Raw genomic sequence first — 72089 nt, forward strand, 5'->3', positions numbered from 1 at the left:
AACATGCTGAGGATCTCTCGCAAATGCTCCTCATGCTGTTCCCTGGACTTCGAATACACCAAAATGTCGTCAATGAACACAATCACTGATCGATCCAGCATCGGTCTGCATACCCTGTTCATGAGATCCATGAACGTTGCAGGCGCATTGGTGAGCCCGAATGACATCACCACGAACTCGTAATGCCCATAACGAGTCCTGAATGTGGTCTTCTGGATATCCTCCTTGCGCACCCTCATCTGATGATATCCAGATCTCAGATCAATCTTGGAAAACCAAGATGCTCCCTGCAGCTGATCGAACAAATTGTCGATCCTTGGCAAAGGATAATGATTCTTGACCGTTAACTTATTCAGCTCTCGATAATCTATGCACATTTGGTGCGAACCATCCTTTTTCTTCACAAAAAGGATCGGTGCTCCCCACGGCGAGCTGCTCGGCCGTATAAACCCCTTCCCCAGCAGCTCTTGAAGCTGCGAGGATAGCTCCTGCATCTCCGGAGGTGCAAGGCGATAGGGTGCCTTGGCAATAGGTGCTGCTCCAGGAACCAAATCAATGTGAAACTCAACCTGCCTCTCGTGAGGCACACCCGGTAACTCCTCAGGAAAAACATCCGGGAATTCATGCACTATTGGGACCTCCTCAACCATACTCGGTCTCTCTGCATCAACTCTCGTATCCATCACATACGCTACAAAACCACTACAACCCTGCTGTAGACTCTGCCTCGCTCTAGCAGCCGAACAAAACGCTGAATCAGGATGGGTACCTTCGTCGTACACCGTATGAACTCCCCCACTTGGGTCTCGTATAGTCACCAGTTGCCGCTCGCAGTCGATAACTGCTCCAAATCTGCTCAACCAATCCATGCCTACGATGACACAGACGTCCCCCATCGCAATCGGGACCAAATCAATAGGAAACTCTACACCGAAAATCTCGAGTACACATCCTCGAATCACCTCCGTGGCATACACTGCTCTCTCATCAGCGATGGAGACTCTTAGAGGTCGACTCAACGCCTCTTGACTAATACTGATGTGCCGACTAAAAGCCAACGATATAAAAGATCGACTCGCACCCGAGTCAAATAACACGAAAGCAGGTACAGAACTCACAAGAAAAGTACCAGCCACGACATCAGGTGCTGTGCAGACCTCTTCCGCAGTCAACTAGAAGGCTCTCCCCGAGCCTTCGGCGTCTTGGTCTTCACCGGCCGACTATCAGAAGCTCTAACAGCAACAGGGGCAGACCCCTGAGAAGCTCCATGTGTTGTCCCTCGCAGCAGCGGACACTCGGCCTTTCGATGTCTGGTTTGGTTGCAGTGGAAACACACTGCAAACCCCTTGGGGTAGTCCTTGGCCATATGCCCCTCTTTGCCACACTTGTAGCAAGATCCCGCTCTACAAACTCCATCATGACCCTTGCCGCACTTTCCACAAGTGCGGCCCTTCTGGCTCCCTGATCTGGAATCAGCGGGCTTGGCCCGCTTGGCTGCCGGCTGGGACTATGCCGGTCGCCGATCCCTCCCCTGAGACTCCGCCTCCTCCCTAGCCTGAGTCTCTAGCTCGATCTCCCTCTTCCGGGCATTTGCCTGAAGCTCGACAAATGTCCGGTACGAGGAGTTCGCCACGAACTCCCGAATATCTCTCCTCAAAATACTCAAATAACGGCTCATACGTGCCTGCTTAGTAGACACGTGCTCAGGGCAGAACATCGCCCTCTCATGAAACATCCTGGTAATAACCGTCACAGACTCCGTACCTTGCTTGAGGGTCAAAAACTCTTGTGCCAATCGATCCCGTTCCACCGAGGTAACGTACTCATCCTGAAACATGGTGGTGAACCTCTCCCAGGACACCGCAGCAAGCTCTGCTGGAGAATAGTGTGTTGTCGCGAACTTCCACCAGTCATTCGCCCCCATGCGAAGCTAGTTCAGCACAAACCGAACCCTCAAGTGCTCCAGGCACGAGCATGTATAGAAACACCCCTCAATGTCATATACCCATCTCATCGCTGCAATCGGATCCTACGTATCATCAAACTCTGGTGGCTTCGTGTTGCTGAAATCCCTGAACAACAACGAGTCACCCCCTGCGGCCTAGCAGCAACGATGGTTGCGGTGGCCGCTGCAACAGCAGCCTCAGAAAGAGCGGCATAACGCTCGTCAAAATTCTTAATCAACGTGGTCTTAATAGACCCGAACCTCTCTGGTATCTCTGCCCTGATGACCGCAGCCACCTCCTCATGGATGATCCGGCAGATCTCCTCATCACTAGTCCCGCTACTCTCTGGCGTATAACGTGTCCTCACCATGATCTACCTCTGAAATACAACATACGATACATTAGAAACTCACTCGATCATACTCGCACTCGATAAATCATCCCTCCTTGATCCCTGGCATCCCGAAGATTCTTACTTGAACTGTACACCGCCCCGGTGTTTTCAGTAGTACGGGCCCAATACTACTGTCCGCACCGTATCAGTATACACCCCAAGTCCTCCTCCTAGGATCCCAAGTCCCAAGTACTTTATTATGCATAATCCACACTCTCTAACAGATCTCTCATAAGCTCCTCACTACTACCTACTCACTCGCAAGCATCTCATAGCAGCTCACCTCCCCCTAGGCTAAGGCATCACAAATCAGGCCACTCTAGTCCTAATAGGAATACCTAGCCCACTCTAGCACGGGAATACATCATATCAATCTCATAACATATAACATAAGGGTATTTTGGGAAATCACCGTTTGGGCGCTGACTGATCGTACACACGACTCTGCTCTGCATTTTTCTAAAAATCTTTTACTCTTTTTAGAAAACTTGGTTCTCTTTTGAAAATATTTTTCAAATCCTCAGTTTGAGTTGAAATACGCCCGAAGGTGTACTCGAATCCCTCAAACCAAGGCTCTGATACCAACTTGTAACACCGTAAATTTCCAAAACAATTTTTCGCTTTTTATAAAAGCATAATTCATCCATTATTCATAAAAACATCATTGTTTGAAAACTCAGTTCATAACATATATCAATCCCAAGATCTCATAATATAAAAATCCCGTGTGTGTACTGATCAAGCCGGCGCCTTTCCGCGATCCTCACTAGTACCTGAAACACGTAACATAAAACACTGTAAGCACAAAGCTTAGTGAGTTTCCCAAAATACCACATATAACACATATTAGCCACTCGAGGCTATAACTTTGTGGGTCCGTGCACCCAAACTCTGTGAACCCTCAGGTTCTAACTCTGTAAACATGCACAGCATAAATCACATAGAATAATGCAGTGCAACACATAACACATATATAGCATACAAACATTGTATCACATAACTCTAGTTACCTACTCAAGGTAAAGTATAGTGAGAAGACTCACCTCGGATATCTCAGTAAATCTCTGACTCGGTAAACTCTGGTCTAGCCCCTGCCTAATCACATAAAATAAATACTCTAATTAATACAACCCTTAGGGCTAGGCTAATCTCTTCCTCTCAATACATCCACTAGGAAGGGTAAAAGACTATCCTACTCTTCTGATGACTCTAAGGTCCAAACATTGACTAAACCTAAAAGTCAACGGTCAACCTTGACCAAACTCGCCGAGTGCACAACTGTGACTCGGCGAGTCCACACGTGTTCTTCACTCTCTTAGTCCTCATTCGACTCACTGAGTCAACCTTAACTCTGCAAATCATCACTGATCACAATCTGTGAAATGTCCCGACCCAACTCGCCGACTCCGGCTCCTGACTCGGCGAGTACCATCGTGCACTCTGTCCTCTATATTCCCTTTGACTCACCGAGTCGCTTCTCCAACTCAGTGAGTCACCAACTGTGTGATTATCGGGAAAACCCTCGTCCTACTCGTCGAGTCGGCTATTGGACTCGGCGAGTTCATGCCATGCTCAAGCTGAATTGACCTCTTGAGGCCAGATCCGCTTCACTAAACCATAGATCCAGCTTCCCAAAGTATTATAATCACGTAAAGTTAACATATTGGTGCACATGCAAGGGCTCAAAGGCCTTATATGAAGATATGGCCTCTAAAATGACATCCTAAGTTCAGAACCTCCATTAATACCCATAAAGCTCAAGGGAAAAGGGTCTCTGGACCTCTTTGGGTCAAGATCTACAGCACCAACACGAGAAGGGACCAATTACTCCATATAACCATCCTCTAATGGGGCTAAAAAACCCTAACTCTAAAAATTACACCATAAACTGAAGAAGGGTCGACTGAATACCTCAAAATGAAGTCTCTAAGCCCTGGAATCACTGGATTAGCACCCTCTTCAGCCTCCTCTTGTATTGGTCCTCTTCTATTTGCAAAACACCAACAAAGGATCAAGAAATGACTCCTTTCCTCTCACAAATGCTCTAGCTCACTTAGGGTTTCTCTCTGGGGTCTGGTAGCCGCAAATGACGACCATAAGGCCCTTTAAATAGGCCCCAAACCCGAGGAATTAGGGTTTCATTAAACAGCGTGGACTCGCCGAGTCCTTGGGGCGACTCGCCGAGTCCAGCCATCCACCCGGATAATGATTCACGTCTCTACTCAGCGAGTCTACGCATCAACTCGCCGAGTTCTTCCACAAAACTTGAAATTCAAACGAATAAATATAATACTTGAAATTCCGGATGTTACAACTTGCATGGAAGACCCCGGGGGAGCCCGTGTAAGACCATGTGGGGTAGCCCATGACATTCCTAGGTAAAGACCATGTGGGGTAGCCAATGACATTGGATGTAAAACCATGTGGGGTAGCCCATTGCATTCTTAGGTAAATACCACGTAGGGTAGCCCATGAAATTTGATGTAAGACCATGTGGGGTAGCCCATGACATTCTTAGGTAAAGACTATGTGGGGTAGCCCATGAAATTGGATGTAAGACCATGTGGGGTAGCCCATGAAATTGGATGTAAGACCATGTGGGGTAGCCCATGACATCTTTACAGGTTTATGTATGCATGGCGTATGTGATATATGTAGCTTTTATATCGAATATGGTATGTGTTATGTGGATTGTGTGTGGGGTATACTATGGGGGACTCACTAAGCTTTGTGCTTACGGTTTACAGTTTTGGTTTCAGGTATCCTCGATTTGGAAATGAAGAGCTCGGATTGATCGCAGTGCACACACCTATGATTTTCGCAACGAATGATTTTGGGATGAACTATGATAAATGTTTTACTTAATGATGATTTGAAATGTTTGAAATAAATGGTATCAATGTTTTATCTATATTATAAATGAAATTTTTACCCTTGATTTTTGAGTCGTTACAACAAAGGTATGCATTTTAATCTTTAATGTGTAATTTTTGAAAATAATAGATGCATGCTAGGGTTTATTTTGTGTTCATATGTTGTATGTCTAATAGAGAAAACATAGATCCAAAACTAGGGTTGCATGCACATATATGATTGTAAACCTCATTGGAAGAATATTGATCGGGTTAGTGTGTGTGTGTATATATATATATATATATATATATATATATATATCATATTTTTATAAAATTTTATGTATATATATTTAAATTTGTATATATATATAATTTAACATTTTATGCAGGTTTTAATTCCCATCAATATTGTGCAACTTCATTGGTTTTTGGTTGAGTTAATCTCCTTACATGGAAAGTGACTATATACGATTCAACCAAATGGTGTGGTTACTTTACAAATTATGGGAATAACGGTTGTTTCAAAACCTTGGGCGATAGTATTTTAAGTGAACCAGACAAAATTTCATATTGGCAGCATTTTCCCGATAGATAGAAATCTAATGAGGTGGAATTTGTTGAAGGTGCAAATGTGCCGCAGCAGGAAGAAGGAGATAGAGGAGATTGTAGAGTATATGTGTGCATGTTCATGGAAATGTTTGCATCGATAATCGATGATACATGAGAATAACAGTTGCATATCATGTGCATAAATGTTGTTTCAAAAGCTTTGAACTACATGATGTTAATCGATGATACATGAGAAATTGTTTCATAATAACAGAACATTTTTTTTAATGAAAACTTGAACTTAAAAATAGTTAAAGAAAAAAAAAAACCGTTGTTAAAACTATATTTAATCTATATTATCATAACACCTTTTCATATAAACTTATTATCTTTAAGATATGGGAAAATGACTCTTGAGGGTAATTAACTTTTGCGTTTGTACTCATTTGGTCCATTTTCTTTTTTTTGTATTCAATATACCATCGAACTTGTTGTTGGTGTTTACCATAGCCCTTTTGACCGACTTTTAACCTGTGATAGCCGGTCAAAGGTTTATGGTGAATACAAACAACAAGTTCGATGGTATATTGAGTACAAAAAAAAGGAAAATGACCAAATGAGAACAAACGCAACAGTTGGTTACCCTCATGATTCATTTTCTCTTTACTCATTTACAGCAAATCCCACATCATCTCCTACTGATATTAATGACTTTATGAGATTCATTATTGCGTATCTTTAAAATATAACCTACGAAAGGACATTATTCATACATGTACAACTTTGTAATGCACTTGAATATTTATTAGGGGAATCTTGACTAAGCAGACGCATTTCATGACTACATTTACATTTCCAATCAAATGATTTACCATATCATGGATTCTAGACAAGTCTACAAACGAGTGGATTCACAAGTGCTGTGATTTTTTGAGTTTACTTAACTTTAAGATCGAACTCATGGGATAAGATACAACATTAATATGTATAATATTATGGTGATGTGTCTACAAAAGCAGCATGATATTGTACATATTGATGGTGTATCTTATCCCATGAGTTCGATCTTAAATCTAAGTAAACTCAAAAATCACAGCACTTGTGATTCCACTCGTTTGTAGACTTGTCTAGAATCCATGATACGATAAATCATTTGATTGCAAATGTAAATGTAGTCATGAAATGCGCTTGCTTAGTTAAGATTCCCCTAATAAATATTCAAGTGCATTACAAAGTTGTACATGCATGAATAATGTCCTTTCGTGAGTTATGTTTTGAAGAGAAGCAATAATGAATCTCATAGTCATTAATTTCAGTAGGAGATGACGTGAGATTTGCTGTAAATGAGTAAAGAGAAAATGAATCAGGAGGGTAACCAACTGTTGCGTTTGTTCTCATTTGGTCCCTTTGCTTTTTTTTTGTACTCAATATACCATCGAACTTGTTGTTTGTGTTCACCATAACCCTTTGACCGGCTATCACAGGTCAAAAGTCGGTCAAAAGGGCTATGGTAAACACTAACAACAAGTTCGATGGTATATTGAATACAAAAAAAAAAAAAAGGACCAAATGAGTAAAAACGCAAAAGTTAATTACCCTCAAGAGTCATTTTCCCTTAAGATATTACTAATAAAATTAATTGGTAAATAATACATGTCACCAAGTTTTATACTTAAGTAGTGAACATTTTTTTCAAATGAGTTTCTTATCACCTAACTATATTATTTCAAGAGGCATTTCTCGATAAAATCGTCAAAAGACAACCTTTTTTCACAAAATTGAGATGTCATGTGCGAAAATTATAACTATTTTTGTTTAGATTTTAGAAAATGAATAATGAATTTAGTCTAATTTTGTCTTTTTTATAAAAGAAAAAAAATACTCATCTTATCTTAATTCTTAATCTAATATAAAGGTCCTTATCTACTTTTTTTATTTCTTACAAAAATATGAACTTTAAAGGAAATCTACTCCATGTAGTATTATCTGTTCGAACTTCCAACTGAATTATGCAAATCCATGTTTATAGGGAAGGTTTGGGTCGGGTGATACCCGCCCAAAACGCCGACCAAGTAATTCCACACGTTTATTTAAATGTATTAAATTTTCCACTATTTGTGTGGCCAATTTTCCGCGACTCGGTGAAAAGAGGATCAAAATGAGTACATACTGCGCACGTTAGCTGATACCACCCTCTCCCTTTCCGCCACGTCACTCAACCATACAACGCATTTATCCAAAACAGTAGTCAGTTTCTTAACGGCGCAAGTTATCGGAATTTGCTCTCTTCTCTTTCATCGAAGCTCCGCCGTCGACAAGTCCACCGGAAAGTTTTGTTATACAATTAATTCGTCGAAATCTCGCTCAGATCTCACTTGGAGTTGGTGATCAGGTGAATTATTTGTTCAATTTGATGAATTTATCGATTAATGTTCATATTCGTTTTTGTTCATTCTTTTGATTTGTTGTGCATAGTTTATAGAGCTCAATTTTATCAATTCACTGTATCATGTCTCGTTTTATGGAAGTGATTATTGTTATAGATGAATGTATTGTTATCTGTAATACTCTAGCAATTTTGGATGCACTAGTCTAGTTTTTTGTGGATTGTTAATGATTAATATTATAACTGTTACAGATATGCAAATTCTTATTTGTGTTTTAGGTTTTTGATTTATTTATAAATCCCTTTGTTTGGCATTTCATAGTGTGATAACGATATATTGAACTATGTATCTTGATTTGTCGAGTGACTGTAAATGTGTTGCTGTTGATGATACTGTATATGTTCAGAAGGAATAGCCAAGGTCTTCAATTTGACTGCTGAATGGTTACTCTTCATTCTTCAACTTGAAATGGAAATTGTACTAGTCTTTTTTGCTTCTTTATCAAGTTTTTATACCCTTACCTTTGGCTTTTACTAGTTTGGCTGCGAGTTCAGAGTGATATCTAATGGTAAAAGAGCAAACACTAATAGAAATTGCTAATTGTGTTAGACTTATCTGATTTAACAAACAAATACTGCAGATGTAGTAATGTTGGTAATACCTTTTCTATTTAAATCTATACCAAATTTTACATCTGAAAAATAGCAGGAGTGACATTTTCAAGCTAAGGAGTATTCAGTTTTCCTAAAGTCAAATGTTCACTTGATAGGAAATATTTTCCCAAACAAATGCACCTGTTACCTGCTAATTTACATGTATTATACAGTATTCCATTAGTATCAGGGGTTTGGTCAATGTTCAATTTGGTATATTACTTTATAGAGCTCAATTTAGAGTTTCACTTGTTGGTGGCTTTGACATTGTTCTGATATATGCAGAACCCATATTTTCTTGTGCCGGATCCAAGTCTACATTCCATCTTTGTTTTCTAGGATATTGCATTTCTTTTTGTGTCTTCAATCTCTCCATAATGGCTACAACTGGTTCTTTGCTGTTTTCTCGGGAATTGGGGATCAATAGAAGTTCTGTATATAACAGCAGACCTAAGGTGCATGGTTTTATACTTTTATCCATCTATCATTGCTTATCTTTTGCTCATAACCGATTAGTTGATGGCTAAACATTAATAACAAACTAGAAAACTTCCAAGATTCCAGTTTCACACAGTTCATCTTCTTTAACCTTTTTATTTTCCTTCAGGGGAAGAGATATAAGGGACACACTCAAATTTTTGCTGCTGGTATTTCGTCCCATACCTCGGTATGTTACTTATGTTTTCATTCCTCAAGTTTGTAATTGTGCAGGTGTATTTTAGATATTTGACCAACAGTCAAACACTTGGTCTAAACTAATGTCTTGTCAAAGTTTCAAAGATGACATTTATTTTGGTATATTGTTCATGATTAAGTCTGTTGCATATGCAGCTACAAGAGGCTTGGAGTGTACATCTTTTAACCTTACAAAAGTCAATAAAACCAACACCAACTAGGTGTAACATTTTAGTTTGTCGATCTCTTTTCTCACCAAATGGAGGAAACCAGATTCCTTTATTAAAAACAGCTGCTACAGTATTAACAAGGTGATTTTTTTTCCCTTTATGTTTCCAATATCTAGTTCCTGACATATTTGATTAACTCTCTGGTGTTACATGTATGAATTGTTTGCATCAAATGCAGGTCATATGAAGCTTTTCATGGTCGATCTCTTGTAGTGCAGTTGATTCCAGCTGTTGGAGTTATTGCTTTTGCTGCATGGGGTCTTGGACCTCTAATGCGTGTCTTCAGGATCCTTTTTCTGCAGGTATATGTTCTTCTTAATGATGGGATGAGAAGGGCATTTATGTCTTTTGCATAGACAACAGATTGGGAGTGAATTCCTATCCCACCTTGTTTTACCTTGCAATTTTTTGTCCCATTGACATCAGTCTCAGTCCTAGTAGAATGCATGTTAAACACAGTACAACTTGTTTTGTTATGCCCTAAGTGGCTAATAGTTTGATATTGTGATTACTTGATACAGAAGAGTGATAATAGTTGGAACAAGAGTAAAGAATATCAAGTGATGACATCTTATGTTCAACCTTTGTTGCTGTGGGGTGGTGCAGTACTTATATGCAGGTGAAACTAACATCCTTCTAGAAACTTTTAGTAGCTAGGATATTGTTACATATTCTAAAATTTTTTTATTCCATATATTTAATTTTAACAGTAATTGATATTCACAGAATCCTGGAACCAGTTATCCTACCTTCTGCATCAAGCCAAGCTGTGAAACAAAGGCTTTTGAATTTTGTACGTTCATTATCAACAGTATTGGCATTTGCATACTGCTTATCAAGGTAACAGTTGGAATGGAATGAGCTTTTGATTATTGATATCTAGATTTCTTTTTTCTTAATAAAATGAAACACTCCTATCTATTTTTTGTTTTCCATGTCCACTTTTGATGTTTAGATGATGTCTTCTTTTGTTTTGGCAGCTTAATACAACAAACACAAAAATTCTTTGCAGAGAATAAAGATCCTAGTGATGCAAGAAATGTATGTCTCCATGACTCTAGTATATCTGAATTCATTGGAAATGTTGTGCCATATGAACTTTTGTTTTGCTTTATAAAATAGGGTCTAAATGCAAGAAATACAGAATCCTACTTTCATTTATTCGTTTTCTTAAGGCATTGTACTTTGATAAATTTACCCAATATAGCATTATACTTCCAATCTTTTTCTTATTAGGACATTATACTTTGAGAAATCTTCCCAATTATAGTAGTGAAAATTGCTTTCTATTGGGTAGATATATCAAAGTAGAATGTTGTAATAGGAAGAAATGAAAGGTAGAATGTTATAATAAACAAATCAATGCAAGTACGTTGTTATTTCTTGAATTTAGCAGAGTTGTTTCTTTTTTCTTTTATTTAAAACCATGATATAATTATTATATTTTCTCTAATTTTTAATATACAGATGGGTTATGAATTTGCGGGAAAAGCTGTTTATTCTGCAGTGTGGGTTGCATCTATTTCATTATTCATGGAATTACTCGGTTTCTCCACTCAGAAGTGGGTGACAGCTGGAGGTCTTGGTACTGTATTGCTTACACTTGCAGGTCGTGAGGTACAACCACAATGACTTCTTTTTTTTTTTTTTTTTTTTTAAATTAAAAATTTATTCAAGACTCAATGATTATTTAATTCAATTTTCATGTAGATATTTACTAATTTTCTTTCAAGTGTCATAATCCACGCAACAAGACCTTTTGTACTAAATGAATGGATTCAAACAAAAATCCAGGGGTATGAAGTCTCTGGTACAGTTGAGGTATGTATTACCAAGTGAAACACATACTATATATATTTCAAATGACATGAAATATGTTTTTATATAATTTATTTAGCAATATATCCCTTTTTTATTAGAATATGTTTGTATATAATAATAATTTTTTATTTATCAATTTAGTTTCGTTTAGTTTCTAATTGTACATAACAAAACAATATGTTTGAATGACCCATTCCATTCCTTTTTAGTTACATTCAATCATATACCAAACAGGTCCTAAGTACTGTTTGGATAAGTAAAATTTAAAATATGTTGGAGAAAAATGACAAGACACACTGTGGAAAAATGAAGGAAAAACATAAATAAGTTGATTATGAAAATAAAAATAAAAATAAAAATAAAAATTGGGACTTAATGAGGAAAGCCTCATTTTGCCTAACTTTATCTTTTAAGACGCACTTTGTGTATCAAGTGAAAAAGGAACACCCATCTATATAGCTTTCCAGATTAAGTCTTGTCACTATTAAGTGTGTCATGAATCATGATCCAGTTCATATATTTTTTTTTGTGGGTTTATATAGCATGTGGGTTGGTGGTCCCCAACAGTGATTAGAGGTGATGATCGTGAGGCCATTCATATCCCAAATCATCAATTTACAGTGAACGTGGTGAGAAATTTAAGCCAAAAAACTCATTGGCGCATCAAGACTCACCTTGCTATCAGCCATTTGGATGTCAACAAAATTAACGTGAGTAATATATATATATATATATATATATATATTTGTAAAATGTAAATTGCAATATGCTCCATAGTTTGATTCTGATTTTATTTTGGGAGCAGAACATTGTGGCTGATATGCGCAAGGTTTTGGCCAAAAATCCTCAAGTGGAGCAGCAAAAGCTTCATAGGCGAGTGTTTTTGGATAATGTTGACCGTGAAAACCAAGCTCTTTTGGTAAAGTGACAATCACTTCTCATCTCCCTAGGATTAAATGCAATAAATACCAACCTACTTTCATTTCCTCCAGTTACAGCCTTGTGCTTTGAAATACCCAATTATAGCAACAGTTGGATGGATTTTTCAGAGTATAATGTCTTAATAAAGAAAAAAACTTCAAGTACAACGCTATAGTTGGTAAAAGATTTCAACAAGCAATGCCTTGAGGGTAACAAAAATGCTGTTTGTCTGTAACATTATGAAATGAAAGTAGGATGCCATAAGACACAAATAAATGATTTTGGGATGCCCAAATTAAATGCAATATTCCCCTTTTCGCGTAGTTTCAACCCGTAACAATCTGTGCTGTGCGCTCAATCTCATTAGCATTCATTTCTCAGATATTACATTATTCATAACAAGAAGATTAAAAATCATTTGCCTTTGTTTTTGTTTGACAGATTATGATTTCTTGCTTTGTTAAAACATCACATTTTGAAGAATATCTTTGTGTCAAGGTAAGCGCCTTTTTCTTCTTCTTCTTTTTTTCCCCATAACATGCTGAATGAACAAGATTTTAATTTTTTGGTAAAATGACCACCTTACCCTTGTGTCTACAAGTGATTGATGCAAATTGCCATATAAAGCAATTTTTTTTGGAGCTTGGAGAGTGAAATGACTATTTTACCCTTGTGATGGTGAATGATAAAATCTAATAACAGGAAGCAATAATGCTGGATCTGCTAAGAGTAATCAGCCACCACCGTGCCCGTCTGGCGACACCCATTCGCACTGTACAAAGAATCTACCGTGATGCAGACCACGACGACGTCCCGATTTCCGACATCTTCAGTCATAACCGAGCCGCTGCTGCAAACCGTCCATTCCTACTGATCGAACCATCGTACAAGATCAACGGTGAAGATAAAAGCAAGCCTTCATCTCGACCCGGACCCGGACCCACCACCAACCCCAACATCGAAGAAAAAGACACCAAACCCATCACACCAGACCCAATCACAGATCCCAACCCAAAACCCTCAAACGTGGGACCCAGTCCCATTGGGTCAGGTGGTGGTAATAATCCAAAACAGGAAGTTGAAAAGGCCAGGTCAGCATTGGAAGATAATATTGTGTTAGGTGTGGCTTTAGAGGGTTCCAAAAGGATGTTGCCTATTGAGGAGGATGAGATGGGACCCCCAACACCATCACCATCATCATCATCATCATCATCATCATCGGAGTCGAAGGAATTGGCTAGCTGTTTAAATGGGGGTGGTGCACCGCCTAGCAAAGACCAGAAAAATGATGTGGGTAGCGTGGGTCCAGGTACCAGTACCACATCATCAAATGAACAAGAAAAGAGGTGACATCTGAATGTGTTTAGAGATGTGACACGAGCTGGTTTTTAATAGGCTTGCATCATCGTTACTTGTATTTATTATATATAAAAAGTTTGTTGCATTTATTAATTTCATGCATGTATGTGTTTGCCAATGCCTCGGTTAGGAATAGGAAGTAAAAAGTAGAAAGGAAAGGAGTTCATTCATATATAGATTACACATGATGATAGAACTTAGTAAGAGGAAAAATTGAATGTGAAGTTTGCATCTCCAATTCTTTTCATTGTATTCATGTTAAGTTAATTTACACCAGAGAATTAATTAATGACACATGCAATCCGGGATGGGATATGTATATATGGATTGTGTCTCCTTTCTCACCCTAATTTGGCCTTGTCTGTTCTTATGCCCGTTTTCCACAGCCTGCTGAAACTCGGACCACTCCATGGTTCCATTTAGAAAAAGCTGACTCAGTAGTACCATGTTGGGTCTAATAGTCTTCATGTTCCTGTACGCTCGATACCCTAGCTGAAGAAAACAATCAAAATTCATTCATGTCATACCATGTCATGTGTTTTTAACTAACTCAAAATACACTTACAAAATACATGGTGTTATAACATACCATTGCATTGTGCATATTGCCTGGGGAAGCAGAGATGAAGATGTCTGTGTGCATGCTGACATAATAATCAACTGCAGCTAATAACGATGCCTTTCCTTCCACTTGAGCGCGTTCTTTCTCAGAGGCAATGCTTTTTTTATCCTCCATAAGTGGAAACATTTTCCTCAGTGTAGAGATCCTCGCTTCACCACCATAAACCTTTTTTTTTTACAGAAGTACAAATGTCATAATAAGAAAAATAAAAATCCAAAGTATAATGTCTTTTTCATGGACGAAAAAGGTATTCAAGTTTATTTATTACCTTATGGGATGCAAGATAGAGGCGTGTATCACTATTGAATCCCAATGCTCTTAATGCCAATCCAATCTCTTCAGGAGTCAATGGACATCTTCCCTGATGTCTCAACTCCTCATTACTAAACTGAGTCTTAACCACTCTTCCCTGCCAAATCACTTGCCTATACTTTGCAAGAGCCAACTTCTCAGCTTTCCCACCACCAAAATCACAAGCCGAATGCGCAGCCATATCCTGTCCAATAAAATATCACAAAAGACATGAATACCCTCCGAATATCTATCTATACACCCTAGTATAAAGTTTGTCCAGTCTCATGTTAAAATATCATGATAGAGAAGGGTAAAAAAGAAGGAAACATACTTTGTCAAAGCGGAGATGTAAAACAATAAACTTTCCATTTCCATTTTCGCCCTTGGTTTTTGTAGTGGGAGAGGTTCGAAGGCGTTGAAGAAGGGTGTCCCCGAGTGTCCTGATGTGGGGGACAAAAACTAATGCTTCAAAGTTGACTTTACATCTAAGAAGTTGGATCTCTTCAGGGAGGTTATCAAATGCTAAACGGTGTGAAAATGGAGCAATGGCAGCAATCCCATGACTGAAACAAATATAAATTTAAAAAAAAAAAATCAATTTCGCCTGTTTTTTTTTTCAGGTGTAGTCCCTGTGGTGGTATATAAGGGCAGAGTCGTCATTTTACCAAACTAACAGACGGATAAAAGAAGGATCATGACAAACCTATTTAGCATTGGAAGAACATTTTCCAAATACCAATTAGCAGAAGCATGAACAGGGGCTGTTTTAATTCTAGTAGGTCGTATGCCTGTGCCATAATACTCCCTTGTGCTCCATGAGTATTTGCTGGGAACCTCTTTAACTATGGAGACTTCATTTTTCAAGACCTCAATAAAGTGATCAACATCAAATATATCCGTGAAAGAACTGCACATAATATGCACTTTTTTATAAGTTTTGTGAGTTGTCAGAGTTGAGACCTAAATAAACAGGAAAAAGAAGCCAATATAGTGGAGTTTTATATACCTTGAATCTTGCCACACAGGATTTACTTCGAGGTGTGGGATTACCAGTGTTGCGTTTAAGATTTTAGCAACAGCAACTGCATCACAAATCTTTTGGACAAGAGAATTTTAGAGAAGAAATACAAGATAAACAAAATTAGTTCTGTATTTTTCCATAGATATATGATCAATTTTGTGAATGTTATGAGTTTTTTTGTTTCTTATGTAGTTCAAGAGATAAAAGAGCACTAACCCCCATTCTTTGCTGGTTCAATCCTCCATCTAGAAACACCTGAATATAGCCCTGGGATTTCTCTGAATCGACTTAAAAATAAAATTGTTATTCAGATTATAGAATGATTACAGTTGCTTAGACCACTTAAGGGGCAAAAATGGAAAGATAAAAACTGAAGAGGCTTAAAATTTATAACTTACATGGGACAGTAGCAGAGTCTACACAAGGCTTCCACCCTTGGTTAGCCAATGGAGACCAGATATCAGATTGTTGTTTCTCTGACTAGAAATAGAGGAGGTATTTATATATGGTAAACTTTGAGGTGAATTGCTTATAAATTTCATTTGTAAAATGATGAAGTTAGCACCTACTCACTCACAATTTGTTGATGTAAAGCACCCTCTAATAAATGAATGTGCTTAGGACTTGGAGCATTCCATTCCTACAATAAGAAAGCCCCTTTATAACACACAGCAAGAATCAATCTAATTAAATGGTGAGAAGAAAGAACAAAGCAACCAATTGAGGATGATCGCTTCTAAAGTCATATACTTCCTCCAAATATGTAAGATGCCTACATATTGATTACCACTATCATTTCAATTAAAATCTTAGGTATTTAGTTCCAGAACAGTACAACACATAGTTTACATTTCCGCTATAAAAACTCAACCCTAATCATGGATGAACAACACCGCTTGGCCAAAAGAAATGTCCGAGGTTATCATGGAAATGATGCAGCATATATGCACATCAATAGAGATGGAATTTGTACCGAAAACATTGAAGGATAAGCACGTCCCAAAGGATCAAAGAGATTAGGGAAGAAATTGGGGAGAAGGATCACAAAAATTCCAGCGAAAGCAGCTCTCTGTGACTGGGTTTGTAGGTACTGAAACTTCATCTTCCGCAAGGTATTCAGAATCTGCAATGCGCATTTGCGAATCGATCAACTTTAGATCGATGAGAAAATCTAGCAGATAGTAGTAGCGTTTGGGTTATGAATTTGAGAAATCTTAGTCCACACTGTTTGGATCCAATATCCAAATCATACACTAAGTCACTAACACTACAGTCTTATTAGCGACGTGATGCAAAACCAACACATGCCTAAATTTATTGTTGTTCTTTTTTTTTAGGTTGGTTATGTAAAAAAAACTTTTTTTTTTGTTTAAACTTAAATTATTTTTTCAAAAAAAAAAAAAAAACTCTTATACCAAAATTTTGTTTTGGATTATTTATCCGGTCTGTAGTAATCTTCTAGTAATACACAAGTTCTTTTTTAACAACCAAGAGCAGGAACAAAATGTATTGTTCATTTGTTTGGTGAATATACAAAATAATCATATGCAAATCAAAAACACATACTCCTCTAACAACCATTTCTCAATCTTTAATATCACGTCTATGCAAATAACCATAAGGTTTGTGGGTACGATCGAAGAGGTTGATCCCCTTGTCACAACACCATTCCACACACGCTTCCGGACATGCTCTCTCTCTCTCTCTCTCTCTCTCTCTCTCTCTCTCTCTCTCTCTCTCTCCACACATAAAGCTTCGTAAAGCTGACTACTCCACGTCATAGTTACAACTATGTGATGGTATTCACTCATGGATTTGCATGCCACATCATTTTACGGGTGCTCCATAAGAGTATACCGGATGAACTAATGTGATCAAACTCTTTGGTATCATACAGAGAACGACAAGGTTAATTAAAGGATTAGACTGGAAGGAGTGGTGTCATAAAATAAAAATGGTTAAAAAAATATGACAAGAAAAGAAGAAAGAGAAAGAAAATAAAAAAGAGAGACTCGACATGGGGAGTTGAGTTCTTTTGACATACTTCCCATGCCATACACATGGAGTGATGTTTACCATCACAAGAGCATGCCACCTAGACCATACTATACTCATACTTCTATTATTATTTATTTAATATGGAAATCATTTTGACTTATATAAAAATATTTCATTTTTGGGTACAAACTCATGCAACTCATGGCCATTATATGTCACCTTCCATGAGCTTTACATTTAAAAGTTATAAATTTAAAGTTTGATACAAGACTTTGAAGAACTACTCAATCATAGCAAGGGACTTTGTATTTTAGTTGGGATAGCCATTTATTTTAGATTTGCGAACGATATAATAATTAACAATCCTTTCAAACGTTTCATCCAGTCTATTAAACTCTCTGCTACAACAACTTCACATCAGTTTTTATCTCTTATCTTTTTCATTTTTTCCAACTCACAACACATAGAAACCTTATCTTTCCCAACTCACTTGCCACATCACTATTTTTTTTATTTAATTAAATTAGAAAATATAAAATAAAATAAAACATAATATTTTTTTTCTTTAAAAATAAACTTTTGCTAATTTAAAACAAAAAAAAAATCTAAAATAATATTAAAAATAACATTTAATTAAAAAACCTCACTACAAAAAAAATACACGATAATTAAAAAATAAACAAACTTAAAAAGGACAACATAATTAAAATCCTAAAACGACAATTAAAATTAATTAGTTATCAAAAGTTGAAATGTAGGCATGTTCAATCTGATCGGTAAGATTGGATCGAAGCCAGTGGTGGGTTTCAACATTGCACAATTCATATACTAGTATTTAGGTTATCGACTTCTTCGTTTGGTATTGTTGATAGTTTGGGTTTTGAAATCCTGTGGAAGAAAATGGAATATCTTAACTTGATTTGCGTCTTTGGTTAGAACTGGTTTGTTTAGTTTTTTGCCTCGAGAATCCATTGAAAGTAATTGAAAGAATTGAGTGAAGTGAAAAGTTTTTCGGAGAAAATTATCTTGCAAAATGAGTGAAGTGGAATACAAAATTACATGCATGCATTGAAAACGAGTGAAATGTATACAAAGTTATATATAAAAAAAAAAAAAAAAAAAAAAAAAAATACAACTTTTCTTCATGAACCATTGAATTGAATCAATGCATGCATTGAATTGAAAACACAAAGTCACGGGTTGGCAGACCCGCTGCAGGCATATATATTCTCAAGTCCGCTGGAGCTGCCTTTCACGGAATTACAAACCGGCGTAACCGCCCTAACCCGCTGTCAAACCGCTCCACGACTCCATTCTCCCTTATGCGTACCATAGTCCATATGTATATACATAACTGTTGATCTGGATGTTTAAATTAAAACTGAATATAAAATATTATATTTTAGCTTTTAAGTTTTAGTTATATTTTTATTCATAATAAACTCATCCCAAAATCCTTTTTGATTAATCTTCAATTCAAATAAATGTCACGTGCCACGTAATATATACAAATATTTTTTTAAGTATAACATATGCATATGATTTTGAAAAAAAAATTGTAACATGTTTGTTAAGCTTTGTAAACTTTAAAAGCATGTTTACCATTTCCACGAGGGAGAAAAGAGTAATTTCGCATCATCAAAACACGTTAAACAATCTATATTTCTTAATCAAACAAATAGACCATTCCAAAATAAAAGTGACACCATGAAATAGAATATCAAATCTAAGTAACAATATATGCGTTCTGAGTTTTGAATGTGCTTTCTAATTGCTTCTACATATCTCGACTCTTCCAAGATAGACCCCAAATTAACACTAGATTCAATTACAAGCGGACCCACCTTCAACAAACGATTCCGTTGTCCGCATCCTTTTGGCAGGATGCTGTTCATCCGATTCCATTCCAGAGGACTCACCGGAACCAGTACATCCGTTCGTTTCCGTTTCCGTTTCCATTTCAGAACGATGGTGTAAAGAGAAAGTAAGACCACCGGCATCGGCATCAATGTTTCCATCGAGCATCTCGACAGGCTCCATCAATGGCAATCTTTGTTCGTCTCTTATCTCTTTGAAGTTGAGTTGTTGTTCATCAATTCCATTGCCATTGCTCCTCCCATTCATGATTTCCAATGAATCTTCACACCCAGAAATTGATGTTTCCGGCGATGTTTCAAACTTGTTGTTTTGATGCTCAAAGTCTTGAGATGAATATTGCAAACTTGAGACTTCGGGTGTGATTCCGTTCTCTTGTCCGATTCCAATTCCAATTCCGATTCCGATTCCTGTCGGAGCATAAACAAATTCTCCAACACTGGTTTCCACATCTTCCTGTGTTTCAAGAAACCAATTCACACACAAACACACCAATATGAGATGGGTCTAAATGACTATTTTACCCTTTCAAACAGAATTATAATTTACAAATACCTGGATTGGTGGCATGAGGGGATCTTTGTAGCCATCAAATGTTGTCTCGTTAAAAGATGGAAACCGCATGGCCAAAAAGGATCCTTGTTCAAATCCGGGTTTTGAAGATATGGTGGGATCCACTTCCACATCACTTGTTATAGATAATGATGGCAACAATGAAATTTCAATTCCATCATCAGCATCTGCTGCTTGAGAAGTTTGACCATTTCTTGAAGGACTGTTGTGTCTGTGTATCTCTCCAAAGAAATTGACAGCTGTCGCCACTTTATTGGCAGCAGCCATGGATGATGGAGCTTCAGCTTCATCATAAGGTTGTTGTAGGAGATCATACACCAGTCTCTGAATAACCACCCTTTTCAAGGATGCATCAGCAGGTGGAAACCAATCCGCATTTAGCTGAGTCACATTCACAAACAGCAGCTCACTTAATTTTTACATAAATGGTCCCTGTGCTTTCTGAGTTCTCACATTTAATCTAAAAACATAACCTTTTTCAGTTTTGGTCCTTATTTCAAGGTTTATGGGACCAAATCCGACGATATGAAACCTTGAAAAAGGTTTCAATTTCTAATTTACCATTGATTTTAATAATAATATAAATAATAACAAACATTTTTACTTACAAAGTGGACACTTTTTGTGATTTTAAATGGATTAAAATTAATCGGGGCTTGCTCCAAGAAAAGTTCTGCATAATGGAGTAAGAATAAACCACAGTCGAATGAATTCGGCTGCTGTGGTAACTGCAAAAACAACACAAAATTCAGATTTTAGAAATTTAATACAAATTCACAATTTTACCCTCGTATATTTTTCCTTTCCATTTCTCAAATATTTTTGAAACATCATTTATCCAGATAATACATACCTCAAGTGAAATAAAGCGTAGATTATCGAATCTTGAAGATATATCTTCAGATGCCTCCTGCTGCCTCCCTTTCCACTCTTCTTTCAGATAGCTAGAATGGCATATTTAAAGCTTTATAATTTAAAAATAAAATAAAATGTTTATATAATAATAATAAAAAAAATGTTACCTTTGCATAAGACCTTTCAAGCCAGTATGACTACCTCTGATAGGATCCATATGCAGAACACATGGCACTTTAAGCAACTCAGTAACATCTTCTTCATCTATAAACCAGATTATGACATTAGAAAAAAGGGATAACCATGCCTCATAACATACATGAAGATGTCAAAGAGAAATGACAGATATACCCTTGTATGTCGCGACTTCCCCAAGATGACACATCACGATAAGACTCCAATGATAGCTGTTAAACAACAGAAATAATTGTCAACTGCTAAAATGAAATGTCTAGAAAGCAAACTGATTTCCAACTTACTTGTAATTTACAGGAATAAAGACAAAATCTTTCTCAAAAAGATTAACTTTTCGTGTCCACTTTCTTACGCGTTGAAAAGCTGTTTTCCCTTCAAGGGCATCAAGAGGTTCTTTTTCTGGGTCAGCTAGCTTCCGGAAGAAAAAACTATTGAAAAAATGAAACCTCTGTCTTTCTTCAGGCCTGATTTTGTTCTTCAAGTATCTATCATCAGTTAGAAATTTAGAAGACAATTTCATATGTAATGATTTCTAGTCTGATGTACATTTTAAGTTTTTATATTTGTAATATGGATTGTTATGAAAGTAATTTATTCCATCAAATAAGTAAGATAAACATACTTGACATAAAAGTCAATGATAGTGTCATTGACAAAAGTGTCTGGTAGCAGCAAATCAACATCTCTCTTACTAATGGAAACAGCATCAACATCTCCTTTTGGATATATAACTTCTTCAAAAGGCTGGTCAAAACTGCAAATCATCCAATGAAATATAAAATCCATGTAACTTTTATTAATTTAACAAAAGGGGTGTTAAAGTTAACACAAGGATCAAAATTGATATGAAACTTTGCCAAAAGAAATCTTTTTGCACTTACTTGGGAAAATACTTTGTAAAAGGTGCTTTGATTTGTCCAAGAACAGTGTCCCTGCAACAATAATCCCATATGAATATACCAAGTTACTTAATTAAGATTCAAATAAATGAGTGATTTAATGAAATAAAGATCAAGATTGATAATAATTCAAAGGATAAAAACCGAAAATTCAAAGATGTTGCCAAAAAACTCACTCTAACTCAAGCATACTGCTCCATAAAGTTTTGTATGCAACATTTAAAGTTGTGATTGCTTCTTGTTTCCCAAACCAGTTGGTGCCCATGATTGCAAACTTCAATTCAGCACCTGAATTACATAAAATAGACGTATAATTATTCTTTAATTGAAAAATGGACAGGTAAAACAATACGAGAACACTTTCACAAAAAAATAAAATAATGATTATCTAACCTGAAGTGCATTCAACATTTTCAGGCTGTAATGTATCTTCAGTAAGTACATGAATTGTCACCATTGCCATCTCAACCTGCATAAAATTCAAAGTACAATAATTCCAAACCCTAAAGAATAGGGACATAAATAATGTTAAAAGCTCAATGTGGTCTTACCAGCTCATACCAATGAGATTTGATATGAACTAAATCCTGAATATCCCACTGTAATTTAAAGATTTTGTCATCTCCATCTACAGTTGAACCTGAACCCTCTATTTTGATGCAACTGCTAGTGAAAGTTAAAACACAATCTGTACAATAACTATCACCATACACCATATGATCAGGATAGAAGATGACTGCTAAATCTTCGGTGTCCTGTAATCATTAAAAAGAATACTAAAAGTGAAAGACAATCCACAATTGAAACATCAGTCAAAAGAGTGCTCACCATTTCCAATTCATCCGTGCAATGATCTGAAGGTGATCCGAAGAAAACACCTGACAGAAAAGAATTTTAACATTTAAATGGATAAATCAAGGTTTATTAAACCAGTAACATAAGGGCCCCAAAAATTGTCATGGTTGAAGATACTTTCAAGTAAAAAGATACAACAGTTACCATCATCTTCAGCAATACCACAAGAAGTTGATAAAGATCTCTGATACAGATTTCCATGTTCATGTGGATCCACATTAGCTGCTTCATCCTACAGCCAGATCAGTTTATGTTAGCAAGCTTCAACATTTATGGACTTTTGGATTTTAAAGATGAATCGTTAACATGTACAGGCTCTGATGAATTTAAGTTGCAGTTGCTAGGTAAAGCTGATGAAGTGCATACAAGAATCTCTGCTTCAGGGACTGCATTAACATCTGGTCCAGATAAATTAATTCCAGATCCTGAATGACATACAGGAAGTTCTTGGATGACACTAATAGCATCAACTGAATCAGGTATTGCCTCATCTTCAATTTTTTCTAAATCGGGTTCAGGGAATTGTTCTGCAAAAAGTAACATCATATGAATAAGGTACCAATCAAGCAGAAGAAGATCATATTTGCTGACAGTTTAATGTTGATTGTATTGAAATACAAACATGGAAGATGATTAATCTCCACCAGGAAGATATATTTACAAAAATGAGACAATAGCAGGGTCTCTGTATAAAGCAAACCACAAACGATGCCTTCAGTCTTTTTTTTTCTTTTCTAAAGTTAACATAATATTTTTCACAAAGAAAAAAGATTCAATAATAGAATTCCAAAGTTGAAAATCTATCTGTTTGAGCTCAAACGTCAAATTGCATCTCTAGTTAAAAGCGGAAGTAACACATATTACCACGAATAAGCCATGAATCAAGTTCAAGAACACAAAGATCACCAACATATATGAGTTTAAGAAGCGAGAACTTACTAGTCTCCATGAATGTACACTGGTCAACGGTATCATTCAAGTTTTCTACCTTGCTCATAATTCTAACAGCAGGTTCAGGAACATCGGACTCTTCTTTCAAATCAAGAGCTTCGAAATTCGTCATTCAATCAGTATTCATATCTCAAACTGTATATCGCATTATAAATACACCAAAGTTCTCAGAGTAAGCGAAAGGATGAATGAATTTTCCAAAAGTGGGCAACCAAAATTAGGGTTTTCTCCGACAATCTTGATGACGGAGCAATACAAAAGCGAATTGGGGGAAATATAGGGGTTTAAGAAACTGAGTTATCGGGTTTGATCTTCCCGGAAGGTGTGATGGTAATTAGAAAAGAGGATGATCGGAGCAACTAACACGAAGAAAGTGAAATTGAGAGCAATGTCTTGTGGTGCCGTTCGAGCTGCAAAGAAGGGAAAAAAGGCAGGGATAATGACCGGTTAAATGGTAAAATTAAAAATGGTGAATTTCTATGCACTTTATAAAAAATTTATTTGGTTAAAATATTATATATATATTTAAAGATTTTTTTAACAATTTAAAGGGAAAATAACTTATCAGGTAATTATGTTTCAAAATCGTTCAAATAACATCATTTATGTTTGATGTTTGATTTGTTTAAAAAACACCATCCAAGTAAAGTTTTTGTACAAAAAGCACCAACGAACTACATACTTTGTTCAAATTTCATCATATGGTATTCGGTAAAAGATAATTAAAGGAAAAAAACAAAGAGGAAATGACTCTGGAGTGTAACTATGTTTTAAAATTGTTCAAAAAACATTGTCGAAGTTTGATCTCTTCAAAAAACATCATCCAAGTAAGGTTTTTGTACAAAAAAAAACACCAATAAAACTATACATTTTTTTTTCAAAGGTTACCCACAAGTAACCACCTCTTGTAGGTTAAAGGATGACTTGGCCTAATTATTGGTGTTATGGTATAATAATTAGTAACATGACATTAGTTGATATATCTTTCCTTTAAAAATAGAGCTTCTTCAGGAACGGACGACTGAAATTTGTGAAAACAATGGGGTAAATGTCCATAAATCGCTCAAGGAATGAGATTTATAAAAATCGGAAGATGCATAATAGTTTACAATTCATTCCAGTTTAGTCATGACCTGTAGCTAGGCGAGATGTACACAACAAGTAGATTTCACCACACTACAAATATGCATAAATATTAATCAAGACACTATTGTAGTCGCATTACAAATTAGCATGCATATTAAAAAAATGTATTGCTCAAGATTGTTATACTACCCGTAGCAAAAACTTACACACACACACACACACACACACACACACACACACACATATATATATATATATATATATATATATATATATATATATATATATATATATATATATATATATATATTCAAAAGACGAATCACATAACCAATCAAATATATAAGAGAAATACATGATAAGGATTTCAGTTAAAGTTACAATTCGGTGGTGTTTTTTGAACGATTTTAAAACCTAGTTACCCTCCAGAGTCAATTTTTTTTGTCATTTAATTATTTTTACCGGTAATTTTCGATTACCTTAAGGTGAAATTTGAACAAATTATGTAGTTCATTGATGTTTTTTGTACAAAGGCTTTATTTTGATGGTATATTTTGAACATATCAAACTTAAATTGTGCTTTTTAAACGATTTTGAAACATGGTTATAAGTCATATTCCCTAATTTAAAACAATTACTGCATTTTAGAGTCATAATTTAAAAAAAATACCTTGAATATAAAAACTCTTTGTTACACCCCCACTCCAGGTATAAAATTTAAAGCTTATAGTCACATTCTTAGACCTACTCGATGAGTTGGATGCCCCAACTCGTCGTGTAGAAGCAGACCAGGCCACGACACCACGTAATTTATGAGGTCTACTCGATGAGTTGGAGGACCCCAACTCGACGAGTAGGAGCTGAATGGAAAAACCCTAATTTTTAGGGTTTGCACCTTATTTAAAGGACTTAACCCGCATCCTTTGGCCTCCTTTATCACCTCATTACCCAGAGAAGGAAACCCTAGCCGTTCTTTACTACTCATTTGTGCTCGTGAGGCTAAGAGAGTGTTTTGGTGCATTGTTGAAGAAGTTTTAAGGTTGAGAAGCTTGGAATCGGAAGGAGCTTGTAGATCCAACATCTACATCATTTTGGCTTCCATTTGTAGGTAACAAGATGTTACCTTGATCATTCTAGTGTTAGATCTCCTTATTCTTGGGTTTAAGGCCATTTTTAGCATATTTGTGGATCATTTCGGGTATTGGGCATGATCTGAAGTTGTAACTTCAGATCTGGACTCCTCTAAGTCCTTATAGTCATAAAGTTATTGAATTTATCAAGCTTTGGACCTTCTCTTTGGCTTAAACCTCTCCCTTAGCTTGGTTTTGGCATTTAAGACCTTGCATGCAGGTAAAATTTGCAAGTTTATGTGGAAACCATGCCCTAGGAGGCTAGATCTGCAATTTAGAGCCTTGGTCTTGCTTAAAAGCATCTAAACAAGAAAGATACTGAAGAGACTCGATGAGTTGCATGGTCAACTCAACAAGTTGGATGAAGATTGCCTGTATTGGTTCTTCATGGACCCGACGAGTCAGTGAGATGACTCGACGAGTTAATTAGGGTTTTTCTCGACATTTGGACACTGCATGGACTCGACGAGCTGTCTGGAAACTCGGCGAGTCAACTAGGGTTTTCACGATTTCTCGAGTTCTAGAAGAACTCGACGAGTTGGGTCAACATGGACTGTTGACCTTGACTATTGACTTTGACTTTGACCAAGACTTGACCAGTTTGACTTCTGGGGGTATTTTAGTAATTTGGGAATTTATGAAAGTGGATCATTGGTAGGTATAAGTGATTGAGTTTGGAGCTGTATTTGGGGAGTTTGACATTTATCATCCCGAGCTACTTGTGAGGTGAGTTGTCCTCACTATACTAATAGGGTCGAAGGCACCAATGCTGACCCTTTTCGGATTTGTATTCGGGTTTATTGCATGTTGATATGCTAGTGACCTGTTAGGTCGGTATCATGGTGTATAGGATGATGCTATGCTAGTGACCTGTTAGGTCGGTATCATGGTGTATAGGATGATACTATGTTCGTGATCTGTTAGGTCGGTATCCTGGTATATAGGATGATGCTATGATTAGTGATCAGTTAGATCAATTTTACTGTTATATATGCTAGAGTATGATATTTATGTGCACATGATTGTTTGATTTAGGGGTTGGGTTGAGTCAGACCTGCTTTGTGCTGAAGGCCAACATACCCAAGGCGGACCAGATAAACTGCAGGCCCGGTAGGGAATACTAGTCAGGCCAAAGGCCCGGTGAGTGGTCCGAATAGGCTAAAGGTCCTAAGAGGCGGTCCAGATGTGTCGATGGCTCAAAGAGCAGTCCAGATAGAATGATGGCCCTGTGAGGCAGTCCAGTCAGGCTGATATCTGATTATGCGTGTTGTTTGTTTATATGATACAATTATGGTTTGTATGGTGTTGGTATTTTGGGGGGAAATTCACTAAGCTTCCGGTTTACAGTTGTTGATTATGTTTCAGGTACTTATGATGACCGCGGGAAGGCGAAGGCATGATTATGCACCTCCTTATATTTTTATGATTTGATTATGGGATACTCTGACATGAAACCATTTTGAAAACAAATTTGTAATAGTTATTGGTTTTTAAATGATTTAAAAAGTTTTGAATTGACATGATTTTTATGGGTGTTACAAGTTGGTATCAGAGCCTTGGTTTGAGTGAATTGGAGGAAACACTCGTGTGTATCCAGTCTCTAACTAAGGACAAGATTTTAAAATAATATTTCAAATGGTTTTCAAAATACTAAAGGAGGATGCAAGTGTACGATCAGCTGGAGCCAGTAAGTAGACCCCAAAATACCTTACGGATTATTTGATTTTGTGATATGTTAGAACAACATGTTAGTACTAGGCTAGGGATCTTCAGGAATTGCATGATAAAATTGTATGATTATATGATGCCTGATAGCCTAGGGTTTTTCCTTATATGAAATTGACATCATTACTGTAGTTGCTTAGTGTATGCATTACGACTGTACATAATTAAGATCATATAGCCTTGGAATGTTTTATTTGGCCTTATTTTATGTTCTTGTTTGATGAAGGGCTTGGGGTAGTATCAGGTATTCGAAAGTCTATAGGGTCCAACGATATGTATGACTAGCATACACGAGTGTTGCAGGGTTGGTGGAAGTTTCATGGGTGGGTTGTGCGGGGTCAGTAGGCAAGTTACAAGATATTTAGCCTTCCTTTAGGAGTGAGGATTGAATGTGTACCATGCTTATGTATATTGTTAGGGCGTTGTGATGATACTTGAGACAAATATGGGTAAGTGTGGAGGGTAGTATGGGCCCGTACTACTGAAAGCACAGGACCCATACGCATAGCAAGGAAGTCACAACCCCTAGGGCTTTGTTGGGAGTCGGTTCCCAGATTATTATATGGAATTTCTGATATCTTCTTGGTATATTTTTTTAGCATGGTGGTTACTAGCCGCTTTGTGACTAGATCCGGATCAGGATCAGGAGATGGCGGTCAGGAGAGACCCGCAGTGCCCGAGGTCATTGGTCAGATGAGGTCGGATGAGTTGGACGCCAGGATTCGAGAGATCCTACATGATGAGGTTGCTACTCTGTTCTGGGCATAGTTGTCGGAGATGTTTGGGTCTATTAAGACTGTCATGGTTGAGTACTTTGACGAGCGCTACGCAGCCATTGCTGAGACGACTCCACAACAACTTTAGCAGTTGTAACGGCAGCAGGGGGAGGAGCTAGTCAGGCTTTTCAGTACCGGGACTTCGATAACACGAAACCCCCAACTTTTGTGGGGATTTAGGACCCGATTATAGCCATGAGGTGGCTATCCGATGTGGAGGGATGCTTCTTCACATGATCATGTCCTGTTTACCAGAAGGTCAGATGTGCCCTGAATTTGCTGAGGTCTGGGGCAAAGGACTGGTGGAGGTCGATGACAAGGTCCTACACTAATGATCAGAGAGTTCCAGTTACTTGGGAGTAGTTCAGGGATATGTTCCACTCTCTCCACATTCCACTGGTTGAGTGCGAGCAACTGGCACATGAGCTTCTGGATTTGAGGCAGGGTGTGGAGATGGTGACGAAGATCACCCGTATGTTCACCGAGAGGGCGATGTTTTGCGTGGAGTTTGCTTCTGAGTAGGCTTAGATGACACGTTATCTAAGCATGCTCGAGACTGACATCTGACAGTTTGTTGCTACCCAACGTTGTGATATATTGCTGGAGTTAAAGGAGGCCGCTAAGCGGCGTGAATTTGAGATTGAGTTGCAACTGTGGGAACAGAGGCAGGCCCTGGCGCAGTCGTAGCCTGCGCCAAAGCGGTCCAAGACCATTGATTCTATATATGGGGGCTAACGCAGCCGTACTTGTGGGAAGTGCGGGAAGGGTCATTCAGGAGTTTGTAGATCGGGTAGTGTGTGCCGAAAATGCGGCAAGGAGGGGAACTTTGCGAGGGATTGTCGCCAACCAACCCCGATTTAGGATACGAGGATCTGTTACCACTGCGATCAGGTCAGTCACATGAAGACCAACTGTCCACTGCTCATTGCCAGGCCGGCGCAGGCTCCAGCGCCAACTACACTGAGGATTCGTGATGGGAGTCAGGGTAGAGCAGAGCGTTCGAAGGCTTGGGGACGCGCCTTTCAGCTTACAGCCGAGGAGGCCAGGACATCACCAGATGTGGTTGCTGGTATGTTTCTATCCCTTATCTTGTTGATTATATTTGTTTTATGCTTATATGTGTTTGTACCTATGATTAGGTATATTTTTAGTGAACTCCTTCCATGCTTTGGTATTATTTGACTTGGGGGCAAGTCAGTCGTTTGTCTCTTTATTGTTTAGTAGGGAGTTCGGTTTGACTGTAGGAGAGCTAAAGTGTCCGTTGCGAGTCTCTATCGCCAACAAACACGGGGTTTTTGCTTCTTTGGTCTATCGGGGTTGCGTTCTGGAGATCTTCGGGGTATCTTTCCTGATAGACATGATACCGATTCCCATCGGGGATGTATGTGTGATTGTGGGTATGGACTAGTTGAGTCGCTTCGGTGCCATGATTGACTGCGAGGGTCATTGGGTGGTAGTTCGAACTCCAAGTGGGGGAGAACTGATTATCTATGGTGTGGGCACCAGATTGGGTTCAGGGTTTTGCTCAGTTGCCAGGGCTCGGCAGAATATTCAGCAAGGGTGTGCAGTTTGCTTAGCGTATGTGGTGGATATGCAGGTCAGGAATCAGGTTTTGGTTTCGGATGTTCCAGTTGTTAGAGAGTTCGTGGAGGTGTTTCCGGAGTTACCCGGAGTGCCTCCGGAGAGGCAGGTCGAGTTCAGGATCGACCTAATGCCAGGTGCGACCCCTATCACCAAGGTGTCATACCGATTGGCACCACCCGAGACCCATGAGTTGTCATCTCAGCTGCAGGAACTATTGGGTAAGCAGTTCATCCGTCCGAGCAGTTCTCCGTGGGGAGCGCCGATACTCTTCGTCAGGAAGAATGATGGTTCACACTGAATGTGCATTGATTACTAGGAGTTGAACAAGTTAACGGTGAAAAACAGTTATCCACTCCCGAGGATAGATGATCTTTTCGATCAGCTGCAGGGAGCATCTTGGTTCTCCAAGATAGACCTGAGGTCCGGATACCATCAGATTAGGGTTAGGGAGGATGTGTGACATCCCCATTTTCATGGCCATAAAAGACCGATTTGTTTATGCTTTGTTTTATAAAATCAGAGTAATCCTTTGATTAAAAGAGTTGCGAAATTTGTTCCCAAAACAAAATATGATAAGAATTTATCAAAACATTTCTTTAAAGAAATGTATTTTCAGTAAATAACAAAATTTCGGGATGTCATGTTTCGATACAGACCAAAAGTATAAACAATATAAAATAGAACTTACAACAGTTATTTATAACTACTGATCTATAATCCAAAATCTCTCGTCAAGTGCACCAACTTATACTCTTGTGTCATTACCTGTAATGTAAAGAAAATTAAGTGGGTCAGGCTTGGGAGCCTGGTGAGCATATAGGGTTTTCAACCCATAATAATATAATTATTAAGTTTAATCATTAAACAATCAACCCAATTACCCATTCCCCATTATCTTCTTTACTCTTAAGGATCTATCCTAAGAATCATCTATCCTTCATTTATTAATTCCTAAGGATTGACCTAAGGAATAGGCACGAAGTCCATTGTTGCTCGAGGTTCATACATCAAGCACTAAATCCATAGCTACCAAGGTTCATCTTTACAGTACTAAATCCATAACTACCAAGGTTCTTCATTAGGCACTATGACAATAGCTGTCAGGGTTCTTTATTAGGCACTAAGAAAATAGCTGTCAGGGTTCTTTATTAGGCACTAAGAAAATAGCTGCCAGGGTTCTTCATTAGGCACTTAGAAAATAGCTGCCAAGGTTCTTTATTAGGCACTAAGACAATAACTGCCAGGGTTTTTAGAGTACACCGATTAACATCAAGTCCACTAGTGTTCCACAGGACTGTCTAGAATAGTCCGCAGTTGTCATCCCTACTCTGCTGAATGACGGGGGCCATCATTTGGGTTAAGGTTTCACTTATTTTTCACCTGTCACCCTCACCTCATGATCTATATCATCTTTCGTCTCATCCTCAAACTAATCTTTCATCACACACCAACTATTTCATCTACCCATGTTCTACCCAACATATTTATAGATATAAATTACATATATAGTTTAAATCATATACAAACCTGTATAAAACATTCATCCAACATCCATCTCAAATAAACAAACAATATATAAACACATAACACGTATTTCTTAGCAAATACTTCATATATATATATATATATATATATATATATATATATGTGTGTGTGTGTGTGTGTGTGTGTGTGTTAAAAGAAAGTAACTACACACTCACTTGATAAGACGATTATCGGACAACACCTCGTCTCTTAAAACAATCGTTTCCGGTGAAACCAGGATGTTTTCTCCAAAATCGGGCTTCTCGTGGACAGAGTTTCGGCTCGAAAACTCTTTTTCTTGGGATCTTCAGAGCGTCGGGAATTGCTTCGGGGGTATAACTTGCCAAGTAAAAGAAAGTTTAAGGGAGTGAAAGGAAAGAAATGAGCAACCAATTCGGCTGGACTCACATCCTATTTATAGGAGGGGTCTGGCCTCCGAACGCAGAGCGTTCCCTGAATGAACGCAACGCGTTCCTTGGACGAACACAACATGTTCCGTCATGCGTCATCGCTTACGAACTTCGGACTTGACATGTGACGGGATAGGCTCTGGGCTCCGAATACGGGGCGTTCCCCCCTCGGTGTGCGTGCCTCGAACTTCAGAAATTCATATCTTTCGCATACAAGCTTCATTTTCGACGTTCTTTATATCCACGCAAAGGTGAGATTATGCTCTATAACTTTTATTTAGATTCTGTCGGCTAATTTTGACATTAAATTTTATTATAATTTTTTTAGTAGGCCGGGACAGGAAAACTCGGTTAGAAATTCACAACTCCTTCATCTGACGTCCGTTTTCGTCTGTCTTTTTACCGTTGGACTACTATCAACAAGATCTTCGATTGTCGTTTAGATTGTTTAGGCTAGAAACCACTTAATCTCATATTCGAACTTTAGGCTGCATACCGCTAAGTCGAAACTTCAAAAAATCATAACTTTCTCATACGAAGTCAGATTTAGACGTTCTTTTTATGCACGCTCTCGGTTTAATGTGTTCTACTAATTTTGTTTAGATCACTACAACTAAATATCGCTTTATCGTAAATTCACTATTTACGCCACGCAATTTCGTACCGGTTCTGTCACGAAACTTCGACAGGTCATAACTTCTTTGTTATAACTCGGATTTCAACGTTCTTTATATGTACGGTAACCTTGTGACATATACTACAACTTGGTTAAGATTATTTATTCTAAACACTCTTCTATCAAAAAGTCATTTTTGACGATTATCATCTCTAAATGGACTAGCCCGGATCTACGGGCGTTACAGGAGGACATGGAGAATACCGCATTCCAGACTCGTTATGGACATTACGAGTTTGTGGCAATGCCGTTTGGGCTCACCAACGCGCCAATAGTGTTTGACCTGATGAATCGGGTGCGCAGACCGATGCTCCACCGCTCGGTCATTGTGTTTATAGACGACATCTTGGTGTACTCCAAGATCAAGGAGCAGCACGAGGAGCATCTTCGTGAGATATTGGGAGTGTTGAGGCGAGAACGGCTGTATGACAAGTTCTCGAAGTGCGAGTTTTGGTTACGAGAGGTCCAGTTTCTTGGACACCTCATTAACCAGGAGGGGATCTTGGTTGACCTGGCCAAGATTGAGGCAGTTATGCAGTGGGAGGTTCCAAAATCTCCCTCGGATATCAAGAGCTTCTTAGGATTGGCAGGGTACTACTGGAGATTCATACATGATTTCTCCAAGATTGTGGTACCCCTCACTCGTCTGACGAGGAAGGGGGTGGATTTCCGGTGGGACCCTGAGCAATAGGCTGCATTCGAGACTCTAAGACAGCGACTCTACGAGGCACCCGTGTTGACACTCCCTGAGGGAGTTGAGGATTTTGTAGTATTTATTGATGCATCGATCACCGGGTTGGGAGCAGTCCTTATGCAGAGGGGATGGGTTATAGCATATGCATCGCGGCAGTTGAAGTCACACGAGATGAGATACTCCATTCACGATCTGGAGTTGGAAGCGGTGGTATTCGCTCTCAAGATTTGGAGACCTTACATCTAGCTCTATGGGGTCCGTTGTACCATATACATGGGCCACAAGAGTCTGAGGCATATCATGGATCAACCGAACCTGAACATGAGACAACGCAGGCGGCTGGACGTAGTCAAGGATTATGACTGTGAGATCCTTTACCATCCGGGTAAAGCAAATCTGGTTGCGCACACCCTGAGCCGCAAGTCAGCTGGATCTTCTGTTCCAGCTGCATGTATGAGGATACCTGTGGATTCTACACTCGTGAGCTTAATTAGGGAAGCTCAGGCTGAGGGTATGCGACAGGAGAACTGGAAGCTTGAGAGGATCAAGGACAAGAACACCTGATTTGTGCAGGATAGCCGAGGATTGTTGATCGTTGTGGTCAGGTCTAGGTTCCGATGTATGGTGGGGTAAGACATATTATACTGTAGGAGGTTTATTAGCCTCGCTTCTCTATTCACCCGGGGGTCACCAAGATGTACCGGGATTTATGACTGATTTAGTGGTGGCCATGCATGAAGAGGGAGATCACATGATACGTTGAGAGGTGCTTGACCTACTGGATGGTCAAGGCCGAGCATCAAAGACCGCATGGCTAGCTGCAGCCTCTGGAGATTCCCATGTGGAAATGGGAGCAGATCACGATGAATTTTATCACCAAGCTACCAAGGACGGCAAGGGGATTCGATGCTATTTAGGTCATCATGGATCGATTGACCAAGAGTGCTAATTTTTTGCCCATTCGAGAGCTCATCGGCCGAGAAGCTCGCCGATGTGTATATCCACGAGATTGTAGCTCGCCATGGAGTACCCGTCTCTATTGTCTCAGACCGGGATGTTCGATTCACCTCCCGTTTTTGGCAGAAGTTCCACGAGGAACTGGGCATGCGGTTGAATTTCATTACAACCTATCATCCGCAGAAAAACAGCTAGAGTGAGCGGACTATACAGACTCTCGAGGATATGCTGAGAGCCTGTGTCATTGACTTCGGTGGGAGCTGGGACTCCTACCTACCCCTTGTAGATTTCTCCTACAACAACAACTTTCATTCCAGTATTGTTGCTCCACCATATGAGTTGTTGTATGGACATAAATGTCGCACCCAGTCTGTTGGGATGAGATTGGTCACAGGGTGATGGGACGGAATGAGGTAGTCCTGCAGACTACCGAGAGTAGGGGTGCAAACGAGCCAAGCTACTCGTGAGCTACTCGAGATCGAATCGTTAAAATATCGACTCGAGATCGATTTTAAACAAGCACGAGCTCGAGCTTGAGCTTAATATTAGGCTTGTTTATTAAACGAGCTTGAGCTCGAGCCTTTGTTACTTGTCTCGATTAGGCTCGCGAGCCTAAACGAGCCTACCTATATATAATAAAAAAATTATTTTTATTTTTATATATTAAAATAAATAATAATTTAATAAATACCATTTTAGGAAATTAGAGTATACCGTATACGAGCCGAGCCCAAACCGAGCCCGATCCCGTACAATTCTTAACGACCCGATCTCGATCTTTATACCACAAGGCTCGAAACGAGTCGAGCTCGAGCTCGATCTCAATCCTGTAAATATTTAAACGACACGAGCCTAAGCCTAAGCAGGATCGAACTCGGCTTGGCTCGTTTGCAGCCCTAACCGAGAGGATCCAGCAGATCAGACAACGGTTACAGACTGCTCAGAGTCGGCAAAAGAGTTACGCCGACCGACGCCGATCTGAGTTGGAGTTTCAGGTTGGTGACATGGTATTACTAAAGGTCTCACCCTGGAAGGGAGTGATTCACTTTAGAAAGAGGGGCAAGTTGGGTCCTCAATACATTAGACCCTTTAGGGTTATTTCCAGGGTTGGCAAGGTGGCATATAGATTGGACATCCCGGAGGAGCTCAATCAGATTCACAACACTTTTCACATCTCGCAATTGTAGAAGTGCATACTAGATGAGGAGGTGGTGGTGTCATTAGATGACATTCACGTCGATGAGAGCTGAATTACGTGGAGAGGCTAGTGGCCATTCTGGAGAGGAAAGTGAAGGTTCTACAGAACAACGAGGTACCTTTGGTAAAGGTACAATGGGAGCACCAAAGGGGATCTGAGTGGACTTGGGTGCCAGAGGCCGAGATGCGGGAGGATTACCCGGATCTGTTTGCTGCAAAAGACTTCGAGGATGAAGTCTAGTCCAAGTGGGGGAGAATTGTGAAGTGAATTGTTATCGAGATTTAGAAAGCAATCATGATTGAATGAATGAAAAGTATGAACACAGAGAGTAAATATTAATCAGATCTTATAATGATGAAGAACTGATTACAATGTTTAAGCAGAATGAATACTCTCGTTATCAAAAGCTCTTTCTACTTCTAACCTCAGTCCCTATTTATAGGCAACCTGAGTGTACAAAAAATATACTAAGTCTAGAGCAATACACTTCGCACAAAATATGACTTAGTAAAATAACTAACATGCGAAAAAAAAGAAACAAACACTTCGACTTTTACAACACTTAGACTCTACATTCTCCCCCTTTGTAAAAAGTCGAAACTATTCAGTTTTAGAGTCTCTGAACAGCTGAGTGTATTGTCTTTCGTATTTCAGCATACCAAGTGATAATCTTTTTAAGCTCCTTCTTGTCTCCTTCGTTGTTCTTATTGTAGTTATTCATACGAACAATGAAATTCGTATATTGCGAAGAAGTATGTCTTTCAATCTCTGATAGTTTAAACAAAAACTTCTTTGGCTTCCCTTTCGTATCTTTCCCTGCAAACACCATGCCAAAGGGTTTAAGGCATATCTCTCCATCAGCATACTTCGACAATGTTGATTGGGTCAAAGTAGTTTCCCAAGGAACATTCACTTCCCTTCCTAAGTCCGTTGCAAGTTCTTAATCGGTTAACGCCAAGCAATCATAGTAGTTATCTATGAATAACTTGATATGTGCGAAACCAAGTCTGAACACTTCAGTCTCAGATCCTTTCAGCTTGTTGTATTGCATGTGTTTCAAAATCAAGGAAACTTGAATGAGATCATTGCAATTCATCAAGGGAAAGTCGGCTATAGTGAAGTCATAGTGCTTGTCATCAGCTCGAATCACAAAATATCTGAAATTTTGAAGCATGTTTTCGAACATCATATCCTTCTTGATCGTTAACACCTTCTTAATCTTCATTAAGGACCAGACTTCATCTGGATTCTTTGCTAATACAGCATGAAATCTGATTTTCATGTGTATATAATCATCAACATTTTCAAATTTCTCACTGATCTTGTACTGAGCCGTAGTGAACAACATTTCGTTGATCGGAAAATCCAATTGGCATTTGTCCGAATTTGCGATGTCATAGCTCCTCTTCGGCTTTTTCTCAAACTCATACATTTCACTCCCCACCACTTTAGATTCAATTGTTTCATAAGAGTATAGCTTCGCAGGATCACCCTTGTTCATTGTTGGTGGATCACTTGCCCTTTGCCTCATGATACTCTGCACTTGCCTCAATCTCTCCATTTCTGCTTCTGCTTTCTTTTCCTCCTTTGATTTTTCATATGCAATCCCTTTCCCTTTACCAACATCGTCTGTTAGAGGTTTCACACTTGAGCTTCCTCCTTCTTTTGACCCAATTGAAATTCCTTTGGCAATTGGTCTTGTTGTCATTACAGTCGAGGAAATCGGCATTGTGAACACTGGCAGAGTAGTTTTAAGTTGAGTGGAAATCACCTTTCCTACTGTTTTCGCATCATCATCTTTACTTCCTTTTCTCTCTCCCCCTTGCACCCCTGTGAAAGCAGGTGGGGCATTCTTTGGTAACAGAGAAGTAAAGTTTGCAATCGGGGCCAATGCTTTCTGAATAGCTTGCTCCAAGGTATTGACTTTGAGAGACAATAATTCAAGAGTGAGAATAGATTGATGAGAAGTTTGCGAAACCAAAGTTTTTAATTCAGTCACCAACTGAATTAGTTTATCAAACTGCTCCTTATTCTCCTTTTGTTTGGCTTCGATAAGTGGAGCAGGAGATTGAGAATCAGTGAGAAGTTTGTTAAGATCAGTGGCAACCACATCAACCTTCTTTTGGACCTCAAAATGTTGAGAATTAATAGCTTGAAGCTCTTTTGCAATTTCCTTCTTTAATTCTTCAACCTTAAAATTCACATCCTCTCTGACCTTCTTGACATCCTGCACAAAAAGAACATGACGTTCTTTTGCAACAGTTTTCAATTCAGAAACAACTCCATTGAACGATTTTCCTTGAGCTTGAATGCGAAGCCCATTGTTCTTGTCTGATTGATCTACTTTGTCAAGTATTCTCTTCTCATCTTCTTTGATCAAATATTCCACCTCCAATCCTGACATTGTTGACTTTGAACCAGAATCAGCTTGTGGCTGAATAATGGCATTCAATTTGCGATTCAGGATTTTAAATTGCTTACCTGACATAAACATATGATCAGGTATATCCTCCTCTTCTGAATCAAAATGTAGGGCCTCAAAAGTCCCTCCAAAACCTCCTTCAGTTTCATCATCAGACATTGGTTGCGAAGGTTGAGGAGTTTCGGGTGATTGTGATGGGAATAAGGTGGTAAATGGATGTTGTAGAGGATGATCAAAAATTGATGAGGTAGTGATTGTAGTGGTTGGACGAGAAAATGGTGGTAATGAAGTAGAGACATTCGCAGAAGAGATGGGTAATGAAGCAGATAGGATGATAGGTAGGGTAGTTTCGACACTTGTGATAGGTGTCCCCGTATCAGATACGTTGACAACCATATCGGAAGTAGGTACCTCCTCAGAAACTGGTTTGGTAGTGACTACTTCAAGTGGAATAGATGTTGTGGTAGAAATTTGCGAAGTAAGAGGAATGGAAACAGTTACCACAGTGGAGAAGGAAACAGGTGGAGTCTCCGGAACAACTTCTTCATCGGAGGATTCGTTGCGAATGATCATCTTCCATTTCTTCTAGAGCTTCTGTGTGATATGCTTCGCAACCTCCTGAGCTCATTTTTGCTTTGAACCAGGAGAAACAGGAGCTGGAACATCTCTAAACGCTGCCCCCTTACTACTCACCTTCGTCTTGCGAATAGTAGAAGAAGAAGTCGTTGGCTGCAAAGAGGAGCGAAGTTTCTTTGATACCCCTGATTTTGAGGGTATTATATCCTTCTTCGTTTTTGTAGAAATCTCTTCTTTCGCAACCTCTTCAGCTTGGGAGACTTTGGAGGATTGAAGTTTTTCTTCCTTGTGAGTTTTCTTCTTCTTTTTCGACGATGCGGCACTAACTTCTAGTAACACTCCAGTTTGCACAGCTGGATCAAAAGTTTTCATGTATCTAACCAGAACTTTGTGAGTTGAGTGCACTTTGCGAAGCATCGCATTCGGAATGCGAGCTACAATGGTGAAGATATTTTCATCATCTTCAACAACTTTTGGGAATTGATACAATGAAAATTCTGCAACTTCTCCACCTTCTGGAACTTGAATACCTTCTTTTTCATACACCTTTTCAAGAATTAAACTCCAGTACCGGGCACACGAAATACCCTTCTCAACATTCGTGTTTTCAAGACTTTTGACAAACTCCTTCCACAATTGAGTTCCGTAATCAACACTAATATCATAGTACAAACCCATCACCATTGAATATACTTCCATCCGACCCATGTCTAGACCGACAGTCCTCCCTGTTAAACACCTTAGAAAGATACCAAACAAAAAATTCCACATGCAAGGCAAACCACATTTCCTGAAATCACTGATCTTTTCAAGAAATGGCTGATGTCCCATCTCATTGAACATGAAAAGAATTTGGGAATTGATGGGTTTAAAGAACGGAGGGTTATTGGGAATGTTCAAGAAGTCAATGAACATTTTCTTGTTAAGACGAACCCTCTTGTTGTTCATCATGTTGAAGGTGATGACATCAGTGGCATAGTTGTAGGATGCAGTTGATGCCGCCATGGACAACCAAGTCATCGGAACCAGAAAAGAACTGAACATTGCGGCTGATAATGGAGACCTTTTGAGTGCAACGATACACATTTTCAATGCTTCAGGGTAGGATGAGACATTCGGATCAACTTGGTAGTTTGTTCTTTGGATCTTCATAAGAGCCTGTGAGAGAACTTCTTCAGTGTTGGATTGAGTAGCAGCCATTGTTAGGGTATGAAGAAGATGAAGAATTAGAAAATTTAGGAGTTTTTGTGTTTGTTCGCGTAACCGTATACAACACTCTTTAATCCCCTTTTATAGGTAACCCAAATCGATTTGAATTTGAAGCGGGATGTATTTAATGAGATCCGATGTGGCGCCTTAAAAATCGGACCATTATTGCGAAAAGGTAGCCATGCGTCAAAAATCAACAGTCACTTCACCTTGAAAATCGGGCAGAATTCCATACGTCACGTATACACAGCCTGTCAATATCCCCTTTATGAAATTGTAACCGTTATGACCCTTCGCATGGAGGCTGAGCTCTTTCACTTTTGGGATGAAAAGCAAAGTCATATGACAGATGTTTGAAATCATCAGCTTGAGTTGGTATTACTCAGGACCTCAAGGATTTCGTGAGTGCAGTGTGAATCAAAGAAATAAGATAAGAAGCAAGTTAATTTTTTTTTGGAAATCTGTGATGTCAAATATGTAATTTGACACGAAGGCAGTAAAACCCCTGGCAATGGTTGCTTCGTTAATCATCAAGAGAGATGATCAACTGCTTGTGTATGTCCCCGTGAATTACAATCAAATACTTTTTGATAAGTATCAAAGGGCTTCTTTTGAAAAGTGAGTGTTGGGTTGGTTTAAAATTTCATTACATATCAACCTTAACATAAGGTGAGAAATTGTAACTGAAATTACTTGTATTACCAGTGTAGTCAGTGACAAGTCGGCTTTTGAAAATGTTTATCATGACTAGGATATGCGAATGAAACTCACACAGAAATGATATTCAAGAAAAAAAATTGTTGTACTGGATCTTGTTTGGTAACAAACATTGTGGGTTTCGAATGTTTGATCAAGACCACACATGCGAATTGAATATGATTTGGAGTTTCGAATTTTGGTACTAAAACAAAAGTTTCGTCAATTTCTGGAACAATGTTCCCCGTCAATTCCTTAAGATGTAAGATGTTTGGGTTTCACTTTCATCACAGACTCATAATGTCAGATCATAAACACATAATTTTTGGTATATCTAAGTCTCGATGGGTTTGATCAGAGACCTCTTGGACATACGTATTTGTGTGTGATTTGTGTGAAGAATTTTGTGATGAAAAAGATTGGTTGTAAGATCGAATGTACCTCTGTTATTTGTGGACCAAACAGAAAACTCTTAACTCATATGAGAAGAGTAAGGTAGCTCTTTTGACTAGTGCGAATACAAGCCTTATTGGGAAGAAATTTTCATGTGATAATTTCATTAAGGCTTTCGTTTCTCACACATAGAGTCATACGAGGCTTGAGTCAACATGCTGCAACATGCTTCTAGGGACATCCTAACTAGTACAAAGTTGAAAGAAATGATACCTTCCCATAGAAACATAGAAGCATGACTTCTTCGCATTAAGCTCTGAACTAAACTAAAAACACACAATACTTAAAGAACAAAGTTAACAAGAAAAAAATATTTTTGTGATTTTTGAAGTTTTCGAAAATAAAAACATAACAAAATAAAATCTTTTTGGATTTTTGTATTTTTGAAAATGAAAACAAAACAAAAAAATATTTTTGATTTTTTCAAGATTTTATATAAAAAAAACATTGAATCTTAGTTACCAGTTGTACGGATGCGAAGCCATGTGAAGCCTTTGAATGTATAGTAACTTCTGAACGATTCCGACTCAGAGCTGCTGAATGGACCTTTCATTTTTGAATTATTGATTTTGAAACTGAATTCACATCGATCATCTTCAAACCTGCTAAAATTCTTACAAATGATTTTTCATCATGAGGTTTAGTAAAAATATCAGCAAGTTGTTCAGTGGTTTTAACAAAATGAATTTCAATATTCCCATCTTCCATATGATATTTGATAAAATGATATCGAAGAGCTATGTGTTTTGTCTTTGAGTGTTGTACTAGATTATGAAAAATGCGAATTGCACTTTGAGAATCACAATACAAGGGAATCTTTTTCATATTGATAGCATAATCACGAAGTTGACTCTGAATCCAAATGATTTGCGAAGTGCAAGCAGCAGCTGAAATGTATTCAGCCTCAGCAGTTGATATATCAACACAAGTTTGCTTCTTCGATTGCCAACTCACCAACTTCCCATCCAATAGTTAACATCCACCACTTGTACTTTTTCTATCCAAAGTACATCCTCCTAGATCAGAATCTGAAAAAGCTTGAATGAAGAATACCGATTTTGAAGGATACCAAAGTCCTAACGAAACTGTCCCCTAAGATAGCGAAAAATATTTTTCACTGCAGTTAAATGAGGTTCTCTGGGATTAGCTTGATACCTAACACAATTACATACTGAAAACATAATATCAAGTCTGCTTGCAGTTAAGTACAATAAAGACCCTATCATGCTTCGATAAAGTTTTAAATCAACAGCTGGGGTATCTAATGAAGGAGTTAGTCTTGTTCCCATTGCCATAGGTACTCTTAGCTTCATGCTGTTGGTCATTCCAAACTTTTCAAGCAAGTTCTTTGTGTATTTTTCTTGATTGATTAAATTTCCATCCCTGCTCTGTCTTATATTCAAACCAAGAAAATTATTGATTTTTTCCCATCATACTCATTTCAAATTGACTCTTCATTAGATTTTCAAATTCAGTTGACAATGGTGGGTCAGTTGAGCCAAAAATAATATCATCAACATAAATTTGAACAAGCATGAGATGATTCCCAACTTTCTTTCGAAACAAAGTGGGGTCAACTGATCCTTGTTTAAATTTAGATTGTTTCAAGAAATTCGTAAGTGTTGCGTACTAGGCTCTTGGTGCTTGTTTTAACCAATAAACTGCTTTGTCTAGAATGTAGACATGATCAGGATGTTCCTCATTTATAAATCCTGGTGGTTGTTCAACATAAACTGTTTCTTCAAGTTCTCCATTGAAGAATGCACACTTAACATCCATTTGAAAGACGTCAAAGTCTTTGTGAGCTGCATAAGCTAAAAATATGCGAACTGCTTCGAGTCTTGCAACAGGAGCAAATGTTTCTTCATAGTCTATTCCTTCTTGTTGCGAATAGCCTTTAACAACTAGTCTAGCTTTATTGCGAATAATATTGCCATCTTTGTCAGTTTTATTTTTAAAGATCCATTTTAATCCGACAATTAAAACATCAGAAGGTTTAGGAATTAATCTCCAAACCTTGTTTCGTTCAAATTCAGCCAGTTCAGATTGCATAGCAACAACCCAATCTAAGTGTTCCATAGCATCCTTTACTGTCTTTGGCTCTATTTTCGAAATAAAAACATTAAACATACACAATTCTTGGTTCGCATTCAGTACCTCATTTTTCGCACGAATTTGAGCTCTTGTCAACACACCATCTTGTGGATTCCCAATCACCTGTTCTTTGGGATGATTCCTTGTCCATTTCTCAAGTGGAGGAAAATCAGGATCAAATTCCAATGGTGCATCTTCATACATATCTTCATTTTCAGATCCTGCAACAGAAAAATTATCATTCAATTCATGAAATTCATCATTTTCACCAAGATTAATTTGCTCTGTTGCATCATGCTGCTCCTCTATATGATGTTCATCTTGATGCTCCCCCTCAAAATGATGTTCCTGTTGTATTTACGAATGCTCCCCCTCAACTTGATGATTTTGTTGAGATTGCGAATGCTCCGCCTCAACTTGATGATTCAGATTCTCATTCTCCCCCTCGAAAGTTTACTGTCTTTGTTCATTGATGATCGTATGCTCCCCCTCCATACAAACTTCAGGCACACTTTCGCAAAATATTGACCTTGTGGTGATTGTTGAATCATCAGTATGTTTTGAGGATTCTGATGTTTGATTATTAGGAGCATTAACTTCCGTATCAATTGCCCTGTCAGGAATTCCGAAAATTAAGTCATAATCAAAATCATTTATTTCAAAATTATCAATTTGAGTATATGAATTAACAAGAATTGATTTATTTTCAAATTTACTATCCGTTTGTTTAAGATAGTAATCATCGAAGGTTAAGTTGAAAGTTTCTTGAAATTTTCTTGTTCTCTTGTTTAACACCCTGTATGCAACTGAATTTTGCGAATATCCTAAGAAGATGCCTTCATCAGCTTTAGCTTGGAACTTTGTCAAATTATCTTTTAGATTCATTATAAAACACCTGCAACCAAAAATATGGAAAAATTTGAAATTAGGTTTTCGATTGTTGAGTATTTCATATGGAGTGACGTTGAATCTGCGATGAATGAATGACCGATTCTGAGTAAACATGCAGTTGATACAGCCTCAGCCCAAAGATATTGAGGTAAGTTCGCATATGCTAACATGGTTCTGGCTGCTTCACATAAAGATCTATTTCTTCTTTCAACAACACCATTTTGTTGTGGAGTATATGGTGATGAGAAATTATGCGAAATGCCTTTGCCTGTGAGAAAAGAGTCCAGTGTTTGATTTTTAAACTCAGAACCATTATCACTTTTAATTTTGCGAACACTCTTTTTAAGACTAATCTCAATCTTTTTGATAAAATCAATCATCGTCTGAGCAGCTTCAGATTTTAACCTGAGAAAAAAAATACCCATGTGAACCGAGAAAAATCATCAACAATAACTAAAATGTACCACTTTTTATTGATTGTAGCAACACTCGACGGTCCACATAAGTCAATGTGAAGAAGTTCCAATGGTTCCACGATTTTTGAATCTATCACAATCGGATGACCTTTTCTATGTTGTTTTTCTTGTTCACAAGCTGCACACAAAGTATCATTGTCAAATTTTAGTATAGGTAAACCTCGAACTAAATCTTCAGTGACAAGTTTGTTAATGTTGCGAAAGTTCAAATGCGACAATCTTCGATGCCAAAGCCAGCTAACATCATTAGATGCCTTTGATAGTAAACACACAACAGGTTTGCCCACGATTGGTTTGATGTCCAGTGTAAACATATCACCATATCTTTTGGATTTGAGAAGTACTTCATTTGTCTTCGCATTTGAAATGATACTTCCTTCTTCGTTAAACATAACCTGATTTCCAGTACCTACAACAAGTTGCGAAACACTAATCAAGTTATGTTGAAGACCTTCAACATAAGCAACCGTGTTAACTATGAATTGTCCATTTGTGACTTTTCCATAACCTTTCACTTGACACTTGTGATTATTTCCGAATTTTACTACTCCTGCATTTTCCAAGCTTCGATAATCTCGCAAGTTTCCTTTCTTCCAGTCATGTGACGAGAGCAACCACTATCAATATACCATTTCGCATCATATTGCTCGTCACACATCACTTGCATTTATTGAAAAAATTTAGGAACCCAAGACTTATTGGGTCCTTCATTAGTAGTTTTGAACAAATGCTTTGAATTTAAAAATCATGTTTTCACTTTGTATGTGACACTATCCATTATATCAACATCATCAGATTTAGATATTGAAATATAGTTGTTCAAAAGTTTTGGATTTCCATTGACATTCATCTCATCCTTCACAACATTCGCAACTTTGATAACCGGTTTCCATTTTCGTACCGGAACATGCGAATCATGAGATGATGAACTACCAGTAGAAGAGTTATTCACGAACTTGTCAAATGCAGTCTTTATCTGTTGCTCTGAAAACTTCCCATTCTGATATTGGCTTCCTTTCCCTTCAAGCCAACGGTTGATCGTATAAACATCAGATTTTCCTTTTGTATACGAAACTTTGGTTGGTTTTGAGACCGAAGGATTTGGAAAATTTGGTTGTTTAGGTGAAAATTTCATTTTTGCTTGAGTTTTGACATTCAAAGTTGATGAATTATTTGTGAATTTGCCAACATTGTGAAACTTATGATCATTCACAAATTTTTGCGAAGTCTCATATTTTCTAATGTTGTCATATTTCCGAACAAATTTATCATTATTTTTCATTGGAATTTTGTCAACAGAATTTATTGGTTTATGAAAACTTGTATCCTTTTGTTTATATATTCTTTGAAATTTTGATGAATTTGACTTTGAAATCTGTGCTTTTTCAACTTTTGGTTTATGATTGGACACAACTTGCCAAAAGATTGATTTTCTTGCTTTTCTTTCTAAAACATTATTTTCTGTTGAATAATTTCCAACCATCAATTTAAATTCATGAGAATTTAAGTTCACTTCAATCTTTGGTTTTTCAACTTTTTCAAAAACTTTGTTTTCTTTTTCAACTTTAACGACCAATTTTTGTGATGATTTTTGTCCTTGAAAAACATAAGAATTTTGAGTTAAATTGTTTTCTACTGTATTTTGATTTGCAAAGAAACCTTCAGTAGTCGACCTTTTATTATCATTTTCAACCATTTTGTTGAATTCAAGTTTAATTTTCTCAACATTTCCAGTTGTGACTAAAACTTGATTTGGAAAAATGGTGTTATCTGTACATATAAAATTTGGATAAACCACAGTATTAGTTTCCAAATAATGTGCACCTTTGTCATTAAGAATTTTGTCGAATTCTTTTGTATCACCAAACACTTGATCAACTACAACTCGTTGAGGTGTTTCATTTGAAACCTTCACATTTTCTTTGTCTTCATCAGTGTCATCTGTCTTCCAACTTTCAACTTCCACATTATCAAAATTACAATGTTGCGAAGTAGAGGGTTTATCAATTTCATCTTTTACTATCGAATCAACTATAATTTCTTTACCTTTGATCTTAGATGTGATATTAATGATTGACAATTGAGAACAATCAACCTCTTCTTCCTCTTCGATCTCACTGATTTCACTCACATTATCTGAATTGTCATTGACATCAGCATAATTGAGTTGAGAATCAAGAGTTGAAGTTTCAGTTTTCTTTAAGATTTTCGCTTGTTCATTCTTTGTCAAACTTTCATTGACAATACTAACCAAATCATCAGCATTCAAGAATTCATCAATTTTGACAATACCATATGCAAATCTGTCATCAGGTATTTTGTCCAATTGTACAATTGTGTTTTCGCAATCATAAGAAACAACATCAACTTTTTCACGTTCATATTCAAGAAAAGGTAAAAGTTTCCTATGTTGTTCTTTGCTAATTTCAGATGAATGATGTAAAGCAGTTAATTTTGCATACAAACGCTTAGCAGAGTTACAGTAGACATTTCTTTATGCTAGTAACAACCTAACTTCATTTCCAAGATTGTCCCTATCACAATTTACATTTTTGATCTGCAATTCAATTTTGTCTACTCTGCTTCGTTTTATTTCTAATTCTCTCCGTGTCTCAACTAGTTGCATATTTAAAAATTGAGCTTCAGTACTAGCAGACACAATAACAGAATCAAAATAAGCCACAGTATCATCAAATGAAGTAATTTCAGCATCATAAGTAGATAAAGGAATATTAAAAGATTCAAGAATAGCACGTACCTTGGTGGTCATTAGAGATTTGTCTGTGGATTTGGACACAAAGCATCGTCCTGTAACATTTTCTTCGCAATTGTCTTCAAAGCTTGTAAACATTGCACCATGAGTTGGATGCCTCATTTCTTCATCCTCAGATCCTGAAGACCAGATCTGATATGTTCCACTCTCTTCTTCATCAGACTCTCCTTTTGCAACTAATGACATTCCTTTCGCCTTCGCACGCACTTCTTCGAGCTTTTCGGAATAGTAGGCTTCATCTTTAATTTTGCTCTTCTTCTCCTCTTTGTTTCTCAGCATGCAATCAGCTGTGAAGTGATTTACACCATTGTAGTAGTGACAATAAATTCCCGAATCACCTTTTAACTTCTTCACATCCTTCGCATCTTTTTGCTTTTCATCAATCTTTTCCAATTTCTTCTTCTCCTCACCTCCAGCTTTTGCGACACCACTCTTCGCATCATTTGACTTTCCTTTTGGATTGAAAGGCTTTTTGAAAAATTTCTTAACTCTGTTGTTTGAGTAGAATGCAACAGCTTCATCATCAGAGTTCATTAAGAAGCCTTCATTGTTTGAACCATTTGTTTCATTAGTATCAACCTCTGAAACCTTTGAAACAAAAGCCAAAGGACCTCCTAGACTTTGTTTTGATTCTTCAAACATTTCTAAAACTTCACTTTCGTGTGTTTTCAGCTGGTTATAGAGATCATTCAAGCTGGTTGTATCAAAACTTTGTTGATTCTTTATCATCATACTCACACTTCGCCATTCCTTGCGAAGGCCCATGATGAATGTTAGATTGAATTCCATGAGAGACCTTGTGATTCCATACCTATTGCAGCGATGAACAAGCTCATTCAGATGATCATAGTAATTTTTGAGAGTTTCAGCATCCTTTTGTCTGAATTCCTTAAGTTCAACAAGACATTGCTTCACAGAGTCGATCTTCGTCTTTTCTCTACCTTGATACTTCTCTTTCAAAGTGATCCAAATTTCCTTTGCTGTTTTACAAATACGAATGTAATTGTAAACCACAGGAGGCAGAGCACCTCTTAATTCCCTCATGCATCTCTTTTCGTTCTTCTTCAAGCGGTTTTGTTGTTCAGCAACTTTAGCTGTTGTAGCAGATTTTCCAATTGGTTGAACATTTGCAGGAGCTTGAACTGTTCCATTGATACAATTCCAAAGTTCTTCATCTATTCCATTTAAGTAATCCTCCATTCTATCAGCCCACTGATCATAGTATTCAGGGATTAACATCGGAATTTTGGTTGAAGAACTAAGTAAGTGAGAGAAAGAAGTCATGGTATTCATGTTGAAGTTCGCCATTGATGAACACGAGAATTTCAGAAGGCTTGAAAAACTTGATGAATTTGAGAATTGATCAAATGAAATGATCACAGATTGTTAATCGATCACTCGACTAAAAAATTCTAAAGCAGAATCGATTCAAATCTGAAGATCAAGAGTGATTTTCAAAACCAAAATGCGCGGAAAATTTTGAGTAAAGTTACTACTCAAAAAGCAAATGATTCTAAAATGAAAATCAGATCAATGCAGTTTGAATCCTGCTTTGATACCAATTGAAGTGAATTGTTATCGAGATTTAGAAAGCAATCATGATTGAATGAATGAAAAGTATGAACACAGAGAGTAAATATTAATCAGATCTTATATTGATGAAGAACTGATTACAATGTTTAAGCAGAATGAATACTCTCGTTATCAAAAGCTCTTTCTACTTCTAACCTTAGTCCCTATTTATAGGCAACCTGGGTGTACAAAAAATATACTAGCTCTAGAATATACTAAGTCTAGAGCAATACACTTCGCACAAAATATGACTTAGTAAAATAACTAACATGCGAAAACAAAGAAACAAACACTTCGACTTTTACAACACTTAGACTCTACAAATTGTATCACCCCGACTCCCAGATATAAATTTTAAAGCTTTTATATTCATAATTATAGACCTACTCGACGAGTTGATTGTCGTATAGAGACTGATCAGGCCGCGTGGTTTATGGAACCTACTTGACGAGTTGGAGAACTCCAACTCGACGAGTAGAGGTTGTGCATGAAAACCCTAATTTTTAGGGTTTGCACCCTATTTAAAGGACATTAAGTCCTTTCCCCAGCCACCCTTGCCACTTTTCATGTCCAGAAGCAAACCCTAACCATATTTTGAGTGTGTGAGGCTAAAAGTGTGTGTTTGGTCCATTTCTTGAAGTAGCTTGTAGATCCAGTATCTACTTTGTGTTGGCATGCAGTTGAAGGTAAAAAGTCTTTACCTTGGCTTTCCATTTCTAGATCTCTTCTTATGTTAGTATATGGGCATTTTTGGTGCAAAGGGGGGGGGGGGGATTCTCGGGTTTGAGCTTGTCATGAGAACGTAGTCTCAGATCTGGACTCCTCTAGGCCCTCGTGAACATAAAGTTCTCGACTTTATCTAGCCCTATCCCATTTCCATGTCATAAACCTCTTCTTAAGGATAGTTTTGAGTGTTTTAGCTTCTTGAAGCCTTGCATGCACGTAAAGTTAGCAACTTTACGTGATAACTACACCATAGGAGCCTAGATCTACGCTTTGGAGCCTTGGTTTCGCTTAAAAGCCCTTGAATGAGAAAATGATTGAAGGAACTCGACGAGTTGGATGAGGTTTTCCCACTTTCTAGATTCTGCATGAACTTGGTGAGTTAACAAGATGAATCGACGAGTTGGTTAGGGTTTTTCCCGATATTCTGGATAATGCATGGACTCGACGAGTTACTTGGTAACTCGGCGAGTTGACTGGGGTTTTCATGACTTTCTGAGTTCTAAAAGAACTCAACGAGTCTGTAAGCTGCACTCGACGAGTTGGGTCAACGTGGACTGTTGACCTTGACCGTTGACTTTGACTTTGACCAAAGGTTGACCAGTTTGACTTCTGAGGGTATTTTGGTAATTTTGGAATTTATGGAATTGGATCAATGGTGGTTGTATGTGTTGGTGTTTGGAGTCGTGTTTCGGGAGTTTGATATTTCAGTTTCGATCGACATTGTGAGGTGAGTTCTTATCACTATATCAATAGGGTCGAAGGCACCAATGCCGACCCTTCTTTTTGGATTCTTATCCTGGTTATCGCATGATGATATGCTTAGTGACTTGTTAGGTCAATATCCTGGTATATAGGATGATGTTATGTTTAGTGACCTGTTAGGTCGGTATCCTAGTATATAGGATGATGCTATGATTAGTGATCTGTTATATCAGTTTGACTATTTATACATGCTAGCATTGTTATTTATGTGTTGATTTTATGCTTTGGGGGTGGGTTGAGGCGAACCTGATTTGTTCTGTAGGCCAACATACCCAAGGCGGACTGGATAGACTGCAGGCCCAATGGGGCATACTAGTCAGGCTGAAGGCCCAGAGAACGGTCCAGACAATCTGAAGGCTCGGTAGGGTGAACCGAACATGCTGAAGGTTCTGAGAGTGGGCCAGATAGAATGAAGGCCCGGTGAGGGCGGTCCAGTCATACTGTAGACTATATATGCATGTTGTTTGTTATGATATGGTTATGGTTTGTATGGCGTTGGTATTTTGGGGGAAACTCACTAAGATTCGGGCTTACAGTTTTGGATTTTGTTTCAGGTACTTCGGATGACCGTGGGAAAGCGAAGGCGTGATCACGCACCTCCTCGCATTTTATTATTTTGATTTCTGGGACACTCTGATATGATTTGAAAACATTTTGTGATAAATAATGATTTTTGGATGTTGAAAAAGTTTAAAATTTTTATGAAATTTATGGATGTTACAAAATGCCATTTTGGAATGAGATCAGGCAAGTTCCTAGGATACATGGTGACTAAAAGAGGAATATAAGAAAGTCCTGAGAGAATAAATGCCATCATTGATTTAAGTTCCCCATCCTCGACAATGGATATTCAAAGACTGACAGGAAGAGTGGCAACCCTGAACAGGTTCATCTCAAGATCCTCAGAGAGGTGTAAACCTTTCTACGACATCTTGAAGAAGAACAAAAGGTTTGAATGGACTAAATAACACAAAGATGCTTTTCAATAACTTAAAAATTATTTAAGTTCAATACCCCTGTTGCCGAAACCACTAGATAGGGAACCACTCCGACTATACCTTTCACTTTCAGTATCCTGTAATGTTGTACGTGCAGTTTTAAATAGGGATCTTAACGGGGACCAACGTACATTCTACTATGTAAGTAAAAGTTTGTCGGATCCTGAGACCAGGTACTCCCATTTTGAAAAACTAATACTTGCATTAGTAACTACTTCTACAAATATAAGACACTATTTTGAAACACATACTATACATGTAAGAAATAATTACACCATTGAGAATGTTATGCGAAAACCAGAGATGTCAGGTAGGATTGCAAAGTGGTCTGTGAAGCTAAGCACATATGATATAAAATATAAATCGAGATCAACAATAAAATAGTGACTTTGTGGCTGATTTCAGCGATGTTCTACAACCTGAAGCAGAATTGGAAAGCAAAGAGCTCCAAAAAGAAGAAAGCATGGGAATATGGACACTCTTCACTGATGGATCTTCCAACTTTAAGGGAACATTCCTAGGGATCATACTAAAATTTCCACAGGGGGATATCATACCCAAGACAGTCAACTATGAATTTGATGCAACCAACAACGAGGTTGAATACGAAGCATTGATCGTGAGATTGCACTTGGCCAAAGATCTTTAGATTATGGATCTTTAGGTATTCTTTGATTCCTTATTATTAACTAATCATTTTAATGGATACTATGCAGTAAAAGGCAAAAGACTAGCACTATACTTCAAGATCCTTAAAAAACTAGCCTCTGAATTCGACGTTTTTAGCCTAAGTCAAGTTCCCAGAGAAGAAACACCAAGGAAGATACATTGGCCAACCTTGAATCTTCCCTCAGGACCCCTCTAGAAGTCAGGATCCCTATAACCCATATATTGATCCTAGTGATAAAAGATCCCTCCAATATGCCAAACAATCCCAATGACCATGATCAAATAACCAACATAGCAACAATCGAAGATCCTAATACCCAATCGCTTCCTCATGATCCTAATCATCAGGATCCCGACATCCAGGATCCTACGCAAGACTCAAGATCCTGGATCCAACCCATTGTGGAATATCTCCAAAATGACATGATTCCAAGAGAAGAGAAACGAGATAAAACATTTCGGATAAGGGTCTCGACTTCGTGATGATCCAAGGGAATCTATACAAGAAATCGATGGTTGGTCCTTACTTGAGATGTTGGGAAAGTCACGAAGTTACCGAAGTACTAAATGAAATTCACGAGGGAGATTGTGATAATAATGATGTGGGCAGAACCTTATGCTCTAAAGTATTAAGGACAGGGTACTACTATCCAACGATGAAAAATATGCCTTAATATACACACAAAGATGTGATGATTGTCAAAGGCATAGCAACATCCTTCATCAACCTGTAGAACCATTACATCCCATCATTTCCCCTTGGTCATTCATGAATGGGAAATGGATATAGTTGGCAAGTTACCAAAAGCCCCTGGTGTAAAGGTCTTCATGCTAGTAATAATGGACTATTTCTCGAAATGGATAGAGGCTGAAGCCTTTGTTCAAGTACGAGACAATGAGGTAGTCTCATTTATCAAACATAATATCCTGACTAGGTTCGGGCTCCATGCCGAGATCATATGCGACAACTGATACTAATTCATAAACAAAAGGATTAGAGACTTTTGCGTGAGTTAGGAAATTAAAATGATAATGTCCATTCCTGTCCATCCTCAATCTAATGGTCAAGCTGAATCCAAAAATAAGATCATAGTCAACAATTTGAAGAAAAGATTATACAAAAATAAAGGAAGATGGGTAGAAGAACCCTCTTTCGTCCTATGGGTGCATAGGACCACTTCAAAAACAGTTAGTGGCCAAACTCCATACTCCTTGGTGTTTGGAACATAAGTCGTGATGCCTACTGAAGTAGTGATCCCAATGGCGAGATACCAATTGCAGGATCTAGAGAATAACGATAGGATCCTAACTCAGGATCTTGACACTATCAATGAGCTAAGGAATCTTGCTAGGATCTGCATTGCTGCTCATCAACAAAGGATCACTAAAGCATACAATAAGAACATTAAAATAAGAAGATTCCAAATAGGTGACTTGGTGCTTAAGAAGACATTCCAAAAATACCAAGGATCCCAATGCAGGTAAATTGGCGACTAAATGGGAAGGATCATATCTCATTGACTCAAAAGCATAAAATGGGGCATATTGGCTAGCTACCGTTAAAGGAAATGTCTTTCCAAGATCCTGGAATGTTATACATCTAAAAGCTTAGTTCATGTAAGTTGTATTAATCATTTTCTAACAAACTCAAGGTACACACTCTCTACTCGTTACTTATCTGACTCTTTTATTTAATTTTTCAAAATCCATTATCGACTTAAGTATTGGAGGGGAATTATCCAAGCTAACACCCACCCCAAGCTAATGTTTGCAACATGTAGGAATCTAAGGATCCTAATAACCACGAATAGAGACTGATCATCTCTCCTACGATTAAGGGTACTTAATCACCTTTAAGGTTTAAAGAGTTAATGACCTCTTTCACACGAGATAAGGTTTCTACACCTCACTTGGACATATGATATCTAGCTATGGGATTTGAATAAGGGGATCATTTCACGCTTTAGTGACTTGGCAACCCTATTATTTCAGAGTATATGTTAAGACCCTAAAGCTTAATTCTAAGGTTTATAACATTTTAAAATATCATATATTCCTTTCTTAAATATCAAAATATCATATATGCTCTTCTTAAACATCAAAATATAAATGTTAATGTCTAAAATATCCTCCCTCTACAACATGGCAATATTCAACAACAGTAAAACTAAACAATTAATACATACATTCCACATAAATGGCTGAAGATGAAACATTTTGTTTGTCAAGAGAGCGACATTCCAACAATTTAGAAGTAAATTGTAACAACCCAAAAACCGTGATAAATTTTTTTATCTGAAAATCGTTTCAACCATCAATTAGGTCCAAGTCAATAACAGTGTACAATATCCAAAACATCATATTAATAGTATCCAAAAAGTGTGAAAATCATGAGGGGAAGATGTTGTGCCATCATGTCGGGCTCTTCCTTTTTGTGCCGGAAGTACCTGAAATCATAAACATAAATTGTAAGCATAAAACTTAGTGAGTTCCCCCCAAATACAACATACTAAACATATAAATTGGGTGTAACCCTGGAGTATATTCCAACCCAATAAACAAATTTGGGCCCCGCCCTGGGGTTTATTTCAACCCGATCATACGATAGTGGGCCCCACCATGGGGTTTATTTCAACCCGAACATGCCATAATGGGCCCTTCCCTGGGGTTTATTTCAACCCGAACATGCCATAATGGCCCCCGCCCTTTGGGGTTTATTTCAACCCAACCATACAATAGTGGGCCCCTCCATCAGGTTTATTTTAATCCGATCATACAAACATATATATAACAGCCACATAATAGCTAGCATTCTACATAACATGATAATGGGTCAGCATTGGTGCCTTTGATCCGTGGATACAATGATGAGACTTACCTCACAGATAGACGAAATAGCTAAGGTCCATAGGATGCTCCATGGGAGTTACAAACCCATGGGTCATGGAAATGAAGAGTCATGTCACATTGGGGTTTACATGGTGTAACCCTAGATGTAACACACTATATAAAGGATATGAAGCTCACCAAAATCGGGTACTAGAAGCAACATAGAGGGAAAGCCGATTTCTAAGTGTGACATTCTCTGTCAAAGTTTATTCCAAGAGCATTTGGTGTTGTGTGAAACATTTGAGGCATCACACTTGGGGTGCTAGGCTCTCAAGGTTTTCAAGGAATCAAATCAACTACAAGGTATGTAATTCTAGCCATCTTTTATGTTAAAAGTTCCCCATGTATGCCAGATAGGTTTATGAACCTTGGAAATCATTTTTTGCATGTATTTTTGACAAACATAGATCCAAAGTTTTCTAGGGTTGCATGTACACTTAGGGGTGTTAGAATGCTCATAACCCATCAGCGGTATCAGAGCCTAGGCTTGTTTGTTGATACTTGATGCAAAATAGTGAAAAAATCGAATTTTTAAGTTGTCTGCACAGGGGAATCGATGAGTCCAAGTGAAACTTCAACCAACTCGGCAAGTCAGTTCATGTACTCGACGAGTTGGTCATGCAAACTGCAGTTTTTTCAATTTTTGCTGCTGGAAATGAACTAGAACCATTACCCTAAACTATTTGGTGTTTTAAAACTTGTTTTAAATGATGTAATGGTTGTTCTAATCTATTTACAATGGCTAATATCAAAATTACATGATTATATGTGTTCATATGTTCTTGAAATTTTCATATGAATATTCATGTTCTTATGAGTTCTTGATAGATCATAAGAATTACCTTTTTAATGCTTAATTCATGATCTTATGTGTTTTAATGGAGTCCATAACTTGTCCTTAAGTTATGGATAATCAAAAGTCACTTGTATTAAACCCATTAAAAAAACACATAAGTTACAAAAATGAAGAGTCTTCATTTTAATAACTCATAAGTTATGAATTGAAAAGTTTTGTTAAGTTACAAAACTTGCCCTCAAGTTTTGGAACATATAAAGTTATCTTAATAAACTTTAGTTCCAACCTCTAGTTTTTTAAAAGTTAAAAATCAACCCTTATACTTTATAATATTATAAGTTAATAATATATATATGTATAAGATCAAGTCGTCTTACCGTTAGTAGGCCTCATTCACGAAGCCGGTCTATAAGGGGGGGGGGGTATAAGGTTGCTGCCTATAAAATGGCAGCTTAATGGGTTTCCACTCTCACCCACCGCTTCCTTGATCGGTGGAAGGTCGTTAGCCGAACGGGTATGACAAAGACTTATAAAAATTCTCATTAAAAGTATAATGATTATTATAAAGTAACTAAATGTTTTATTAAATTCCTAATCTTAGTTACTTTAGGAAAATGTGAATAAGGTGCTAATCCATGAAATTACACTTTACACTTTGTTTAAGTCGTTATTGGAGCGTGTGTGGTTAACCGACACACTAACTTGGACTTAACAAGGTAGGTAAAGGGTGACTTAAGGTTTATTATAGGTCGGTGGAGCGCGTAGGGTTAACCGACACATCGATTGAGTGATAAACATTAAGGGTACCAAGTGATTTGCATGGTTACTTCACACCTCGTTTTCTGATCCTCGATATCCTAGTCACAAAACTTGGAGGACACACTCGAGATTGAAACATGCCTTTGAAAAGTACTTCATTGAATCTCAAAAAGAATCTAGGAATTTCTAAGAACCAATTAAAACCCAATATTTATATTTCGTTTTTCATGGTGGAAATTGGTGAATCGTCATTACCTACCTTTTAAATATGTTATAGCTTAGATTATGACATCCCTCTTCTAAGTTATGATATATTGTGATTGGATCCTAGCCATAATATTACATTTAGGTGTTTTATTAAGGACTATCTTTATATCTAAACTAAATTTGTTCTCTTCTTTTCAGATGTCTTCCAACAACATTGCTTCTGGCTCAAACCCTACTGGCCCCTTTTCCCTCATGAATCTATGTGGAAGGGTCATCTTCGATGGGTCCAACTTTATGGATTGGATTCGGAACATCAGGATGGTGACTCGCTACGAGGACAAGGAATATGTCCTCTACAAGGAGCTAAAGGAGATCGATGAGTCCACTGCTATTCCCCAGGAGATCGCTGACTTCTGGACTAATGAAAGAGATGCCACCAAAGTGGCATGCATCATGATGGCCACCATGATAGCTGAACTCCAGAAGTCCTATGAAGACTACTACCCTTTTGAGATGCACCAAGATATGATGGAAAGATACCATCAGAGTGCTCATCAAGAGTGGTATGAAATAATCCCCTCCATGATAACAACCAGGATGAAGGATGGAGAATCCGTCACGAGCCACATGTAGAAAATGCAAAGGTATGTGGATCGTTTGCTGAAGCTTAATGTGAACTTCCCCGAGGAGCTAGCAATAGATGTCATTTTGCACTCCTTTCCCTCGTGTTATGATCAATTCCGCATGACATACCACATGAATAAGGAAGAAGTCACACTCAACAAACTTCAAGGACTCCTAAAGACCGCAGAAACAGGTCTTAAAGGTAAGTCGGTTGTTAACACTCCTACTCCAAACTCCACCCCTGTCCTAGTAATCGGGAAAGGTAGAGGGATGAAGAGGAAGAACCCTTCGAAGGGTACCAAGGGTAAGACTCTTGATGGATCTTCTTCAAGTGGAACCAAGAAAGGTTTCGTCACTCCTTCTTCTGACCCAAAAGAGGCTGAATGCTTCTATTGCCATGAAAAGTCGCATTGGAAGCGGAACTGCCTAAAGTACCAGCAAGATGTGAAGGATGGGAAAGTCAAACCTAACCATGCAGGTATTTACACTATTCTATCTAATAACTCACCCTATTCTAACTCTTGGGTCCTTGATACCGGTTGTCGTATTCATATTTGTTCTGATTTGTAGGGACTAAGAAGAAATGAGAATGTGGAGCATGGAAAGATAAAATTGATCATGGGGAATAGGAAAGCTTCATCTGTCACCAAGATTGAAGTTTATTCTTTGTTGCTAAGTAGTGGGTTTACTTTAGATTTGAATAAATGTTGTTATTCGCCAGAAATGGCAAGAAATATTATTTCCTTTCATGCTTTGTACAAACAAGGGTTTACCTTTTCTTTTGATAATGAAATTGGTGGAATAAATGCTTTATTTAATAATGTTCTTTATTTTAAAGCATTACCTTGTGATGGTGTGTATGAAGTTGTATCTGTTGTAGATAATCTAGGAAATAATGTGTTGTGTATTGATTCTTCTAGTAATAATAACTTGGATAAAGCATCATTATGACATTGTCGTCTTGGACATGTGAGCAAGAAACGCATATGCCAACTCCAAAATGATGGAGTCTTGGAGTCATTTGACCTAAAGTCAGATGATAGTTATGAATCATGCTTACATGGAAAAATGACAAAGTCACCCTTCACTGGTTTTTGTGTTAGGGGTGAAGGTCTGTTGGATCTAATGCACACAGATGTGTGTGGACCCTTCAAATCTGCCACAAGGGATGCTAATCGTTATTATCTGACTTTTACTGATGATTATAGTAGATATGGATATGTCTATTTAATCAAGCATAAGTCAGAGATTTTTGAAAGGTTTAAAGAGTTTAAACAGGAAGTCGAGAATCAATTGGGCAGGAACATTAAGATGCTTCGATCCGATCGTGGTGGTGAGTATCTTAGTACAGAGTTCCTCGACTATCTTAAGAAATGTGGGAGTATCTCACATTTGACACCTCGATCCGATATGGATATTTCTTTTTTTACTCCCCGCTCCCGAGTTGCAGCAAAGAAAAAAGAAGAAAAGAAGAGAAGAGAAAAAAAGTAAGGAGAGAAAAGAAGAGAAAGGAAAAGAACTTTGTGTTTTGTGCTCCCGAGTTGGAAAGAAATGGAAGGAAAGATAAACATTTTGTTCTTTCTTTTCAAATCCTTCCAAATCGGAAGGAAAGTTAGGAGAGAAATTGTTCATTCTATTTCCTTCCACTTCCTTCCTTTAATGAAAGTCGGGAGCACAAATTTCTCTTACTTTCCTCTCAGTTCCTCCCATTTCATTTCTTTTCTCTCCTGAAGTTGAACCCGGGGGCGGGGTGTTAGTGAGAAAAGCCCTATGGTCATGGAAACCGACAATTATAAGTCACTGTCGTTTATTAAATCTAAAAATGGACTTTGTACCCCTAAACTACAAAAAAAAGATGAAGGACCATTTAAAACAGAACCCAATAGTTGGTTGAGCTACAATGACATTTACTCTTCATTAATATACCAAGTTGTACTATGTACGGCTTCACTACAAGAGTTTCAACCTATATGTATGTTCTTGGTATTCTTTTATTGTTTCTTTAGTTTTTATTATTTATAACACAAATATATTTTTTTGTACAATAACAGGTTATAAAAGCGAGCATTCATCATAGGATGGCTACTAGAGAAAGAAAGGGGTTCGTGAGCTAGACTTAGATAAAAAAAATGGTAAACCATATTATCTAAGCAATTTATATGAGATCAATCGATGAATACTAACAATATCTTATGTGTGTCAAGGTTCATTTCTTATATGAAATTTTACATCTCAACCATTAGATGGAGTTCTACACCACTAGTTCCACTAAAGGGCACTTAATAAGATCCAATAGTTCCTCATGGTGTCCACTAGTTCCTCATGGTCATTCCACTTTAGTTTTTTCGACCAATTTTTGTTCTTCAGACTATCTTTTTTCTTGATTTCATGAAACTAAATTTCAAATCAACCTTTCTCTTGGGGAAAACATTGAAACTAGATAGATAACCTTCAAAATACGAGTTAAAGTCTTCATTTTGTTTTCATAGAACAAGCACAAAACCAAGCATTGCAATTACACACTTAATTCAATACAGCACTTCTTATTCCCTTCAAATACCACCACCATCCATCGCCCTTCTCCTTTTCCTCGACGGTTTGCCATTGTCAATTAAAGGGTAACCTGTACACAATACAAATATAAATAGAAGACCCATGCATGTACATGTTCTATCATGGTTGAAATTAACCTATGTTTTATCCGGCTTTGTTTTTTTAACAATTCAATTTTCTGAACCCCATCTAAGATGGTATGAAGCGATTCGGGCTTTGCTTAGACCCATAAAATGAAGCATGAAAAATAGAAAAGTGGTAAATAGACATGTACATAATTGGCTTTGGTTGACTTCCTGATCATCCCAAGCAATTGACACGTATGCTTAAGGAAAAATGGTTTACTTCTTCAGGAAAGTGTAATGAGCTTACGCTAGTTTAAGCGATGTATCAGACCAATCATCCTGATCAGGAGGAGGTCCACTGTTGCAACTGTATACGTTGGTAGCAACAGATTCCGATGACTGCACTTGATCTTCTGGGTTAATTACAATATTGTCCAACTCGGCAGCCGTTGTCCGTGGCCTCTTGCCTACCGAAGTCAAACTCATCATCTAGACATACATCAACAAAGAAAATGTTTTCTATTAATTAATCACGATTAATAAACACACACACACACACATACACACACACACACACACATATATATATATATATATATATATATATATATATAATTTAAAAAATAAAAGAATCTTGCTTGTTGTTTCAAGAGCTTGTTCTCTTCCATCAACTGAAAACCCTGTAGCATAGTTCAAAGAGAAATTCTTTTAATATCTTATTACCTTAAAAATGCATAAAAATAAAATTCTAGAAATTACAGAGTCAAATCTTTTGACATAAGAGAGACAAACTTAGTATAATTTTAAATGATTTTGAGAAAAAAGTTGTATAACCCGACATAGTAATGATGCTCTTCCTAAAACTAACGAGTTCCTGTTCGACTTTCAAAATCAATAACCCTTCAAGCAGTTAATTTTGAATTGCAAATTTTATATGAAAACGATTAGTATTAATAGAAACAATACTTTTACATACATGCGACCACAACTTAGAGCATCCACAATGGAGAGTTTAATGGAATAGTTGAATGAGATGTCATGTCTACTTATCATTCAATGGATACAAGTCTACAACTCCACCATTGTGAAATGCCACCTTGGCATTCAATGGATTTGGAGTTCAATGGCCATTGAACTCTTCAATGGGAAAAAGGAAAGTATTTAAATCTTTAAATAAATATTCTATTAATATGTTCCTTTGAACTTATAGAGTTTAATGCATTGTGGGATAAAAATGAATAGAGTTGTATGGAATAGTGAATGATGATGTGACACTTCATTGAACTCTATAGAGTTCAATGCATTGTGGATGCCCTTATTTTAACTGTAGTACTTACTATTTTTTTTCTTCAAAACATGTGTAATATATGATTTTGAAATGAAAATGGGGCTCTTAAAAATCAACAATGGACTCTAGTTTGAGTATATAACACTATAACCTTTTGTTGAAGACTTGCTATCTCGTTTGCAATCCGTTCATCCTGAAATAGGACAAGAAACACTTTAAAGCCCGGTGAATATACTCACTCATGTAAGATAGTATAATAACCTTTGTCTGGAGCACACGGTTGAGGCCTCCTTCAAGCAAGCTCTCCAAACGTTGAAGTTCCTCTAGAGTTAACCCATTAAGGTCCTCGCCACGTAGGTGGCTGTATTTAGTGAGGAAATCATACATAATTAGTGATGAAGTTAATTCACTTTATTGCAATTGATGGAAAAAAGAAAGAAGATATATAATACCTCAATTCTCGATTCTTGTCAAGTACCTCTTTGCTCATCCTTGACTCTTCTCTTTCCAGGAGCTACAGACGTATATATAGTGTTTTACTTTGACAGTTGAATATTCATATTTATATGCTATGAGCGAATTAGTAGCAAATGTGCATACAACCATACTAATTTTGTTTTACTTGTAATAATACTATGCAGAACATTTCCAATGAAACAATTATTGTAATATGAATAAGTTGGTCAAAGATCAAGGGACAGAACCTGTAGATTGAGAGAAGGTGCGTCAACTTTATTGACGTTATTAGTCGAGTAGAGTTTATATTTCCCGAGTAACTCTTGCATACTTCACAACACAAAGAAAAAACATTTTACAGTTTATATCTGTAGATAAAAGGTTATATTTATAATGTTGTTTATGAGTAAATGTACACGGTCATATGCACCTTTGTTTGATTGAGTGAAACAAAAAGAGAATGAAAACATTTCTTGATTGATGAATTGCTCAAAAATTACAATACAACAAAATGAACTACATCTATATGTAACTAATCTCTCAACAAACTTCTTAACTAAATAATTCATAGAACACATGGCATCTAACTAACGACGTTCATAACAAATTTGGCACATAGATCTGTGCTTAGCTACCACAAAAGACAAGGAGTCTGTAACTTGTTTCTTTGATTTCCATGACAATGGTGTTCCTCCAAATAGAATGAAGAAACCACTCACGGATCGCCTAGTAATTGGACAAGATGCCCAAATTTATGTCACAATATGCCTCAAGATCAAAACTTGGTTTATTATTACTCATAAATAATCCTTGAGAAACTGTTCCTTTAAGATACTTTAAAACACAAATGACAGCACTATAATGGGCTTCATAAGGTTCTTGATTGAATTGATCAAGATACTGTAAAGGATAAATCTGGTCTTGTATGTAATAAGAAGTTTAATTTTCCAATTAGTTGTCTATAACTAGTAGGTGCAACTAATAGATTGCCCATTTTTTGAAATAATTTCAAGTTGGATGGTAATAGAGAGTATACAAGCTCACAACCAACCATTGAATAATGTTGTAGTAAATCCATATTAAATTTATGTTGATTAACAACCATGCCATTTGGTGTTTCATTAAACTCTAATCCCAAAAACAAAAATGTATGTATCCCATATCCTTTATCTTGAATTGTTCATCGAAAAAAGCTTTTAAATTTGATATTTCTTCAATATTGTCCTCAGCTACTAATATGTCATCAACATATATAGCAAAAATGATAAAGCTTCCATTTGCTTTCTTTATTTCTTCAGTACTGATGCGATGTTTGTTTCAATCCATATAAGGATTTTTCAATCAATAAACGTAAGAATAAAGAACATGAAGACCAGGAGGAGCTTTCATGTACACTTCTTCATGCAAGTCACTTTGCAAAAAAAACATTATTCACGTCAAACTAATGAACTCTCCATCCCCTTTCACACCCAATGAAATAATAGCTCGAACAATAGTGAATTTTTTACAATAGGAGAAAACGTTTTGTGATAATCAATTCCATGTTTTTGTGTAAATCCCTTTGCCACTGAATAAGCTTTCTGACGTTCAATGGTACCATCTGATTTGTATTTGATCTTATAGACCCATCTACAAGATATAGACTTCTTTCCTTTAGGAACTTTGACAACATCCCATGTATGATTGGCTTCTAATGATTTGAATTCATTCTGCATAGCATTTTCCCATTTGGACCCCCTTGTACTTCATTGTAGAAGGCATGTTCAGTTTGAACAAGAGAAGCATCAAAGCAAATTTGGAACAATCATGGTGAGTAATTGGAGAGGTAATACATAAATATATAATCATTAAGATGTCTAAGAGGATTGGAGTTCCTTGTTGAACGTCTTAAGGGGTTTAATGGATTGGGGACAACGAGGGTATTTTGGTAAGATACAATAGCCTAATAGCCTACCGATGAAATATCATTTGTAAATACTTCAGGAACAGATTAAAGGAGATAAGAAGAATCAGAAGAAGCATGCTCTTAAATTGATGATAGATGTAATGAAAAAACATCTTCAAAAAATTTGACATCTCTAGATATGAAAATTTGCTTAGTGTCTAAATTCAACAGTTTGTATGCCTTTTGACCATATGGGTATCTAATGAATATTTGTATGCCTTTTGACCATAGGGGTATCCAATGAATATGCATTTTATAGCTCTGGGCATGAACTTGTCACTTGAAGGTTAAATGGGTGTAGTATGACAAAGACAACCAAAAGCTTTTAAATAAGATAAATGTGGCTTTTCTTTATGCAAAACTTCATAGCAAGTTTCAAAATGAAGTGGTTTAGTTGGCATTCCATTAATTAAATGAGTGGCAGTTTTGATATATTCTCCTTGGAAGATATGTCCAACTCCATACTGAAAATAAGGAGTAGCCTACAAAATATGCTTGTGTTTTATTTCAACAAGACCATTTTGTTAAGGTCTATAGGGTACATATATTTTTTTTAATGAATAATGCCTGCTTATGTAAAGAAATCTACTCCCTTTTTGCTTGATCAAAGATCATATGCATTGCCACATCTTATCACTTTGACCATTACACCAAATTGAGTTTTGATAAGGTTAGCAAAACCTTTAATAATGTACATAACATGATTTGTGAGAAAGAAGATGTGTCCATGTGGATCTGCTGAAACCATCCACTATTGTGATAAAATACTTATGACCATCAATAGTAGAATGTTTATAAGGACCCTAAACATCAATATTTATAAAATCAAATACTTGAGATGAGTTAGTTTGACTTTTTGGAAAAGATAGTTTATGTTGTTTTTCTTGAGAACAAATCAAGCAATCAACATAATGATCATGAACATTTAAAAACAAAAGAGACAATTTCTTGAATTTATCCAAAGGTAAATGCCCAAATCGTTTATGCAAAAACATTGCTTCAGTGATACAATCAAAGGAATTATTAGAAGAATGTAATGTATACATTATAGAAGACTTGTTACAAGAATTCAAAGCAAAAAAATCATACTCAAAAGAAAGTCTATTGGCAATATCTTGATAACCAAACACATACAAATCATTTATATGCTGTCCAAGAATGCCAAAAGAGAATTTATTCGTTGACAAAAGGGTCCTACATGAGACACTCTTTAGCATTAAGAAGTAAGAATGATGAAGGTATTCAATTATGCAACAAGTTTAGGAACATATAGAAGGTTATACTTGAAGCATGGAACATACAAAACATTATGTAATGGAATGGAATTATGAAGCCTTATACATCACTAGAGAATGAAATGAGAGTGTTTTGTCCACTAGGCAAACCAATCGAGTGAGGATGATTGGATTTATTATGAGATGAAAAAGATATTTATTAGAACACATATGATCGGTAGCTCCTGAATCAATGATCCAGGAGTTATGTGTTCATAATAATGCAGAAGATCTATAAACATTTGCAAAAAATGTTTAAACGAGAAAGTTTTTCCTTCATTAATCATTGCTCCATCGAATTAACTTGGCTAGTTGAAGGAGAAGCATTCAAGTTATTAGTATTAATTGGTTGAATGAGCTGTTATAATTGATCTTGAGAAATCAATGATGGCGATACCACATATTGAAAAGAAGATTGAGTATCATCATGCTTGGACTTGGTGAATTTGAAATTTGCAAATTTGAAACTGGCAGGAAATTTGTAAAGACAATAACATTAAGATTTACTATGTCCTGATTTATTTTAGTGATTATAGGTTAAAGCCCTCTTGAGATAAGAAGAAGAAGTTTTCATGGCAATAGTTTAGTACCAAGAACAAAGTGAGGAATTGAAATATCTCTTTGACGTTCCTCTCCGTGAAAACAAATCATCTTACAACTAGTTTTCGATCTCATCGAACCATGTAATGAAGTATCAACTTTTATTCAAGAATCTGGCCCATTACAACATGTCCATAAAGCACATTCAAAGCTTGTGTTTAATGAAATCCGTAAAGAAAAATGACCCACATCAACTACCAACTTCTCTCTCTTCACTGTTATTGCCCCTCCTTTGTCAACATCACTTCCTCCGCAAAACAACCTTGCCATATCCTTGCTCTACAACAACAATAGCAACAATGCTACTTGAGGTCATGGTAGCCGTCAACTTGATGTGACAGTCGTAGTCGTAGATGATGTCTCTACAACCCAAACGCCGGCAACCAACAACCAACGAACCCCCTTTTGGGCCTATTTCCTATATGGGCTTGGTCTAACAACAAAGGTATATAAGCCTTCGTGCCCATTCCCAACATCCCCCTCTACTCGTCCTCCCACGTCTAATAATTAGAACCCGACTACAAAATACCAACACCGTCTTTACAAAACCATTCTTATGCATACACACTCCTATGGATCTTGCTCAGGTAATGAAAGCTATGTCATTATACCCTTTCGTGAGAATTGGCATATGGATACCGATGATTCATCAAGCGGGTTCTTAATGTGAGCTCTTATTCTATTTAAATTTGAGAAATTTTAATAAAAACATAATCATCATAAACTTCTAATTTATGTCTCCATACATTCTTCTTCCATCATCCTCCATTTCATCTTAAAAATATCATTTTCTCTTGCTACATTATCAAAAATGAAATCTTTGTCCATTGCTTTTTCTAGTATAATAAACTCTCTATTAAATTTAATCATTTTGGTTTTGTTGTGAAGGACTACCCATCTAGAAAAATCCTCACAAAATGAAATAGTATCAACGAACTCTACCCTATTTCCTCGTCTACACTTCAAAATCTTCCCAATCCTAAAGTTTTTGTTATTGTTCTTCAAGATGTATGACACCATTGCCGCTGTAAGACATCTAAGATATAACATTCTGGATCCTCTTTGGAATCGTAATTTTAGTGATTGTAATTGCATTAAACCATATACTATTTTTCAATCGCGTGTTTTCGGTAAACATTTTAAATTATATTTTTATGGTTCGTCTCATTTACAACTTATAGACATCTTTAATTTTGAGTTTAGGGAACATTGTTACTATCTTTTATTACTTGATGATTACACTAATTTTCTATAAATATTTCCACTCAGTCACAAGTCACTTTCTTCGCCTTCTATAAATTTATTCAAAACCACACTCTTCTTTCTCACTCTCAAGTCCCCACTAACTTTTAGCATCATGCACTTCAAGTGGATGCATAAATTCTCAATATACTACCTAGGAAATTGCTAAACCTAAACTCCCTCACTCAACTTTTATACCACCACCTAACCACTTACAAACACCTATAATATGGATTGCTACTTGCAATGTACACTGTAATATGGATTGCATTTATCCAATTTATATACACTTCAAGCTTACTTTGTTGCACCAATGCGCATTGTGGCAGGTGCATAGGTTTTTAACCTACATTGTCCCCTAGTAAAAGCAGCTATTATGTTCTTACAACGTGAGTCTTATCTTTCTTTTCGAGAATATCAAAATGGATAGCATTGCGGCAGGTGCATAGGTACTTAACCTACATTGTCCCCTAGTAAAAGCAACTATTATGTTCTTACAACGTGAGTGTTATCTTTATTTTTCGAGAATATCAAAATGGATATCCATTTTTTCTATGAAAAAGTCGCATGAGGAGAAGTGCAAATTTTACATGTTCCATCATGGTCCAAGTTAACCAACATCTTCACCAAGGGTTTGCCCTGTGTTGTCTCAATTTTCGTTGATCACCTCATCTTTTCTACTACGGGGACTATTAAACACCTATCTTATTATTATTTATGTATTTATCTTGTTAAAAGTGTTTTTATTAGAATATGATTATACTTTCCTTGGATATATATATATATATATATATATATATATATATATATATATATATATATATATATATATATACACACACACACATACACACACACCCCTTGTGAATGAAAGAAATCAAAGAAGATTAAATCACCTTATACTAAGTTAAAATAAAATAAACATTGATATCAAATTATCAATTATTGGATACTTATTATTATAGAACAAAAGAAAACAATACCACTCGGCTTAATGGGCTTAATATCTTCTTAATGGTCATAATATACATGAGAATGAGCTAAGAGCATTTCTAATGGTAAACCTATATTATAGGTCAAACATTACCACCCCATCATCCCATTAGTATTAATCTTTAATTAAATACGTTCTCCAATGATTAACCTCTTCTATGACTTTTTTTTATTTATTAATTGAAGTAATTAATTCTCATCTATCTAAAATGTTCTATAAAACCCCCTTACTTACCTAATCTTTTTATAAAAACGACGTATTTTAATACAAAATATTTTAATAAATATTATCACTAGACGTTTAATATTTTAATAAATACAAACTTCTAACATTAATATTTAAATAATTAAAGACAAAACCTCATAAATGGTCTCCTTGGTTTCTCATATATAGTCCCTATGTTTAAAAAAAATTCATAGATAGTCCCCTTGGTTTCAAAAAAAAAATTGTAAACCATATTATCCAAGCAATTTATATGAGATCAATCGATGAATACTAACAATATCTTATGTGTGTCAAGGTTCATTTCTTATATGAAATTTTACATCTCAACCATTAGATGGAGTTCTACACTACTAGTTCCACTAAAGGGCACTTAATAAGATCCAATAGTTCCTCATGGTGTCCAATAGTTCCTCATGGTCATTCCACTTTAGTTTTTTCGACCAATTTTTGTTCTTCAGACTATCTTTTTTCTCGATTTCATGAAACTAAATTTCAAATCAACCTTCCTCTTGGGGCAAACATTGAAACTAGATAGATAACCTTCAAAATACGAGTTAAAGTCTTCATTTTGTTTTCATAGAACAAGCACAAAACCAAGCATTGCAATTACACACTTAATTCAATACATCACTTCTTATTCCCTTCAAATACCACAACCATCCATCGCCCTTCTCCTTTTCCTCGACGGTTTGCCATTGTCAATTAAAGGGTAACCTGTACACAATACAGATATAAATAGAAGACCCATGCATGTACATGTTCTATCATGGTTGAAATTAACCTATGTTTTATCCGGCTTTGTTTTTTTAACAATTCAATTTTCTGAACCCCGTCTAAGATGGTATGAAGCGATTCGGGCTTTGCTTAGACCCATAAAATGAAGCATGAAAAATTGAAAAGTGGTAAATAGACATGTACATATTTGGCTTTGGTTGACTTCCTGATCATCCCAAGCAATTGACACGTATGCTTAAGGAAAAATGGTTTACTTCTTCAGGAAAGTGTAATGAGCTTACGCTTGTTTAAGCGATGTATCAGACCAATCATCCTGATCAGGAGGAGGTCCACTGTTGCAACTGTATACGTTGGTAGCAACAGATTCCGATGACTGCACTTGATCTTCTGGGTTAATTACAATATTGTCCAACTCGGCAGCCGTTGTCCGTGGCCTCTTGCCTACCGAAGTCAAACTCATCATCTAGACATACATCAACAAAGAAAATGTTTTCTATTAATTAATCACGATTAATAAACACACACACACACATACACACACACACACACACACATATATATATATATATATATATATATATATATAATTTAAAAAATAAAAGAATCTTGCTTGTTGTTTCAAGAGCTTGTTCTCTTCCATCAACTGAAAACCCTGTAGCATAGTTCAAAGAGAAATTCTTTTAATATCTTATTACCTTAAAAATGCATAAAAATAAAATTCTAGAAATTACAGAGTCAAATCTTTTGACATAAGAGAGACAAACTTAGTATAATTTTAAATGATTTTGAGAAAAAAGTTGTATAACCCGACATAGTAATGATGCTCTTCCTAAAACTAATGAGTTCCTGTTCGACTTTCAAAATCAATAACCCTTCAAGCAGTTAATTTTGAATTGCAAATTTTATATGAAAACGATTAGTATTAATAGAAACAATACTTTTACATACATGCGACCACAACTTAGAGCATCCACAATGGAGAGTTTAATGGAATAGTTGAATGAGATGTCATGTCTACTTATCATTCAATGGATACAAGTCTACAACTCCACCATTGTGAAATGCCACCTTGGCATTCAATGGATTTGGAGTTCAATGGGAAAAAGGAAAGTATTTAAATCTTTAAATAAATATTCTATTAATATGTTCCTTTGAACTTATAGAGTTTAATGCATTGTGGGATAAAAATGAATAGAGTTGTATGGAATAGTGAATGATGATGTGACACTTCATTGAACTCTATAGAGTTCAATGCATTGTGGATGCCCTTATTTTAACTGTAGTACTTACTATTTTTTTTCTTCAAAACATGTGTAATATATGATTTTGAAATGAAAATGGGGCTCTTAAAAATCAACAATGGACTCTAGTTTGAGTATATAACACTATAACCTTTTGTTGAAGACTTGCTATCTCGTTTGCAATCCGTTCATCCTGAAATAGGACAAGAAACACTTTAAAGCCCGGTGAATATACTCACTCATGTAAGATAGTATAATAACCTTTGTCTGGAGCACACGGTTGAGGCCTCCTTCAAGCAAGCTCTCCAAACGTTGAAGTTCCTCTAGAGTTAACCCATTAAGGTCCTCGCCACGTAGGTGGCTGTATTTAGTGACGAAATCATACATAATTAGTGGTGAAGTTAATTCACTTTATTGCAATTGATGGAAAAAAGAAAGAAGATATATAATACCTCAATTCTCGATTCTTGTCAAGTACCTCTTTGCTCATCCTTGACTCTTCGCTTTCCAGGAGCTACAGACGTATATATAGTGTTTTACTTTGACAGTTGAATATTCATATTTATATGCTATGAGCGAATTAGTAGCAAATGTGCATACAACCATACTAATTTTGTTTTACTTGCAATAATACTATGCAGAACATTTCCAATGAAACAATTATTGTAATATGAATAAGTTGGTCAAAGATCAAGGGACAAAACCTGTAGATTGAGAGAAGGTGCGTCAACTTTATTGACGTTATTAGTCGAGTGGAGTTTATATTTCCCGAGTAACTCTTGCATACTTCACAACACAAAGAAAAAACATTTTACAATTTATATCTGTGGATAAAAGATTATATTTATAATGTTGTTTATGAGTAAATGTACACGGTCATATGCACCTTTGTTTGATTGAGTGAAACAAAAAGAGAATGAAAACATTTCTTGATTGATGAATTGCTCAAAAATTACAATACAACAAAATGAACTACATCTATATGTAATTAATCTCTCAACAAACTTCTTAACTAAATAATTCATAGAACACATGGCATCTAACTAACGAAGTTCATAACAAATTTGGCACAGAGATCTGTACTTAGCTACCGTAAAAGACAAGGAGTCTGTAATTTGTTTCTTTGGCACATAGTAAATGTACACGGTCATATCACCCTCACCCTCACCTCTCTCCCCTTATTCTTATTTTTCACCTGATCGAATGATATAACAAGGTCACAAATTTTGAAGTCATAAATTAACTACAAATAATCAATGTCAAAGTTAAACCCAAAAATCAATAAAACACAAAATCAAAACCCTTTGAACCCATCAAAAAATCATTCCTCTCTACTTCTCACTCTCCACTCTAAAAAATCATTCAAAAACTTGAGTCCTTGATCATGATCATTACACATGTTGCTGTAGATGGTGACAAATTCAATGTAGGTAATCGAATTCGATGGGATCAGCTTCGAAGCAGATCTCACGTTCTGCAACTATGAACACCTCATGATTTTCTTAGCATCACCCGCAGATACTATAACGAAATCTGAAGAAGACGATGCATTCTCCATGGTCTGAAGCTTTAGACAGCCACACCTGAGGCGTTTAGAGCCAGAGGTGTTCATCTTTTTCCTAGAACAGATATCACGTTCTGCAACTGTGAACACATCATGATTTTCTTAGCATCACCTGTGGATCCTCCGACGAAATCTGAATGAGATGATGCATTCTCTATGGTTATCGTCAATCCTAAGACATTCGGAGCCAGAGGTATTCATCGTTTGCCTCCACTTCTCTCCAACAGGGAAGTAAAATAGTTTCGGCTGGAACCGAAAGAGCCACCGGTATAATCCAACGTCTGCGGTAGCAAGGGCGAACGCATGATTTCCTACTAGGTGTTGCCGGATGCCATAATAGCAGAAAGAAAAAATCAAAAATTTTCGCACTGCTTTTTTGGAAGTCAAGAATTGTCGGTGCCACTGTGGGACACCATATAAAATTACCCTCCTGTTTGTTGGAAGAGGACTTCTCCGACGATGCCATTAATGCCGACGTATAATGCGACTGCCGGTAAATTAGTTGTCGGAGGGTTTTAGAATTACAGATTTTAGATATTAAAGATGAGTGAAGGTGCAAAGGGGAGGGAAACCAAGGTGGGTTGGGGAAGAAGAAAAAGATAGGGGTTGATGGGTTTTTTTTGACTT

General features: G+C 37.0%; 4 protein-coding genes across 7 annotated transcripts in view; 1 reads left to right on the forward strand and 3 right to left on the reverse strand.

Moving 5' to 3' along the window:
- Positions 1 to 7873: 7873 nt before the first annotated feature.
- LOC111898829 (mechanosensitive ion channel protein 2, chloroplastic) lies at positions 7874 to 13883 on the forward strand. The gene is made up of 14 exons (XM_023894703.3): positions 7874 to 8136; positions 9070 to 9239; positions 9392 to 9451; positions 9616 to 9770; positions 9868 to 9991; positions 10211 to 10308; positions 10416 to 10529; positions 10670 to 10730; positions 11157 to 11306; positions 11400 to 11510; positions 12053 to 12220; positions 12316 to 12429; positions 12873 to 12929; positions 13134 to 13883. Exons 2-14 carry the CDS (start codon positions 9162 to 9164, stop codon positions 13779 to 13781), a joined length of 1938 nt encoding a protein of 645 aa, XP_023750471.2. The 5' UTR covers positions 7874 to 8136; positions 9070 to 9161; the 3' UTR covers positions 13782 to 13883.
- A 108-nt stretch (positions 13884 to 13991) lies between these two features.
- Positions 13992 to 16984, reverse strand: LOC111898831 (O-fucosyltransferase 31). The gene is made up of 10 exons (XM_023894704.3): positions 16701 to 16984; positions 16305 to 16367; positions 16126 to 16207; positions 15944 to 16014; positions 15713 to 15801; positions 15410 to 15613; positions 15038 to 15269; positions 14681 to 14908; positions 14380 to 14577; positions 13992 to 14282 (listed from the first exon to the last, which is right to left on the reverse strand). Exons 1-10 carry the CDS (start codon positions 16827 to 16829, stop codon positions 14076 to 14078), a joined length of 1503 nt encoding a protein of 500 aa, XP_023750472.1. The 5' UTR covers positions 16830 to 16984; the 3' UTR covers positions 13992 to 14075.
- A 2427-nt stretch (positions 16985 to 19411) lies between these two features.
- On the reverse strand, positions 19412 to 24362 carry LOC111898832 (probable ubiquitin-like-specific protease 2B). Of its 2 annotated transcripts, none has more exons than XM_023894707.3 (16): positions 23917 to 24362; positions 23344 to 23504; positions 23122 to 23209; positions 22951 to 23000; positions 22674 to 22877; positions 22516 to 22591; positions 22299 to 22410; positions 22105 to 22155; positions 21846 to 21977; positions 21508 to 21708; positions 21380 to 21435; positions 21196 to 21292; positions 21027 to 21117; positions 20782 to 20901; positions 20156 to 20554; positions 19412 to 20056 (listed from the first exon to the last, which is right to left on the reverse strand). In XM_023894707.3, exons 1-16 carry the CDS (start codon positions 24038 to 24040, stop codon positions 19550 to 19552), a joined length of 2469 nt encoding a protein of 822 aa, XP_023750475.1. In that variant the 5' UTR covers positions 24041 to 24362; the 3' UTR covers positions 19412 to 19549. The 2 variants fall into 2 exon arrangements, with proteins under 2 accessions (XP_023750475.1, XP_023750473.1); XM_023894705.3 differs by having other exon boundaries at positions 23290 to 23504.
- Positions 24363 to 59692: 35330 nt separating this feature from the next.
- Positions 59693 to 72089, reverse strand: part of LOC111898833 (MADS-box protein AGL24) — a 16751-nt gene continuing 4354 nt past the window's right edge. Inside the window, exons 3-9 of one of the 3 annotated variants that reach the window (XM_052764808.1) lie at positions 61891 to 61972; positions 61639 to 61700; positions 61448 to 61547; positions 61338 to 61379; positions 60537 to 60578; positions 60206 to 60387; positions 59693 to 59903 (exon numbers count right to left, since the gene is read on the reverse strand). In XM_052764808.1, coding sequence (XP_052620768.1) covers positions 59888 to 59903; positions 60206 to 60387; positions 60537 to 60578; positions 61338 to 61379; positions 61448 to 61547; positions 61639 to 61700; positions 61891 to 61972 — 526 coding nt within the window. In that variant the 3' untranslated portion in view covers positions 59693 to 59887. Of the gene's footprint in view, positions 59904 to 60205; positions 60388 to 60536; positions 60579 to 61337; positions 61380 to 61447; positions 61548 to 61638; positions 61701 to 61890; positions 61973 to 68431; positions 68637 to 68938; positions 69121 to 69267; positions 69310 to 70049; positions 70092 to 70159; positions 70260 to 70350; positions 70413 to 70602; positions 70685 to 72089 lie in introns of those variants that run through there. The other 2 variants (XM_023894710.2, XM_023894711.2) reach the window with 2 other exon arrangements.

This window comes from Lactuca sativa, chromosome 6, assembly GCF_002870075.4.
Source record: "Lactuca sativa cultivar Salinas chromosome 6, Lsat_Salinas_v11, whole genome shotgun sequence".
NCBI classification, from domain to species: domain Eukaryota; kingdom Viridiplantae; phylum Streptophyta; class Magnoliopsida; order Asterales; family Asteraceae; genus Lactuca; species Lactuca sativa.

Coding starts and splice junctions, on each gene's coding strand:
- LOC111898829 (XM_023894703.3), top strand. CDS start 9,162: ATGGCTACAACTGGTTCTTTGCTGTTTTCTCGGGAATTGGGGATCAAT. Junction 10,309..10,415: donor GGTGCAGTACTTATATGCAG/GTGAAACTAACA, acceptor TGATATTCACAG/AATCCTGGAACCAGTTATCC. Junction 12,221..12,315: donor TGGATGTCAACAAAATTAAC/GTGAGTAATATA, acceptor TTTTGGGAGCAG/AACATTGTGGCTGATATGCG.
- LOC111898831 (XM_023894704.3), bottom strand. CDS start 16,829: ATGAAGTTTCAGTACCTACAAACCCAGTCACAGAGAGCTGCTTTCGCT. Junction 16,015..16,125: donor AGACTCTGCTACTGTCCCAT/GTAAGTTATAAA, acceptor TTTATTTTTAAG/TCGATTCAGAGAAATCCCAG. Junction 14,578..14,680: donor TCTATCTTGCATCCCATAAG/GTAATAAATAAA, acceptor TAAAAAAAAAAG/GTTTATGGTGGTGAAGCGAG.
- LOC111898832 (XM_023894705.3), bottom strand. CDS start 24,040: ATGACGAATTTCGAAGCTCTTGATTTGAAAGAAGAGTCCGATGTTCCT. Junction 21,978..22,104: donor TTTACAAAGTATTTTCCCAA/GTAAGTGCAAAA, acceptor GATGATTTGCAG/TTTTGACCAGCCTTTTGAAG. Junction 21,709..21,845: donor ATCATTGACTTTTATGTCAA/GTATGTTTATCT, acceptor AACTGATGATAG/ATACTTGAAGAACAAAATCA.